The sequence below is a fragment of the Porites lutea genome, chromosome 13 (assembly GCF_958299795.1).
Source record: "Porites lutea chromosome 13, jaPorLute2.1, whole genome shotgun sequence".
Lineage (NCBI taxonomy): Eukaryota > Metazoa > Cnidaria > Anthozoa > Scleractinia > Poritidae > Porites > Porites lutea.
In genome coordinates this window covers 12,522,014-12,587,360 of record NC_133213.1, presented here as the reverse complement: position 1 = coordinate 12,587,360, position 65,347 = coordinate 12,522,014, and the positions used below count along the sequence as shown (strand labels likewise).

The 65,347-nt window shown below is 38.9% G+C and overlaps 3 protein-coding genes and 1 long non-coding RNA gene across 4 annotated transcripts; all 4 read right to left on the bottom strand.

Annotated features, from left to right (window-relative positions):
- Positions 1–9,040: 9,040 nt before the first annotated feature.
- Positions 9,041–11,401, bottom strand: LOC140922382 (uncharacterized). The gene has a single exon (XM_073372374.1). It carries the CDS (start codon positions 11,399–11,401, stop codon positions 9,041–9,043), a length of 2,361 nt encoding a protein of 786 aa, XP_073228475.1.
- A 234-nt stretch (positions 11,402–11,635) lies between these two features.
- LOC140922381 (uncharacterized) lies at positions 11,636–12,838 on the bottom strand. Its single transcript, XM_073372373.1, has 2 exons — positions 12,714–12,838; positions 11,636–12,668 (listed from the first exon to the last, which is right to left on the bottom strand). The coding sequence occupies exons 1-2, from the start codon at positions 12,836–12,838 to the stop codon at positions 11,636–11,638; spliced, it is 1,158 nt and encodes a 385-aa protein (XP_073228474.1).
- A 91-nt stretch (positions 12,839–12,929) lies between these two features.
- LOC140922380 (uncharacterized) lies at positions 12,930–13,856 on the bottom strand. Its single transcript, XM_073372372.1, has one exon. It carries the CDS (start codon positions 13,854–13,856, stop codon positions 12,930–12,932), a length of 927 nt encoding a protein of 308 aa, XP_073228473.1.
- Positions 13,857–58,086: 44,230 nt separating this feature from the next.
- On the bottom strand, positions 58,087–63,375 carry LOC140923434 (uncharacterized). The gene is made up of 3 exons (XR_012164164.1): positions 63,254–63,375; positions 59,516–59,668; positions 58,087–58,227 (listed from the first exon to the last, which is right to left on the bottom strand). It is a non-coding gene; the product is annotated as an uncharacterized lncRNA (long non-coding RNA).
- Between the last annotated feature and the right edge of the window lie 1,972 nt (positions 63,376–65,347).

Below are 65,347 nucleotides of genomic sequence, written 5' to 3'. Positions count from 1 at the left end.
TCATTCTTCCACCTGATCTGAAAATGCCTTTTGGAATCACTCACTATGTAACACAATTAAATTACTATGTTAAATATCTTCATTGGATTAATAATGGTATCATGGATGGATTCATTGATTTGTTCATACTATATTTGAAAATAGTACACCCAAGTATAATTACTCACAGAATATAAGCCAATTCTGTGATCTAGCCTGTGGCACCTTCTGCATGGTTTTGCATGGTTTTCTCGTGGACAGCCTCTTAAATATAAGTGGATAAGAACTAATAAGAAATACTGAACAAAAATGATCAATGTGAGCGGACTCAGATCAATGAGAGCGATGCAATCCCTGATAGAACGAGTAGAAACTTATGTATAAAACGAATATAACAACCAAATGAAAAAGCATCCACAGGTGAACTGGTCGACGTCAAATAGTGCGAAATTCACAAGGAGTGGCTTATAAAGGGTCTAATGATCCAACGAGGGAACTTAACTAAACATTGCAATCAACAACGAAAAGAAGTACATTTTCTGATGTTTTCCTGGACAGGAATTTGGAACTTCATCACAAAGCTATTTTTAACACTGTTTGCATGAAAATGCTTCTTGATAACTTCAGAATAAATCATAATAGGATCTTGGTCACACTCTTACTTGTGGAGGCCACGTGTCTGTTTTCCGATCCCTTTTCAAATATTTCCCACAGTTCTTCCTTTGTGGTCGCTTGCATAACAACTGACCGCTCTACAAATACAAGACCCTCCTTGTCTCTTCTAATTGTTAGTTTTTGTTGCTTTAAAATGTTGAGGATTTCTAATATTTTTATTTATAATAAAGGCACTGTCATTACTTTCTACCTCAAAGAAACCCCTCACCTATAAACGAGACTCATCTAGCTTTGCTTGACCCTTGTGGAATGTGATAAAAGTGCGGATCACTTTTTACAAAACCTCCCCTATTCGAACTCAAGAGGGACAGCTCCAGGTGTCTGTATTACGAAATGTTCAACCACCTTACACCTACAGTAAGATAAACTGCAATGCAGACATGACAGATAGACCTGCGACAAAGAAAGAAAGTAACACAAACCCAATATAGTTCAGTCTCAGATTGAAAATACTCATATGTACTAAATCTTGAACGATCACCACAAACCTGTGATTGACAACGATGATTTCTTTATTATCCCACAAAAAAAGACACGTTTTCGGAGTCAAAGGATACGTCCTCTCCATAAGGAACGAGTAGATCAATCAGCTTTTGATTGTAAAGTTCCAGCACATAACATGACACTCTGAATGAATAAATACATCTGTGAAGCAAAAAAAAATCACGGAGGACTAAAACAATGATTGTATATATTAGTCCAACATTGCTGAATGGTGTTAGATCCCTTTAAATTCAAGTAATTCGAACGGCCAGACTGTAAATAATTTTTCTTTAATTTGAACGCCAAATTCGAGGTCTCCTCGTATTGAACGGTTCCGCGTGAATGAAATGCCCAGTCAAATTTTTTAACCGGTCGAAAATTCGACCAGCGCTGTCAAACGTAGCCAGTAGTATATATTTTTAGAATGACGTCAATTGCATTGACATCATTCTAAAAATAGCAGACCCCAACTGACCAGCAGTGATACAACACAGTATTTCATCGCAAATTATTTTATTCACCTCAAAGAGTATATCATTGTAGACAAGAAATAATAACAAAGTAATGGCTAATGGTTACATCATCACTTAACGTGTAGTCTACCAAATTGTCTCTGTAACTTAGATCTTGGTTCGTAGGTAGGCCTTTTTTCAGATGATACGATTAACATATTTTGTTGTAATCTTCGCTTGAACAAATTGTTCATTTCCAATAAGGCATCAGGATAATCGTAGATATTGCGTAATAATGGCAGTTCTGCTGATCAACGTGGGTTTCATAATCCGCTTCTCCATCATTTCCTCCCACCACACTTTTTGATCCGTTGTAGCTGTAGTTTGTTGAAAAACGGACCACCATAAGAGAGTTATTTCTCAGCCATAGTTGTCTTTGGACAAACACGCCGCGGGTTGATTATGCAAAAATCTTCAACTTAAGACCAGGTATTGTGTAAAAAAAAAATGCAATTAAGAATTAGCCGTTTAGCTTTTGTCTTTTTTAAAAAATAAGCGATTGAGACATCGAGTTCCCACTTCGAAAAAAGTCAAGGAATGTTGTTTCACAATCATCTAGAACATGTTGTATTTCTTTGCGAAATTGTAATTCTCTAGTCTGTCTATCGACAAACCTATGAAATACCTGTCGAAAAACCTACAGGACGATTCAGAAAAAGAGGGCTCTTTTAACCCTGATTGGATGATGACGTGGTATATGTTACATGTACATGTATCTGTAAGTTTTGCCAAGTATGGCACACTGACTGCTTTGACCATATTTGGGCATAAGAGAGGAGCCCAAGAGTTTTGTTGAAGGCGACAGGAGTTTTTGGGGCTATGCTTAGCTTGCCCGCTTTGGGTGATTATTTTTCCCTCATTTATGGATTTATGTGGACATTGTCTTCGGACAATTACATCTGTTGATGTTAGGAAGTGAACTGGAGGCTGTGCCAGCGGATACAGTAAGCTTTGAACTCTGTATTTACTCGTATCTTAGAGCTAGTTGTGTTCACTCTGATCGTGTATGTAGATTATATTCGTTTATAATAAACGTGTTGCTGTTATTTGAATGTCGCTGGTCCCACTCGTTACAAATCTTGTTACACGTTCGTAACATATAGAAGACATGAGAATAATTACCATATTGCGAGCATTGATGAGAAAGAAAGCTATTTCAACCAAAATCATATCATAATTCTTCCACCTGATCTGAAAATACCTTTTGGAATCAATCACTATGTAACAGAATTAAATTAGTATGTTAAATATCTTCATTGGATTAATAATGGTATCATGGATGGATTCATTGATTTAAAAAATAATGTGCCGTTTTTGAATGATGAGTATGAGTTGACAAAGAAGATATATGGGAAAAGGTTTGATGTGTACACATTATCTAATGACTTCCTTTGGTCAAATCAATCTTTTACAATATAGGCAAAATCATTATTCAAGCAAATTAATGGATTTTTTTACCAGAGTCTTCTTATAATGAGAAAGCAATGAAAATGCTTGATGTTTATTATCCAAGAGCATTGCAATAGTTTACTACTGAACAAATTACCACATGAAGAAATTGAAGAAATTACTCTCGATAATTTTTTTTTTAGAACCAACAATAGGGCAATTAGCTACTCTTTGGTTAGTACTATTATTACTCATATCTTTACTCATTGGCATACTTATTTAAGGCCACATCGCTTTAAAAAGAGAGAAACCGCCCATAACCAGTTCTAACTATACACCCCCCAACCGCAAAAAACCGGTGTAAACCGCCCACCTCAAGGCCACACCCAAAATATAAAACTGCGGTGGTACTCGTATGTGCTATACTACTCTTTCTCCCTTCAATTTGGCCATTTCCTTGTTTTCTTTGCTCTTTTGGGAATCGTTGACGATGTGCTGAACGCGAGCTGCGTATCTAAACAGAAAAATCAAAGATCGGCGATAAATTGTCAAATCAAGAAGGAGGGTGGTCTAATTCCTTTGTGTCATTGTGTTAAAATGGTTGTACAGGTATTTTGTGGGTTATAATATTGATAGACATAAAGAAAGTTGTATATATGGAAAGTTAAAAGTCGCAAAATGGCTATATAATTAAAGTGGATTATGTATTTGCATCATGTTGCGAAAATGGTACTTTGGAAGCCGTGCGTTAGTTATACAGTTTGGTAATGTTGATATTCATGCTAATGATGATTTAGCATTCAGAAGCGGCTGTGGTGGTTATGTAATGGTTACACAATTCTTGTTGAAAATGATAAAATCATTGAATATGGGGCTTGAGCACACCCTTGCAGGAAAATGAACGCATTTGAAAACCAGAAAGCACCAAGAAAACTTGAGAAGATTAAACGCACCTCTTCAATTATTAATTATATATAAGGAAAAAATATGTTAACTAATAATATGGAAAACATGGAAAAATGAAAGATTGATCGTTTTTTCTAGAACCAACAATAAGGCAATTAGCTACTCTTTGGTTAGTACTATTATTACTCATATCTTTACTCATTGGCATACTTATTTAAGGCCACATCGCTTTAAAAAGAGAGAAACCGCCCATAACCGGTTCTAACCATACACCCCCAACCGCCAAAAACCGGTGTAAACCGCCCACCTCAAGGCCACACCCAAAATATAAAACTGCGGTGGTACTCGTATGTGCTATACTACTCTTTCTCCCTTCAATTTGGCCATTTCCTTGTTTTCTTTGCTCTTTTGGGAATCGTTGACGATGTGCTGAACGCGAGCTGCGTATCTAAACAGAAAAATCAAAGATCGGCGATAAATTGTCAAATCAAGAAGGAGGGTGGTCTAATTCCTTTGTGTCATTGTGTTAAAATGGTTGTACAGGTATTTTGTGGGTTATAATATTGATAGACATAAAGAAAGTTGTATATATGGAAAGTTAAAAGTCGCAAAATGGCTATATAATTAAAGTGGATTATGTATTTGCATCATGTTGCGAAAATGGTACTTTGGAAGCCGTGCGTTAGTTATACAGTTTGGTAATGTTGATATTCATGCTAATGATGATTTAGCATTCAGAAGCGGCTGTGGTGGTTATGTAATGGTTACACAATTCTTGTTGAAAATGATAAAATCATTGAATATGGGGCTTGAGCACACCCTTGCAGGAAAATGAACGCATTTGAAAACCAGAAAGCACCAAGAAAACTTGAGAAGATTAAACGCACCTCTTCAATTATTAATTATATATAAGGAAAAAATATGTTAACTAATAATATGGAAAACATGGAAAAATGAATGATTGATCGTTTTTTCTAGAACCAACAATAGGGCAATTAGCTTTTCTTTGGTTAGTACTATTATCACTCATATCTTTACTCATTGCCATACATATTTAAGGCGACATCGCTTTAATAGAGACAAACCGCCCAAAACCGGTTCAAGCCGCCCAACCCAAGGCCACACCCAAAATATAAAACTGCGTTGGTACCCCCATGTCCTATACTACTCTTTCTCCTTTCAATTTCGGGAGTTCCTTGTTTTCTTTGCTCTTTTGGGAATCGTTGAAGACGCGTTTCACACGAGACGCGTATCTAAAGAGAAAAATCAAAGATCGGCGATGAATTGTCAAATCAAGAAAAAGGGTGGTCTAATTCCTTTGTGGCATTGTGTTAAAATGGTTGTACATGTATTTTGTGAGTTATAATATCGATATACATGAAGAAAGTTGTATATATGGAAAGTTAAAAGTCGCAAAATGGTTTTATATTGAAGTGGATTATGTATTTGCATCATGTTGCGAAAATGTTACTTTGGAAGCCGTGTTTTAGTTATACAGTCTTGGTAATGTTGATATTCATGCTAATGATGATTTAGCATTTAGAAGCAGTTGTGGTGGTTCTGAATATCATGATGCAAAATGGTTATGTGAACTATGTAATGGTTACACAATTCTTGTTGAAAATGATAAAATCATTGAATATGGGGCTTGAGCACACCCTTGCAGGAAAATGAACGCATTTGAAAACCAGAAAGCACCAAGAAAACTTGAGAAGATCAAACGCACCTCTTTAATTATCAATTATATATAAGGAAAAAATATGTTAACTAATAATATGGAAAACATGGAAAAATGAAATATTGATCGTAAATCACTAATCCAACAACTTCTCTGTGGAATAACCACTGAGGATTTAACCAGTCTTGTAGTATTGAGAAATCAAATGCAAAAACCAACAATAACACCAACGACAAAACGCGTTCAGACCAACACTTGCACCACGATCCAAGAAACAAGTCATACCAATACAAATGCCCCGAATAAATCAACAAATACCAGTAGCACGAGAGTGGAGCCATCACTACCACCACTAAAACCGCATCAAAAGCAAATCAAGGATGCTGCACTAATCTTCTAGTTGACGTGGTATAGAAGACATGAGAATGATTACCAAATTGCGAGCATTGATGAAAAGGAAAGTTATTTCAAACAAAATCATATCATCATTCTTCCACCTGATCTAAAAATGCCTTTTGCAATCACTCACTATGTAACAGAATTAAATTAGTATGTTAAAATACAATACGAGAAACAATTCCTCTCTCATCAAACAGATACTGTATATGCATCCATCGAAGAAATACAAGATGGTAGACGTGTCAGTCTGGATAGTATTTAGTGTAAGCTGGCCGACACACCTTGCCTTTAACGATAGCTCCAGACGTTAAGTTCCTGCTTTCCGCGACAATTCCGGTAAAAAGATGTGAACGTGAACTTTGTGCATTCATTTCTGTGGAAAATGAAAGCTCTCTTCAGTTCATTGTGGAATATACCGGAGCTCTATTTTCTATCGCTAGGTCATAAGTATGAACAGAGAAAACAACGCAATGATACATGAAGGGAGCCCCCACCAATCGAGTTTATTATACGTATTATGCGAAAAATATAATTACAGAGGACTAAGAGAGGCTTAGATATAAGTGGGCAAGAACTAATAAGAAATACTGAACAAAAATGATCAATGTGAGCGGACTCAGATCAATGAGAGTGATGCAATCCCTGATAGAGCTAGAAGAAACTTATGTATAAAACGGATATAACAACCAAATGAAAGAAGCATTCATGGGTAAAATGGTCGGCGAAATTCACAAGGAGTGCCTTATAAAGGGTCTAATGATCCAACGAGGGAACTTAACTAAACATTGCAATCAACAATGAAAAGTAGTACATTTTCTTTACTGCACATTTCAACTGATGTTTTCCTGGACAGGAATTTGGAGCTTCATCACAAAGCTATTTTCAACCCTGTTTGCATCAAAATGCTTCTTGATAATTTCAGAATAAATTAAAATATAAAAGAAAAGAAGAGATTCAGGAAATCAAAGAGCTTTTAAAATACTACCATTTCAGATATTGGTGTTTTCAAAAGGCCTACAAATATTTTAAGAAACTAAATCTCCTACTAAATATGTCTTCCACTGGTTTGATAGTAATCGGGACTGTTGCGGGTGCCTTAACGGCCAATCCAGCGGTTATTGCAAGTATATCCGGTGCTGGTTTGGCACTAAAGACTTTCTCTGAGACTAAAGATTATAAACGTAAAATTGAAATGAGTAAATTTGCTTTTTCAAATTACGAGAAAATACGGCTCGATCTCCGGACCGTTTTGAGTAGGGGATCTTTCAGTAAAGATGATTTCCTGAGGGAACTAAATATTTTAGATGACACAATTGTAGATTTTTTTCCCATTGCTGACAAAATTTGAAAAACATTACGAGAAACAATTCCTCTCTCATCAAACAGATACTGTATATGCATCCATCGAAGAAATACAAGATGGCAGACGTGTCAGTCTGGATAGTACTTAGTGTAAGCTGGCCGACACACCTTGCCTTTAACGATAGCTCGAGACGTTAAGTTACTGCTTTCTACGACAATTACGGTAAAAAGATGTGAACGTGAACTCTTATCATTTATTTCTGTGGAAAATGAAAGCTCTCTTTATTTCACTGTGGAATATACCAGAGCTCTATTTTCTATCGCTACGTCATAAGTATGAACAGAGAAAACAACGCAATGATACATGAAGGGAGCCCCCACCAATCGAGTTTATTATACGCATTATGCGAAAAATATAATTACAGAGGACTAAGAGAGGCTTAGATATAAGTGGGCAAGAACTAATAAGAAATACTGAACAAAAATTATCAATGTGAGCGGACTCAGACCAATGAGAGCGATGCAATCCTTTATAGAACGAGATGAAACTTATGTATAAAACGGATATAACAACCAAATGAAAGAAGCATTCATGGGTAAAATGGTCGGCGAAATTCACAAGGAGTGCCTTATAAAGGGTCTAATTATCCAACGAGGGAACTAAACTAAACATTGCAATCAACAATGAAAAGTAGTACATTTTCTTTACTGCACATTTCAACTGATGTTTTCCTGGACAGGAATGTAGTAGTACTTTGTGTAAGCTGGCCGACGCTGAGTAAAATCAATTTCCTGTGTGGGGGCTCCCCCACTTCCGTCTAAATTCTGAGAATTACCTAAGACCGGTTAATGTCGTCCTTGATTAAAGCATAAACTCGATTCTACCAATCTTCATAATATTGCCAACTCCCTTCTGTGAATTTTTACATGTCATTGCGCCCAACCGTCACGCACACGTAAGAATTAGGCCAATCGTGAGGCGCATAACAAAACCCGTGAGAAACCTGCCTATCAGAAACGCTCACATATGTCGTTGCGACTCTGCAGGATATTAGAACGAGTTTGTGCACTAATTCGCAGACGGACTATACAAATGGTTTTGATGAGTGCGTGGGCCGGCTGCAACGTAGGTTACATGTTTGCCATTAAAGAAGATATTTTACTCATCCTGCGACAGACCCTGTATTAGTACAATGGACAAGACAAACAAACAAACAAGCCAGAGCAAATGTTTACGACAAGTTTTCCCTCAAACCTTGTCACAAGAATAAAGAGAAGTCTGAACTCACATGAGAGATGTAACTGCTTCATCTCTGTTGTAATTCGCTGGAGAAATGTTCACAAACATAAGCGTTTTGGCTTTACCTCCTGCAAACCAAGCAGAAAAAACAATCAGCAATTACCAAAATACCCGTGGTAGCTTTGTGTACAGGAACTGTTTGTAGGTATTGTTCCCGTAACCAAAAAATATCCACCAAAACCAAAGTAGGAGCAATTCTTGACTGTATTAGTTTCCAAATAAGCTTTACAATCGTATACAGGCGACCATCCAAATTGCACGAGCGAACAAAAACTAAAGACAAAACCATGTGCTCACATCCGGGTTCTTACACCTAATCATTTTATTTAAGCGTCACTAAAATGTCTTATTTGAAAATTGAATAAACAGTGTCAGGTCCATTTCCGCTGTAACATCCTCCCCCCGTGTTCGGCTACATCAGTTGGGCGAACACTCTTCCAAAAGGGCTAATTTCGCTACAGGGCGTCTTAACAGACCAAACTTTGTCTTCACTTTAGCTGATCTTACAACATTGTCAGATCCAGGGAAAACGATCACAATCCTGCCAAGAGGCCAGCACCCTCTTGGAGTTCCATAGTCAACTATAAGCACGAGGTCACCAACCTTCAGGTTAGTTACAGCTTGGAACCATTTCTTGCGGGCAGTTAAACCAGGTAAATACTCATGCAACCTTCTTTTCCAAATGTGGGTGGTGATGACTTGCGCTTGTCGCCACCGCTTTTGGCTTGATATCTCTTTGTCAGCGAAGATTCCAGGTGGCAATTTGGGGGTTGCTCTGCCAATAAGGAAGTGGTTTGGGGTTAACGCCTCAAGATCGTTCGCATCTGAACTCACTTTAGTCAATGGACGACTGTTGACTAGAGATTCAACTTCAGTAATTGCAGTTAACAACACCTCATCCGTCAGAACTTGATTCTGGAGAACGACATTAAGGGCTTTCTTGCAGGATCTCACCAAACGTTCCCATACTCCCCCCATGTGGGGTGCTGCAGGAGGGTTGAATACCCATTGAATTCGTTCTTTACTCAGCGCGCCTGCGATTTTGTCTTGATTCCACCCATTAAGACACTCTTGTATTTCGCGATTCGCCCCAACAAAGTTCGTACCATTGTCAGAGTATATAACAGTCGGTTTACCTCTCCTTGCGATAAACCGTCGGAGAGACATAATGAAAGAATCAGTAGACAAGGAGTGGGCGACTTTGAGATGTACTCCTCTAGTTACGAGGCAGGTAAAAAGGCAGCCATATCTTTTTTCTTGCTTCCTGAGGTGCTTCACTTTCAGAGGTCCAAAGAAATCTACTCCAACCTTTGAGAATGCGGGTGCAACCTGCAGGCGGTCGGCGGGTAGTCTCGCCATTAAAGGTGGTTCTGGCTTTACTCTTCTCCTTCTGCAGTATGAACATCGGTGTAGAATCTTCCTTACAGCTGTACGGCAACGTAGGATCCAAAACTGTCGCCTCAGTTCGTTCCGAACATGTTCAACACCTTCATGCCTCAGTTTCTCATGACAGTCCATAACGATGAGGCGACTCAGCTCATTATCAGGTGATAACACTATGGGGTGTCGACTTGAGAACGGAATATCTGCCCTTTCGATCCGTCCACCAACACGAACAATTTCGTCTCCATCGAGGAAGGGAGAAAGAGAGGCCAGTCTACTCTTGGGAGAGACCTGCTGGTTTCTCTTGAGAGTTGCAATCTCTTGAGGGAAACTTTTCACTTGGGCGGTGCCGATCCAGAACTTTTGAGCACGCTCCAACTCCTCCACTAGCAATGGACCACTTTGACGGTCAGTCCTTCGACATCTGCAGTTGTAAACAAATCGGAAATAGTAAGCAGTTACTCTAAGAAGTCGTGTTAGGGATGAATACTTGGTTAACGAAATGAACTCTTCTTTTGAAGTTTGAGCTTTCGATGCACTGTACGCTGAGGTCTCTTGTTTCTGCTGGCTGGAGGATTCAAGCTTTGAATTTCCCTTAGGCCACTTTTCTTCAGAAAGGGTTAAAAATACAGGACAATTCAACCATGTACTCTCTGATGTCATAGCTGTGACTGGAAGTCCTCTGCTACCATCGTCTGCTGGGTTAAGGGCACCAGGGCAATGATTCCATTGGCTTGGTTCAGTTGTGTCCAGAATCTCCCCAACTCGGTTCGCAATGAAGGCGGGGTGTCGCTTGGATTCACCACGAATCCACTGAAACACAGTGCTACTATCAGTCCACAGGTAGGTAGAGTCTATCCTGTAATCATGTTCCTTGATTACCACAGTAGATAACCATGCACTTAAAACTGCAGCTTGCAGCTCTAGTCTAGGGATGCTCAAAGGTTCCTTGGGAGCCACACGTGTCTTAGCTGTTACAAAGGCACACTTGACAGAACCATTGGCATAACTAAATCTGAAATAGGCTACAGAACAGAATTCTTGTTCACTTGCATCATGAAGCTGGATAACGGTGGGACTGTCTGAAACATGACGGTAAAATCGAGGAACCAAGAATTCTGATAGACTATCCAGCTCTTTCTGCCATTTGGACCACTCTAAGAGGACCTCTGATGGAGGGGTTTCATCCCAACCAATGCCAAATTGCCACACTTGTTGAAGGAGGAGCTTCGCTCTCACCAGGAATGGAGCCAGGAAACCAATTGGGTCGAACAATGACGCTATCAAACTCAGAATCTTACGTCGCGTGTCTGCTATATCTTTTTTCACCACTTTATAAACAAAACAGTCCAATCTTGTGTCCCAAATGACACCGAGAGCACGTTCCACAGGCATAACAATTTTCTCCTCTACCACCTTGATGGAGGGAGCTCTTTCTGATTCTGGTATACGTTCTATCACCTCTTTCACGTTCGAAACCTACTTGGTCAAATTAAACCCAGCACGCTTTAGCATCACAACAAGTTGCTGTTGCAGTTCAAGTGCGTCACTTGTCGTCTTTACAGACTTAAAGAAATCATCCATATAAAAGTTGCGCTTAACAGCACGAGCAGCAATAGGGTACTGCAGTCAATTGTCCTCTGCTGTCCTTAAAAGGGCATAATTAGAACACGTTGGTGCACACTTGGCCCCAAAGATATGTCGCAGGTACTGATAGACTTCAATTTCAGACTCCGGTGATTGACGCCACAGAAAACGGAGGGCAGCTTGATCCTCTAGTGGGACAGCAACCTGGTTAAACATTGCCTCTATGTCTCCAGAAAGAGCAACTTTTTCTTCTCTGAATCGCATGAAGATTCCCACAAGATTGTTCAACAAGTCAGGTCCACTTAAAAGGTGACTGTTCAATAAAAACCCTTGATACTTAGCTGCTGCATCACATACACGTCTGACCTTTCCAGGTTTATTAGGGTTAAGTACGGGATGGTGAGGGAGGTACCACGTACGCTTTGCTTGGTCAGTAGTTTCCTCTTTGGTAAGTCTCTTGATATACCCCTTTTCTAGGTCTGTGTCAATGGTTTTCTTGTAGGCTTCGCCCAACTCAGGATCACGTTGAAGTCTCTTCTCTAGAAGACCAAGTCGGTGAATAGCCACAACACGATTGTCAGGAAGTTGGATGTTTTCGTCCTTCCAAAGCAACGGAACCTCGTAACGACCTTCTACCTTCTGCGTCCGCTCACTCAGGAACTTCAACACCTTTTCATCTTCGACAGAGCGCTGCACAACACACTCATATCGACATCCAAAGTTCTCGGTCCGCCACCAAGTTTTAACTGTTTCATGAAGCACTTCATCAGGGGTTGCCATATGAACCTTGTAAACAGATTCACCATCTTCAATATAACCAGGTAGACGACCAGTAACAGTCCACCCCAATTTAGTGCGAACACCAACAGGAGAACCTTTCGGTCCACATCGAGTCTCAAGAGGCACAATAAGTTCTGGGACATCACTTCCAAGGAGTAACGCGACTCGAGTTACAGAAACTTCAGTCAACTCTAAGTCTGCAAGGTGTGGCCATTTCTCTTGTAATTCTCTGAAATTCACCCTTCTTTCCGGCACGTTCAGGCGATGAACCACTAGAACTTTGTGCACATCAAACCTTGTACCAAAAACATTCAACTGACTAACTTAAAGATCAACAAACTTTTTCAGTAGCCTTGATGATTTCTGAATTCCATTCAGCAGAACACTTTCCACTGGACCCTCAAGGCCAAGATTTTTTGCAACATCTGTTGCCAGCAGACTGCAAGTACTTCCAGTGTCTAACATTGCATATGTGTTGAAGTATCCCTTTGGCCCATACAGGATAACAGGCACAACTTGTAATAAAACAGAGTCACTACTACTCTTATGAGATGCACTAGAATGCTCGGTGGATTGGGGTAACTGCTTCTGTGGCTGCTTGGTTAGTTGATGCAGCTGTTTCATTGTTCCCATCAGGTGTCACATTTCTTGATGAGTGCAGTAATGCATTGTGACTTCGAGTACACCCATTCACTCCACACGGTTTCAAGTTCCTACAAGTAGTAAGCCAATGACCAGATCGGAGGCAGCAAAAACACAGCTTATGTTTTTGAACTTCACTAAGGCGTTCTTCTACACTTAAGGCTTCAAACTTAGGGCAAGCTGACAGGTTATGCTGCTGTCCATCTCCCATTAAACAAGGTTTTGCTTGCATGTTTTGTGATGAGAGGTTACCCAAGAAGGTATTGTGCCTTTCACCAGCGCCTCCATAGCGGCCTCTGAATGGGAACTTGAAGCAGTCATCATAAATATCCACCTGGCCCTTTAGCCAGCTACAAAAGTCCTCCAGGTTTGGTTGATGTAAATTGCTTGTTCTCACATGGTCCTTCTTCCACTTCACTTGGAGATCTGGGGATAGTTTATCCACTGCAATAGAGATATTAGCTTCGGCTGCTAGGTCATTTATGTATCCAAACTTTTTAAAGATCCAGACAGTAGTTGACACAACATCTGATAAGTTCCTCACTTCATGCGGTCTGTCATTCTGTATTCGTGATGTCTTTCTCAATCTGTCGAGTGTAACTTTTACAACAAGTGAGGGTTTTACAAATCTAGCTTCCAATTCGTTCAATGCTTCATAGTAAGAATCCCCACTGTAACCATACCCTTCAATTGCAGACTTCACTTTACCAACCACAGAGTTCTGAAGGTGTTGCATCTTTCCATTCAAAGACAAATCAGCATCATGAACAATTGATTTAAACATCGATGACCAATCAGGCCTTTGCAAGGGGTCACCATCAAATTTCTTGAGCTGTAGCATAGGAAGACTCGAACAGCTATAAGTAACATGTTTCCTCTAAGGACTTGATGCAATATCAGTTTGTGCTGTTTTTGGTAAACATTGAACCCAGGATTGGTAAACTGGTGTTGATGTTTTGGACTGTGCCGAGCTTTTGGGAACCATGAATGAAACGCTTGGTCTTGGTTTCATAGACATTGGTGATGATGTAACCTGAGTTGCATGTACATTGTGCATAGATCAAGACAGTGGTTGGGACGATGAGGATAATGACGTAACATGACTTGTTTGTACACTTTACGTAAATCTAGACAGTGGGATTAACTCTAGCGAATCATCATCAAAATCCCGCAGCCTATTAGGCAAAGACTCAGGGTCATTGTAATGATTAAAGTTTCGTACCTTCTCAAGGTTTTCGGCTTCTGCCGCAAGGCGTGCGGCCTCGTCCTTTGCTTCTTGGGTTTTTCTCCTTTCTTTTGCTTCGAATTCAATTCTTTCAGCCTCGTTACGTGCTTGTTCGATCTTGTGTTTTATCTCCAGCTGTTTCGCAAACTCTCTCTTTCTTCGTTCTTCTTCCATTTCTAGCTGTTTTGCCTTTATTTCTGCCGACGCTATTTTGGCGCGAATTTCGGCCACGTGAGAATCTGCTGAGGATTTACTCAGTTTCAGTGAGCTTAACGCGCTATAACTCTCCTCTTTCCTTTCTTCCAGATGTGCTTCAGCTTCTAATTTCGCTTCCTGAACTCTTTCCAGTTCTTCTTCATACCAGTTAAGGGCATTTTCATGTTCCTGTTCCGGGAGCATAGCCAACAGTTGATTGTTTAAAACTTGCGCTTCATTGAGCGACTCTTCCAGAATATTTACATAACCACGAATAATAGATTTCCTGCCATATTGCTCAATCGTACCTTGTAATTTCTTTAAGGTATTCGTAATTCTTCGTTTTACCACAGCTCTTTTTGTTTTCGCAGTTGCAATCGTTGCTCGTTCGGCCGATTCCAGTTCACCACTACCGTTTTCATCAGCCATGATTCGCTCGCTTCATTTGCTTGGTTCGCTTTATCCGGCTAGTCAAGGACCAGAAAATTGTTCCCGTAACCAAAAAATATCCACCAAAACCAAAGTAGGAACAATTCTTGACTGTATTAGTTTCCAAATAAGCTTTACAATCGTATACAGGCGACCATCCAAAATTGCACGAGCGAACAAAAACTAAAGACAAAACCATGTGCTCACATCCGGGTTCTTACGCTTAATCATTTATTTAAGCGTCACTAAAATGTCTCATTTGAAAATTGAATAAACAGTGTCAAGTCCATTTCCGGCTGTAACAGGTATGCTGAACGTTTTGGCTTTTCTTACCATGTGAGTCTTGCATTAACATCGTTAAGGTGCTATTACGATAGGGAATGAAGTCATTCCCTTTCAAAAGAGCGTGGATCACATCACCAAGGGCGCTCAAGCTAGCGTTGATTGACTGGGCTTCCTGTGGAACAGAGATACGAAGAAACAATCAAATGACAATGTATTCTGGGACATAAAAAGATCTGCAGCGTGAAAGAAATGTGCAGAATGTAAAGGTACAACTTGTGCATAACCATTTATATATTAGCAGTCAGCAACAACACGTGAATTAAACCTCTTAGCTAAGTGATCAGTTTTGGAAGCACAGAATACTAGTAAGGCGGCGTTTTGTTACCTTCATTTGTGCGGGAGTTGATTCCACCTTTTTCAATCGTTCTGATCCCGCTAAATCGACTAAAGTGATCTGAAATAGACGCTATTTCGCTGTAACGGGTAGCTAGACCTAGAGGTGAGTGACATTCTTAGTCGTCGTAGGTACTTAACGACCCTTTCGTTAATAAGCGTGCCAAAAAGGTACGGCGCACTTTTAAGGATGTCCTTCAAAAAGTTTTCAAACAACGAAATCAGAAAGTGAGTATTGTTCGATTCAACAGACACCGCATCTTCACGAAACTTATGGCTGGGGCTTTTAATTAATCCTTAGAAATTTTCAGTCCTTTCTCGATAATTTGTGCATATATACTAAGGATGGATCCAGGAATGGTATGAATCCTCCTTGTAACCGGTTATCATTGCAGACTTACCGCGCGTGAGCCGCGGTTATAAAGCGTGGGAACAGAGATCTCTTATTGGCTACGGCTGAATGGCACATTTTATAAAAGGGAGATGTTACTTGAAGCCATTTGTACGATATTTTCTAACGGAGCAGTAGCATATGGACAAGAAATTATTTAGATCTATATATTTTTCAACGATGCCTCGGTGAATGCAGGAAAGATATGTTTTGTTCATTTGCGCGAGCGGCAAGCTCAATTCCTTGTGGCAATCGACAAGTCAGAGAAGAAAACAGCAAACTTCTGCTGACTTCGCTGGAGACTTTAACCCCTCAACACGAAACATGGAAAATTCAGGAAAAAGATTTACTTCTAAACAGAGCAGGTAACTGTTTAAACACAACATGCCTAATGAATTGCATTATATGCGAAATAAGCATCACTATTAACACATTATAATTTTAGGCATTCAAGATGTAAATGATGAACAAAAAAATGTCATTACAATATGTCCGGCACACCGCTTCGAGCTTGCCCAACACTGGAGACCATCCACCGCTTGCTGTCATCCCAAACACACTCAAAGTACTCAGAAGCGAAAGGTTTCAATTCCTGATAGATACGTCACACCAGATATGGCAAAAGAAATCATGTTAATGTATGGTTTACACCGTATTATTGGATCTCGTAAGTGTTTCAAGTAATATCTTGTCATTAATCTGTTTATATTTGTTCGGCGCTGATACACTTGCCAATGTTTCGTGTAACGTGTCCCGCATTCTTGTTGCGCCGTTGCGACAAGTTACAGGAGGCGTTACTTAGGGTAACATCCCCGGACAACACGTAAAATATTGTTACAGCATTGCCATTTGTTGCAAAAAAAGAGGCCTTGATTCTGCTTCGTGCAAGGCTTGCTATAAAACCGAGAAATGTTCCAGTCGTCAGGTTCACTTCAGTGCGAGTCAAGTTGCAAGAAAAATTGCCTCGTGCTATAGTGCCTAAAAGTTGCACACGATAAACCAGCACCCAGGGGGAAACAGATCAAATACTTCCCTTTGCCGTCACACTGATTACTGTCAGTACACTCACAACAGGATATCTCCCCCTAACTTACTTTCTTTCTTCAGCTACATTCTTCACACACATAATGGGTGGGGGGGAGGGCACTACTTTTTATAAATTTATGCTATAAGGGTGTTTTCCACTGGATGTTGTCGTGGTCTGTAAGGGGAATAGTGTAGTGGCTGGGTATAAACACTTCTGCCTTTATCAATTTCAAGTCGCGTTGGGTTATCTTTTAAGGGACTAGGGTCAAACATGAGACCACATGGTCTAGCCGTCACAATCTGACAGTCTGCCTTTTTCAATGTTTGTTTGGCATTTTGCCTCTTATCTCCTATGGAAGCAAGGAGATGTTATGCGGTTTCTGATCTCCAGTTAGGGCAGTGAGAAGTCGTGTTATCTGCTAGGGAACTGGGTCTGAACGTGAGACCACATGTTCTAGAAATATAACAAGTCGTATCTCATCTGGTATTACATTCCTGGTTACTAGACCCCCAGCAAAGCACCCCAACCCAAACCTTTTACAATTCCTCCGTGGGTTTTACCTACGTGAGTACTGACATTATTTATAAAAATATTTACATGTTATTACAGGATGTGCAATATTTAGTATGAATAGGTATTGAAGGGAGAAGGAGAGGGATATGATGCTCTTTCTTATTTGTCAAAATTTTAGCTGTTAAAAGAGGTTTTCATTCCTTCCCCCACTTTCTTGGCAATTTTGAGCAATTGGTTTTGTTCGTGCGTTCGGTTTGTTTAGAATTTTAGGGGTTTGCCTATGTTCATCAAAATGAGTGGGAAAGGGTCATCTGAACTCATTACTAAGCTGTTTATTTGTTCGTTTGTTGGCCCGGTCATGCAAACAGTACAGATCGCACCAGGAGATAACATTACTGAAAATAAGGTTTCTCATGAAAGTGTGCTATTATTCACTGAATAAAAGGAAGCGTCAACGAAGCATGTACCGCTACCCTTATGGCTTTTTGGTCTGTTGATATGAAGTATGAATCTTTTACACGTACTTTGTATGCATATTAGGTGTGTGCCGTCAGTGTCGGGAAAAGCACGCTTGCCATCTGAAACAACTTCAGTCTTCACAGCAGCCAACTTCAGAGAATATTGCAGCTTAGAGCAACCCACCCCGTAAAAGGTTCCCTATTCCACCTGAGATGTTTAGCAGCCCTTCTGGTATGAACAATTCCTTAATTAGTGATGAAGATTACAAACAACCACTTACACCAGTGAGTGCAAAAACTGCCTACAACCAGTATGTGTACAAATTACATGAAGCGACTGGGATAAGTGAGCCATTTAGACATCTAGATTCTGTTCTGATGAAATAGTGGAAAGGCTTGCATCCTCGTACTAAACATTATTATGCGTCGTTCGCTAAACAAGGAGTTAGACCAGTGTTGGAATCAATTACCCCTGGCCAAGGTGAAGAGCTTTGGAATTACTTGAAAAACAGTTCAATAACGGGTCTTGGCAACAGCGATAACGACCGTGATGAAGATTAAGAAATTTCCCCTAACACCTTCTCGGACAACACTTTACGAAATCTTATTGATGCCTATAACAATGCACAGTCTTCAAAATCGAGAAAAGAAATTTTGTCAATATTTGCTCAAAATTTTAAGAGAAAGCAATTGAAAGACCTAATTCCTGGTCTGACAGATTTTCGTATAAAGGAGGCTAAGAAGCATTGTAAAGAACATGGACCAGGCACTGCAGTACCTACAGCTCCAGTTCACAGGTTCTTTCTCAGTGAAGACAAAGTTGACCACTTTTTAAGGGTCATAACAAGCAACATGATTTCACAAGACACAGCATACGGTACTTCCAAATGAAACTCGAAAGTGGAGTGGAACTAGTGATTCCAAAGCCAATACGAAAATTGATCCCAGCTCGAATCATCGCACAGTACTTGACGATTTGTGACGAAAGTGGTTTTAAACCGGCCAGTACAAGAACTTTGTTCCGAATTCTTGAAGTCTGCCCAGCTTCGACAAGAAAATCTCTTCAAGGTCTGGACAACTACACGGCGGACGGATCAGAGGCATTCGAAAATTTAGAAGAAATTATCAGCAAGTTCTATGACGGAGGGATGCCCAATAGTAAGGCTCACAGGCTGCGTTCAATGGCCTTGTCCTGCAAACGTTACCTAAAGCAGGACTACAGCACGCATGTCGTGAACGATTCAACGAGTGACATTTCCTCTGCGTCTCCTGACTATTGGGCGATGAAATTTTTGCCACTGCACTTCAAGGAAAAATCAGCCGAGTTTTATGGAAAGCGTGGTATAAACTGGCACGTCACAGCAGTGATAAGAAAAACGCCAGAATCCTCTTTATCAGTAGAAGTTTTTGTCCATGTCTTCGACAACTGCGATCAGGACCAGATCGCAGTGGCTTCAATTACCCAGAACACACTGTCCACACTTAAAAAACTGTACCCAGAGCTAACAGGAGTTTATTTTAGACCAGACAATACCGGATGTTATCACGGAGGATATCTTTTGACTAGCCTCCCCAGTATTGGTCATGAAACTGGGATCAGAGTCATTGGCTATGACTTCGAATTCAGCGAAGCTCAACGTAGCAAAGACATATGCGATCGAAAGACAGCAACAATGAAGCAACATGCAAGGCGCTTTGTGGCAGAGACGAAGACCGACATTCTGACAGCGTGTGATCTAAAAAAGGCCCTGGAAAGTAATGGTGGAGTGAGCGTTGTAGAAATGCCACAGAGATCCAGCCAAATAGGCCACTTGCACTAAGAGGTCACGTGACCAATGCTTCCTTTAAACAATGAGTTGGGATCTTGCTGATGCCAAAAATTGTTAGAGCACACAAAACTTATCTTACACCCGAAATTTGAGAGGAAACGCATTGAAGGTAGATATATTATGGCACTTTGATTTTTCAGCAGCGTAGTATGATTTGTATTGGCCGCCATGTTGGAGGGCATGCTTTTGCCCTCCAACATAGCGGCGAAAACTACTTCTTGCTTATATCTTGTTCAACGTTTCATAGTTACGCTCAGATGTGCTGTAAACGTTATCACATCATCTTTTCAACATTTTCCTTGAAGTTTAAGTGCAAAATTTGTGTTGAGAGAGAGATAATTCATAATTTTAAAAATCAGATTTTGGTCACGTGACTATTTACGAACTTATTCATTTTAAGAAAATGGTGCGGGTTTGAAAAACCAAATGACTATTATTTTGTTTGAGATTTGACCCCTAATCGTTTTTCGAAGGCAAAATCATATAACTTTCATTTTCATAAAAACGATGTCACATGCCTCTTAGTGCAAATGGCCTATTGACACAAACGTGAAAATAAAAGGAATTAGTCAGATTCACAACATCCGTTACGAAGAAGGTGGCATACGCTTTTGGAAAGCATTTGACATTGGAAAAGGAAAACGCGTGGTACAAGACAATATGCCGTCAGCTGAAATTCCAAAGGTTAAGGTAGTACAGGCCTTTCCGGAAGCATGCCTTTCCAGCGGAACAATGGCAAGGAGTTCCAAACACACTGAGGAGGAAAAGGCCACACCTACAGATACTGAAAACGTTGAAAGTGATGCATTATTTGAGTGCCCTACTGGCGGGTGCACTTGCTCTTTTGATTCTGAAACAGAGCTCCAGAGGCACCTGGATGTCGGAAATCACGTCCGTCGCTTACCCAGAGAGTCTCAGTTCGACTACATAAGGTGTCGCTATGCTGATGTGGTAAATGACGAACTATCAAAGCCACCTTTCGGGGCTAATTATCCAAGTCAGTCTGAGCAGAGTGGAAAGAGGGTTAGCAATATCACCATGGGATGGGCATTAACTACAGCTGTTAAAGCGTATCTAAATGACAAATTCCTTATTGGCGAGGAAACGGGAAATAAGGCATCGCCAACTCCAGTTGCTCGGGAAATGCACAGAGAACGAGATTATAAGGGTAATCGTCTGTTTGTTGGGGGTGATTGTCTCAGTTCTCAACAGATTGCAGCATACTTTTCTCATCTTGCAGGAACAAAAAAGAACACGGTTCTTTAAACGCAGCTGCCAGTTCGGAGGAGGTAGAAGAATTTTTGGCTGAAGAACAAATGCAGGAACACGATGAGGACATTTCAGTTAGAAAGAAGGTGGTATTCGGCAATCTGCAGTTGGAGCATCCCATCACCTACAAGTCCTACAACCTGTGCAAGTTAGCTGCAGACGGGAAATTAACAAAGAAATTTAGCATTGCTGATCTAAAAGACATCTGTGACTCACTTGACATTGAAACTGACGACTTTAAGCGCCGTAAAGCTCCGTATAATGTTGTTTTAACAAATGTGTTAAGCAGTTGTACTTGCAATAAGAAGTAGCCGATAGGGCACTGAAATATGTAACATGATACTGGACTATTTTGGCCACATTCTGTCTAAACAGCTTAAAGTTAAGTTCAACTTGTTAAGTATCATTTAAGACACGTACGATGGCAACAACAAAATTGCATTTCTCAACTATTTAAGACTTATTCTTAATTTTTAATCCTTTTTTGCCAGTTGTTGGAAATTTTGTCACCATCTAAAATTTCGAAAGGGCGGATTTTGAAGTTGATAACGTCATGTGACTTAATATGACGTCACGGCTAAAACGTTGTTACAATGAACTTAAGAGGGTCAGGGCACTTAACATTTCAAAAAGGTTGCTACTCAATAGCATATGTACTTTTGGAGGTAAAGAGACACTTTCTGCCTTCCCCCCACCCCACTTTCCCTCGTCTAATAAATTCCAAAAACTCAGTTTTTTTATATTATCTGCAAAAAAAAGTAATAGAAACAACAATAAAAAATGTGATTGTGACAGGAAACGTCTTCTCAAACGTTAAGGATGTTTTAAATCTCTTAAAACTTCTCAAGGACGACAAGTTGTTAAGACATTAAAATACACCTTTTTTCCTTTAGTTTACAAAATAGAGGTAGAAGGCGCAGCTCATGAGACACATAATATGCTATTGCCCATTAAGTTCTTGGTAGCTTTCGGAAGCTGGGGCTATCTACTTTAAACCCATATATAAATAAAATCTCTGAATCACTGGAACATGCAGTTGTGGCATTTTAAAAAAAGTGGAAAATGTTGGTATCTGAAAATTAACATAGATGTTCACTTTTGATCACCTCTGAATTTTTTACCTTTATATGGTAGGTGATTTTAATGATATTTCCTTGGAGCATATACGACGCCATTTCCATATATTGCCAAGGAAGGATGTCATCTTCTCTTAACTATGTAGAAAAAAAGAATGAAATGTGCCCCATTTTTGTTATTTTTGATGATAAAATTTAGTCCTCGGATTACGGAAAAAAGGCTGCCCAATTTCTTGGCTTATTAAGAGCAGCCTGCCAAACTTTTATGTTCTGTGTAATCAGTACATGTAATGCTATCATTCCACAAAAAATCATGAGAATGAAGGATTTCGAATTTCATGGCTCCCATAGATAAGTGGTCGGTTTTTTGTGACAGATGCACTTAAAATACGCTTAATTTGGATTTATTTTAAAAATATGAATAATGAAAGTTCAACCTAACCAGCCTTAAACAACATAAAATACCTACCAAACGCACGTGGGAGATAAAAACTTGTTACCAACAAGAAAATAGTGGATTTTAAGGGAAATAGTAATAAATTTCATCCAAGATCAAGTAAAGAACTGACGACAGAAGCCGATAGGCTCCTACTGGCAAATCATCATAAGTTTCTGTAAAACTGCCCACCTAAGCGAGAGTTTTGTGTAACTGTTTGCTTAGGGGAGGGGTAGGTGGGTAGTTTCCCAGAAACGTGTGATGATCCGAAATGCCCAGCATCAGTTGTGAACAAAAAGAAATCACCAGTAAAAAAAAGACCAGTCGACTAGGAAGAACGATTACAACCGCGGTGGGAATTTGATTTTCAGGCTATAGTTTGAAAATAACTTTCTTACTCCAGAACCAGAGTGAGCAAACACACCTTTCCTTTTCTAACAGCTCCAGAAGTTAAGTTCCTACTTTCAAAAATGATTCTAGCAAAAAGATACAAACATGAACTCTCAGCATTTATTTCTGAGGAAAATGAAAGCTCTCTTTAGTTCATTGTGGAATATACCAGAGCTCTATTTTCTATCGCTACGTCATAAGTATTAACAGACAAAACAACGCAATGATACATGAGGGGAGCCCCCACCAATCGAGTTTATTATACGCATTTTGCGAAAAATATAGTTACAGAGGACTAAGAGAGGCTTAGATATAAGTGGACAAGAAAAAATGAACATATTTAACTTCAACCACATTGATAAGAATAAAACAAAAGAAGAGATTCAGGAAATCAAAGAGCTTTAAAAATACTACCTTTTCAGATATTGGTGTTTTCAAAAGGCATACAGTGCAAATATTTTTTTAAAAAAATCTCCTAATTAATGTGTCTTCCACTGGTTTGATAGTAATCGGGACTGTTGCAGGTGCCTTAACGGCCAATCCAGCGGTTATATACTGCTATACTGCTCTTACTCCCTTCAATTTCGCGATTTCCTTGTTTTCTTTCTTCTTTTGTGGGTCATTTGAAATGAGCACATAATGTTTCTTCTCACCCTCTGTTATCAGCAATAGGTTCAAAACATTCTTATTAAAGTCAAATGAAATATCAATTTCTGATCGAACAGGGAAAGATGAAACACAATTCACATTAGACTTAAAAATAAATAGTTGTTCTTATGGTTAACAAAATCAGCAAATACAGCAAAAATGGCTTTGTGTTATTATAGTGTTGTTATTGTTAAAAATTTAAACTTGCATAACTTTATAGCCCAGCAATTGGAAAGAGATTTTAATGATGTGTATGTTTTACGTCTTGGGTAGACAATGAATTTTTATGACCTTGACTCGATAGAGTGTCATCGTATTATTCTTGAGGAAAAACAAAATGGAACTTATATTGTGTAGATAGTCTAACCTAATTATATAAATGAGCATATTTAACTTCAACCACATTGATAAGAATAAAACAAAACACGAGATTCAGGAAATCAAAGAGCTTCATAAATACTACCATTTCAGATATTGGTGTTTTCAAACGGCATACAAATATTTTAAGAAAGTAAATCTTCCAATTAATATGTCTTCCACTGGTTTGATAGTAATCGGGATTGTTGCGGGTGCCTTAACGGCCAATCCAGCAGTTATATACTGCTATACTGCTCTTACTCCCTTCAATTTCGCGATTTCCTTGTTTTCTTTCTTCTTTTGTGGGTCATTTGAAATGAGCACATAATGTTTCTTCTCACCCTCTGTTATCAGCAATAGGTTCAAAACATTCTTATTAAAGTCAAATGAAATATCAATTTCTGATCGAACAGGAAAAGATGAAACACAATTCACATTAGACTTAAAAATAAATAGTTGTTCTTATGGTTAACAAAATCAGCAAATACAGCAAAAATGGCTTTGTGTTATTATAGTGGTGTTATTGTTAAAAATTTAGACTTGCATAATTTTATAGCACAGCAACTGGAAATAGATTTTAATAATGTGTATGTTTTACGTGTTGGGTATACAATAAATTTTCATGACCTTGACTCGACAGAGTTTCATCGTATTATTCCTGAGGAATAACGAAATGGAACTTATATTGTGTAAATAGTCTAAACTAATTACATAAATGAGCATATTTAACTTCAACCACATTGATAAGAATAAAACAAAACACGAGATTCAGGAAATCAAAGAGCTTTGATAAAACTACCATTTCAGATATTGGTGTTTTCAAAAGGCATACAAATATTTTAAGAAACTAAATCTGCTAATTAATGTCTTCCCCCCGTTTGATAGTAATCGGGACTGTGTCGGGTGCCTTAACAATAGAGTGTCATCGTATTATTCTTGAAGAATAACGAAATGGAACTTATCTTGTGTAAATAGTCTAAACTATATATAAAGGATAAATGAAAACTAGGAGGGTGGTTTAATCCTTTGTGTCATTAGCGGAGTAGGCCTTGTGCTGACTCCACTGTCCAACATACCATGGGATTATTTTGTTTTTGTTTTTTTCAAAGCTGGATATTTGTCATTAAAGAAGATATTTTACTCATCCTGCGACAGACCCTGTATTGGTACAATGGACAAGACCGAAACAAACTAACAAGACGGAGCAAATGTTTACGACAAGTTTCTCCTCAAACCTTGTCACAAGAATAAAGGAAGTCTGCACTCACATGAGAGATGTAACTGCTTCATCTCTGTTGCAATTCGCTGGAGAAATGTTCACAAACATAAGCGTTTTGGCTTTACCTCCTGCAAACCAAGCAGAGAAAACAATCAGCAATTACCAAAATACCCGTGGTAGCTTTGTGTACAAGAACTGTTTGTAGGTATGCTGAATGTTTTGGCTTTTCTTACCAAGCGAGTCCTGCATCAACATAGTCAGCGCGCTGTTTCTGTACGGAATAAATCGCTGCTAGCTGGGCTTCCTGTGGATATCTTAACCCAGCTTTGAACAACCCGGCCCATGTATTGAGAAAACAGTTGACAAAGCTTTACATGTAATCATTGATTTAATTTACTTATTGGGAATTATACATGTAGACAATTACCGAAATTTACTAAACCGTTACTGGCAAGACTTCTTAACTTGTGATGATGATTGTGTTTGAACTCTAGTTCACTTACACTACACCTCTCAATTTCACACCTTTCTAGGGAATCATGAAGGCTAGTGGAATGTGTGTGTGGCTCACGTCAATAAATTTTCCAGTAATTTGGTCTAGGGGGTTTTAATATGATTTGTTCAATTGGAGCTGAGATGACGAGAGGAGGGATGGATCTTTAGAAGAAAACAAAAGATAAAACTTACCCCGTCCTTTCAACAGTTTAATTCAGAAAATAATACATAGATTTAGCCAGGGCTAAAAGCGAAGCTCCCGTTAATAAATTCATAATTTAAATCAAACAATAAACTTGTAATCCACAGATAGGGCACATTCATGTGACTTTTGAGGCAAACTAAGGCTAAGTGATTTTAGAGAAAAATAATTTGACAGTCCAAGAGTGAAACAAATTTTACATCGAGTTAATAGTCTTATTTGTACACCCAAAAACAGCAATCATGTTCGATCACAGTAGATTAGGCCTGGAAAACAAATAGACCTATTCGTGTATTGTTTTTGCATTAGCTGTTGCATCATATTATGTGGCATTCACAATGCTCCGTTAGAGAGACTATGCAGATGGATAATTGGACAACCCCGAAATATAATTTTAAGAAACACACGAGCCACGATAGTCCTTGGTGGCACCCAATTGACACGTTGCATTCCTCTGTCTAAGAGGGACGCCAAAATAAAAAATCAGGCCGGATTTTTTGTGTTCGACAATTTTAGTTTTATACAAGTAAATCTTGGCGACGAATCTGGTGGCGTGTAAACCAGCCTTTTAAACATACTTTTTCTCAACACGTCTCAGGTAAACAGTACTATGAGGCCCTTTTTTTATCATACAGACCTCGGACAGAATTTGTTCTTTTTTAGCCCTATTCTTTTTTTGCCCTATAATTCTGCAGTTTTTCACAATTTTGCAAGACAATTTGCACTCATTCAATAGCACGCGCTTCCTTTGCACAACAAATTATAGCATTGAATTATAAAACGTTTTCATGAAAAGAATTCCATAATGCGGGACTTTTCCGTGAGAAAAATCTGGTCCTATGTGATATGCAGGGTAATAATTATGGGCTTTAGTGAAAACGATAAAAAAATTCCCCAAATAACCTTTTCGGCCAACCGGACGGGCTCTCACTTTTGACACGCAAATTTGCAATGCGATTAATAGAGTTACCATTTACGTTTCAACTAATAGAGAAATTGTTATGTTTAAGTTTTATTTCCCTTTATTTATTAAATTGTGTATGGTTTTGTTATGTGTAATCTTTAAAAGCGAGTGATATTTACGCGCGGCGTTTTGAGTATTCTTGCATGCGATGTTTATGTTCGACTGGAAACAACCGGTGCAGCGGGAGGGACTACTGACAATCAATAAAAACATAGGCACGTTAAACGTGCATTGGCTATTTTGAATGCTTCAGTGTAACTTTAATGCTTCGGTGTAACCTTACCAAGAGTGATGAATCTACCTCTTTTATCCTAAATGTAGATTGGGTTTTCATGCGAAATTGCGTACTGCGGTACATAAATGAAAATGCGAAACGGTCAGCTGAGTCGATCCTCAAGCTATATATTCACTTTCCTCTGTCTTTCCCTGTTGCATCATGCAAGTTAAACAAATCGTTAAAGTGAAATAAATTTCTACTCACCAAACGTTGATTAGAAGGAAAACTCTAAGGTTAAAATGTGACTCATCGAATACTGAATAGTTACGAAATACCAGGATTTTTATCATTGTGGTAGATGATTGCATCATCATAATTCACGAGGTTTTCACGTGCGAGTCTACTCAAAGAAACAATCTTTAACTCCGACAACTTATTTCTTCATATTTTAAAAGCTATTGCTTCTCAAAAGACAAGAGCCTTTTTTAAGGCATTGGTTACAAAACGAAACAGGTCTTCATACGTCCAAGTTACTATTTACTTCGGCGGAGCGCGAAGTAAAGTTTTCGCGACGCTCAGGAATGTATCAAAGTTACAATTTTTTGACAAGAATGGGCATGCAAAGTTTGTAGGTTTTTGGTTTTATTCGGCTATTTGACGAAGTGAGAGCCGAATTAATTCGAGATATCTCGAGATCACTTCGATTTTTTGATTTATTCTTTAACTTTTTCGAGGGAGAAAGAATTATTATTTTGGCTTTCCCGGGGTTTGAACCGACTCACCTGTGTGAGCCGTCAGATCAGAGGAGACTCTAAGTTGAGGGATTAGCCGATTGCGCTACTGCGACCCAAGGTAGTTTGGAATATGAAAAATAGTTATGAAATGATGCACTAGTTTCGGGACAAGATTGGGCGTGCAAGTTCGTGACTTTTCGGCTTGTTTCAACTATTTCACGAAATGAGACCGGACTACTTCGTGATATCTTGAGATCACTTCGAGTTTAGTTCTCAATTACTCGAGGAATAAATAGAGGATATTTCGTGGCCGCGCAGAGACACGAAATTTCTCTTCGAGTGTTGAAAAACATTTCACGAGTGAGCCCTCCTTTCGAACTGTTTTATGATGAATTTAAAGTTACAAAATGCTGCAAAAAGACATTTTGTCTTTGTTGAGTGTTACGTAGTAAAATTGCTTTCATGCGTTGCGTGACTTTCTCGAACGTTCTCTACGTTTTTGGATTATCCATGAATAATTAGTTAGGGCATGTTTACATTTCAGCATGAGTCAGCAGACTTGCATCAGTTACTGAAATCATAAAATATGTCGAAAAGCTACTACTATTCGCCTGCTGTTTAGTATTTTCTAGAACCTTATGTCAAACGGTATACAAGTTCCAAGCGAGTTCTTTTGAAGAACTAAGTTTTTTTCCCACGAGCTGGACTGCTGTGTTTAGTCAAGTGTGACGAAGGTCGATTTTCAGGTATTGTGTTTACAAGTTCGCGGAAACCGTAAGATATCTGAAGTTTAAGTGAGAGTTTGTTATTATTGGTAGAGGCTGTTTAGTTTTACTCAGAGTTCAAGTCAAGTTTATGTTGGTGGATGCTGTGTTTTAGAGCTCTGTAAAGGCTATGTTCCTTTGGTGTTAAACTTCCTTGTGTTAATCCGACATCCCTGCGTGCTGATAGTCAGTGAATAATTATCCTCAAAACATTCGAACTCGTGACTTTGAGTTTTAGCCAATTCCATGCTCAACGTAATTGACTCCTTACCCATGCCTTACATATCTTTAATCAGTACATGAGACTGCTATGCTGTTTTTGAAGCCTGATGTGACTAAGAAAAATAGAGAATTGTTTTTTTAGAAGGATTTGTATGGATTCATCAGAGCATAACTGGGCTAATATCTCGGAGAAATTTGTCCCGAAATGCTAGTTTTTGGCAAGTAGGCCTCTTGGATGTTGCTCTTTTCAGAATATCCTGACAAATCCATAATTTCACAAATTAACACCTTACTCTTACCATATTTGATTTCTTACTATTCCTCCGCATTTACAATTAATTAGTTCCACAACCACGACGCCGAAGTGTACGCTCCGAAGCGTCTTGTTATCATTATGAAGAGACAATCTGCATGAGGTGTACAGTCACACAGCTGGCACGTGAAAGTGTTGGACTTTGCCCCCTTTCGTCGTTCGTACGTGAGGGAATTCTACTTCAGAGCAAGGTTTGGAGCAATTTATAGTGCTTCTAAAACTAAAAAGTACCTTTTAAAGAATAGCACGATAGGCAATCGGCTTTTGTTTTAAGAATTAGCAAACGTTGAATTTACTTGTCCCGAAAATTCAAACTGGTGACTCCTTCTACCCGATAGTAATTTATTTTTGAAATTCCCAAACAATTTCACAGCTGAATTTTGAGAGACTTTTAGTTACGGACTTCTGCTCCAACGATTTTTCTGAAATTCCTCTGGCATATTTATTATATCAATTAAAGCCGATACCAGAAATTTCAGTAAAAAATATCAGCAAAATTTTTTACTAGACGCGATTTTCTTTGAACAGTAGGGTCCTTTTAAGCGCTAATTTCTCAAGAAATATTTACCATCAATGAAATCGGAATATTTCGTATTATTGCCGAATGATATCTGCTGTTTTTTGCAAAGTTTCGCAGCCATCGCGTTAAAATCGAAAAAGTTATGACGGAAAATTTGTCACAGCTAAATGCTCTTGTATTAATTACGGAGCCACCTTAAACAAATTATAAGTAAAATAAGTATCTACTCACCAAACGTTGATTAGAAGGAAAACTCTAAGGTTTCCTCGGAATTTGCCCCCCTTTCGAGGTTCGTACATGAGGGAATTCGAGTTATCACACGGTGATCTAGTAAACAGAATTATAAAAATAACTCATGCACACAATTTGCACGTGAAGATGTTGGTCTTTGGCCCTTTTACAATTCGTAGGTAAAAAAAAACGCATATTGTATCAAACTGCCGAAATATATTTCTGCTCATATCATGTTATTCCACTCAATAAAACAGTATCTAATTATTGTGTCAACTAGCTTCTTCCAATTTTATTCCCTAACGCTACTGTTTCTACTTAAGTTACTCATCTTTACTAAATAAAATACGTTTCAATAACTATAATGCTTAGTATGCTGGAAGGATGTATCATATTGTTCAATTTTTTTATTTTTTTGTTTTGTTTTGCCGGAACGAAAAGGTCTGTTGAACTTTGTAAGCGAGAGAATAATATTTTTAAAGCTTGTTTACAGGATTAACAATACTCGGTACAGCTTTAGAAAAAATAAGCTGCCTTAAAAACCACATTTTATAGGCCGCATACTTTCAAATTAAAGTCCATATCTAAATATCAATTATTGCTTCACTGGAAGAGCTTTGAAAATATATGATCATTTATACTCTACCTTGAAGCAGGTGAAACACAACTCATAAATACGTGCGTCAGTGCCGTTTGCGATAGCCGAATTCGGTCAGAAATGTCTTGAAATAGCATCCACACTAAAATATGAACCCTTAAACAGCTGCAACGTTATACACAGCGTTTGAATCATGAAGTTATTTAATATAATGTTTCCAAACACCTGTAGCCGTAAGAAAAGACGAAAAAATTGTGAAGAATCAAGATGGCGGTCTCAAAGTGCCCTTGTTCGACCTTTAGCAATGTCATGTTTAAGTAGATGCCAAGATCTCATTGGTTCCTAACCATCAACTCATAGTACCTTCAACCTTCAACATCCGAACATACAAAGTTACAATGTTACAAAGCCACAAAGATACATACGCTCACACCACTGACATATGAGCTATTTTTTCAAAATAGCTCAATAAATATAATTCAGTGAAACATGTACCGAGACAATAATGTTCATTCACGAAGAGAAGTATTGAGAGTAAAGTGTCTCTTAAAATCATGAGTCAGGTAAGCATAAACTTGTTTTTGTTTTAAGCCGCGGCTTCCCGGTGTTTGCTCTTTTTCAAGATGAACTCCTGGCAAGAAAATCGCTCAGAGCTTTCTGTTTATAGCCAAAATCAAAACTAAATAATCTTCGGAACCTTTTCTTTGAAATTGCGGTCAAAAAATGTCTAAAGGCTTTTTAAACCTGATACTATTGTAGGTTAGATCATTGCCCGTGTATAAACTTAAGCCGCATAAACCATACGCTCGACTTCAGGAAACCGCAAAAAAAAAAAAAAAGTGACAATAATTGCTCAGGCTTACCAGTAGAGATGCTGCTTCTGAGGGTCATCAAGTGTTCCAGAATCGCTGGAGACTTTTCAACCCTCTTACGCCTCAAGCAAGGGCAAGTGAGTAAGCTCATTCTTGAAAACGATGCCATCCGAAATCGGATTTCCAATGACTTTGACAACCGGTGCATTTGTCAACATAAAGAGCAGTAAACAAACCAGCCATGAATTACAGAACAATCTTGATAGCAGCTGTATTTCATTTTGTACACCAAGTAGAAAAAGACGGTTTAAAACATCACAAGATGACACAAAACTCTGTCAGCTCCAGCTATCAATAAGCAAGTTTCCAGACGCTGCATAAATTTTCCGCTTGAACTCACCTGTCAAATTTTGACCTATCAGAACATAAAAGTTGGAAGCAGAGCGTGATCAACGCGTGACAGTGAGAAAAGTCAAAAGCGATTGCCTAACCTGCATGTAAAAGCGGGTTGAATTTTCGCGTCCGAAGTCAGTTCGAAATCAAAATTTTAAAAAAAGATTGAACTTGAGCCTGCGATCATTTGGAAAGTAGCAACTTGTCAGCGGATACCTTCAAAAAACACTCGAACTCAGTGGGTCAATACCTGAGCCCGCGATACGGTCAGGCGATACTGGTCAGTAGAAACACTATTTTGACAGCTGTCAATTAATCAAAACATGGATGTACAATATCAAGTTGCAGGCTCCCAAATTAGCTAGAAAGTGTGATATTAAACATTGGTATGCCTGTGGTGCGGACGGACGGAAGGTCGGGTGGTCAGTGTACGGTCACGTGATTGCCGAATTTCCTAGGATGGATAGATTTTCTAAGCTATGGGGCTTCGAACTTAGCCCGTGATCAAATAAAATATCAGCGCAAAACTTTAAGAGCGAATGCACAGAAAAATTGAGCAAACCGTGGCCACAGCTCAAAACCTAACCTACCCTCATTTTCAGTCTGTAATAAGGTTTTAATGAGTTTATAACACTGCTGAGGTTTAAATTTCAAAGTGCGGCCGAGTTTGGGAATTATTTGAGATTTTCGATTTCAACGGTCTGCGGGCCTAAAATCAGCCGCCGAACACGGGAATATAGACCAGCGACAGAAATGAGCTGACTTTCATAAACGAGCGAATATATTGGCAATCTTCCACTTAAATCTCAAAAAACAGATATCTAACAATTTCTAAACGGCACATTTTTTAGATTTCGAGAATAAAATATCGACGAACGAGCACAATTTTGAAACGTAATCTGCATAATGCTTATAAATACAACAATTTACCGCTAAAACCAAAATCGAATTTTCTTTATGGGGGAATTCTCCAAATCACCCCAAATCCCGGTTACCACCCAATGAGATATAGTTCTTCAGCATCATCTGAAAGTTAGTCTGGTGTTCTTGCGAACGCTTGTAAAATAGATTGATTATTTTGAGGTTATTTTGCCCCAAACAACCGCTAATTGACCCCAAGGTCAATTGACACGTGCACGTCACCTTAGTTTTACGCGTCGATTTGAGCTCGCTAAATGGGAGAAACTAACAAGATTCTTTTTATATGTACCTGGTTTAATGAAATGCATGCAAGCTTCGAAAGGAGAGGCCGTTCAATGGGTAATTTCTGTTCTTGAGACCTTGTAGATTGTAGCATGGCGTCTGCGAGCGGACCTGAGTCTAGGTCTATTGTCCCGTGACTGCGAAATCAGAATAACATCATAAAATAATTCTCGCTCGAACCTTCGTAAATGAATCAGCTTTGCAGTGCCTTACCTGAGATAAAAAGTGGGCCGAACAGGAAAACATTCTAGCGCAATTTGGATCCTTTGCAGCACGTAGTGTATTTGCTAAGCGGCGACGGTATCAATGACTTTTAGGCCCCGTCCACACGAAGACGATTGTAAACGCAAACTTTTTTATGCGTTTAGGCCTTCCGTCCACACGAAGACGATGAAAACGCTCACCGTAAACGCATAAATTCGAAAACACTCTCCAAAGTGGATAAATTTGAAAACGCCGTTTATGCGTCTTCGTGTGGACGGCCGTAAACGTATATGTTCGTAAACGCTGTGAAAACGCTGACGTCAGATGTCAGCGCCAGTCTCTTTTATCGAGTGCGTTTCCAAGATGGCGTACACACGAGTGTTGAGCTGTGTCATGCTTGCGCTTATTTCAAGCATAATTGCGAGCATTCAATTGAATCATGCAATAATCGATATACAGGAAAACTACAAAAGAAGAAGACTAAACCTCTCAAGATTGTTATCCACTACTACAAGCACTTTTACTCGAGTAAAACGACTTAGATGCAGTATGTATGTGTGTATGACATCGTTTTATGCGTTTACGGACGTGTGGACGGAGATAAAAATATGCGTTTACTAGCGTTTGCGTTTACAATCGTCTTCGTGTGGACGGGGCCTTAATTAGTTACTCACCTCCGATTGCGTGACCAGGCAATTATCGATTGTCTCCTGCGAAAAATAAGTGCACGGGAAACCAAAGCTTTCGGGATACAGTAAATATATTTTCCTGTATGACCAGCCGTCCTTTTGTCCTATTTTAAAAGCGGTTAACTAAGATGGTTAGCAAACATACTGTCCCACTTTTAAAAATGGTGTAGTAACTGAATGTTCTGTTCTTCTGATTTTACCCCCAGTCCCGGAGTGTTCTACGCATGAAAAGCAAAGGCGGTTTTAGAGCATGGGCTACCAATGGATTAGTCAGACTTGTCATAAGGTGCACTGAACAGAAAATTGCAGGCATGATATCTCTGCTATTGTATGTCCACAAGAGAGAATGAGCTAAGAGAGCGAATCCCTGTGCCCCATGATAATTTTTTTAAATCTATTTAAAGTTCGCGCGCGTGCTGCGTAGGTTATTTTTGTCTGTTGTTTCCGTGACCCACGTGGTCTACTTTCACGTGAGCGTGACATGTTTCGACGACAAACATTTGAAGTTTGACAGTCGTCATAGTAATTAGCGCCAGAAGCCGACACTAATCGGCTCCTGTTGTTGACGTGTTTTTGATCAGCGCGTTCCGCTCATAATTTAGGAATGAATTTTATCTACAAAGGGATTACAGTATTGGAGTAAAAATTTCACTTTGAGATTAAAGATTGAGATTTTCTAACGGCTGGTAGCCATTTAAAGTAACGAATGTTGAATTCTGACACACCGTGAAAGCCAAAGGCAATGGTTATCACGCGAGAAAAACGAAACCTTTAGTAGGTGGCTGGCTTCAATTGTTTATGCAAATGTGCAAGATATTTTTTCTCTTCTTCCAGGAATGTTTTTCTTTCAGAAACAGTGCATTTACTTTTAAGAATTATTCTTGAGAGTTTCAAACTGCATTACTTCTTCTTAACGCCTAATACTTGCGATGAATATTTCGCCCTGCGAACACAAATCAGGTCAGATGCTTCAAGCTGTTAGACAATCGCTAACCTGGATGCCAGAGACTTTTTATGCGCGGTTTCCGGTTTCGGTCAATTCTTTATAGTGAGCGGTGTGCCCACATTTGTCTAGCACCCTCTCAAAATTCAAATGTTTGGCGGCCAAACATTCATGTTTGAACCCACTTTGAACCTATTTTCTCGTTACGTGTCCACAGTTGGATCTAAACGACGGTATCACAGCTCGCGGGTGTGCGTAGATGTCACTGGAAGAGACAGATGTCTTTTTTGTATAATGTTTTTATACTGATGTAGCGAAGACCTCAGTTAGCAATTTCCGGCGAGTCGGAACCGCTTTCTCCGGCGAAATTTAACAAGCCAGGACTATTTTGCTCTTCGGCAGCTACTCTGGCCAGATTTTTCCACGTAGAAATCTTTTGACCCGTCGGCGAGCGGTGAGGGTAAAAGGCGGAATGAGTTTGCGGAATGGCATGTGGCATGGCCTGCGGAATGACATAATTATGCGGAATTTAATATACGCAGATCATTTCCAAAGAAATAAATTAAACTGAAAAGAACACCCTTTTTTGGCGCCAATCAATTTGCAAACGCAGCCGCTGATTTAATGTTGCGGGCTTAACATACGATGACAATCAAAAAACCACGAAGGCTCATTGTCGACCAGCCTTGACCGCACAGGCAAAAAGATTCTTCGTCTATTGAAGAAAAGATGTTTTCGAAGGTCACGCTCCCTTCTACTTTAATTAATTTTTTCTGCATGAGATGTTTGTACGATTAACTTAACAGTTTCTTGTTACCTATATTTGTATTCCAAACCGTGTGAGAAGTGTTTCTTTATGAGACTGTGGGTTACGTGATCGTGACATAATTGATAATATTCAGACTATGAATCGAATCTTGCATTTTCTTTCCTCAGTTGCGAGCTTGAGACGTGCGAAACCAAATGTTAATTTCGTGGCAAGAGTTGAAAAATCAAGTTCTTTCATCTTTGCTCGTAGATAGCTTTTAGGTTTATAAGAAACCTAACGTAGATTGTTCCCGCCGAAAGCCTTTCATTCGTGAGAAAAAACAGAAGATCGGTTTTCGATGTCGGAGTCCGTCTCAGACTGCATTAATTTTTAACCTGAAATTCCATAACATCAACTTTCCTCGCGTTCGCAAACGAAGCTGGATGGACAAATTTGGACACTTTCCACGAACAGAAAAATTCTTTTCCTTCCACTAGAAGATTTTTTTCTGGACAGTAGGGAAGCTGGTCGTAATGAAATAATTTTAATCAAAGAAAGACTATCGTCAACTCGTGGGAACGTTGTTTAGCAAATAATCAAATGGTTATCAACTCTGGTTTTCCCACAGTAAATTATAGGAAATGATAGAAATTCAGATTGTTTATCCATGTACAATATATTTAATGTACTATCTTTGCTCTGGAAACACAATACTTTTCTTTTTGTTTATTGCACTTTATTTAATAACATTTATTTAGGTATATATTTATAGAAAAACAACAAAACAAATAAGCAAACAAAACAAACCAAGAACGGAAAAAAAGAGAGAAAAAAGGTATAAAGAAAAGGATTCGAAGCCGGACTTGAACCCGGCGCCTTCGGCTGTAAGCGACTTTACTGTACCACTACACCACTAAGGAGGAAGAAGGAGGAAAAGGAAACCGCGCACATCTGTTAAGTCTTTTATAAATGTCTCGTCCTGACGGTTTCAAAGAAGGGCGTTGTGGCTGCTATTTAATTTACAGAGTCTGTTGCAGGTGTCGAATTAATCTTACAGCAACTGGAAACGTGGCCACGCCTGCTGAAACTGAGATTGCTTGTAGAATGAACGGCTATAGTATGGTATATTCACGAGGGCGTATTGTCCAGTGAACTGAGTTCGTAGTTTTTCTTAAGGAAGGGATGGGGTAGGTGAAGTGAATAGTTCGGGGAAAGTTTCCTCTCTTTAGGGGGGTGGGTTATATTTGTTGATATCAGGAGTTTTGGCCTGGATAGAGTCGTTGTAAAGCTATTTTTTCTTCGGGGTATCGGTTTACTGGAAGCTAAATAAGGAAAAGTGAATGGTCTAACAGTGCGACGATTAGACTTCTGGGAAGGTGGCAACGATCTAGGCCCGCATAATTGAAGTTCATGATGTAGAAAAAGGGAGTCAAATGGTGGATGCCATATGCAATCCTCGCGGGTGGGGGCGGCGTACCTGGCCTTAACGGTTGCCCCTGCGACAGAAGGCAAGCATGCCCAGATTGTCCACGGGTTGCTATGAGACCGTCCCTTTCTTAGTACCCGTTCCCTGTCTTAGGCCCCGGCAAATTTTTCGACATTGCACCATCATTTTGGGCTTAAAGCTTGCAAAGTCCAACAATAATAGCGCATGCTCGCGACGGTTTTTTAAGTCAGTCAAGTTCTTAAACCAGGCCTTAAACCACCAGTTTTATGTGTCGATAACAGTTTGAAAGGATACAAGCCTCATGCAAAAGACAGTGGGAAGAAAGTGCCCATCGGTGATGGAGAAATAGAAGTAGCCCATAGTTATTTAGGGGTGGATCTTTCGAAACATTCTTATACTCTTGGACAGATATGCATTGCTTAAAGTTTTAGACAAACCAGGTGTAAATTTATAGTAACAAACTGTTAAATATACATCAGCAAGATTTTTGCGAATCCTATCTTTCGCTGGAGACTATCGTTTACTGGCTAGTCACGCAATCAAAGGTAACGTACTTCCCCAGGTTTGTTTACTTACCTTTCGCTCAGTAATACCCTGCGTTCCACAAAGGATCCAAATTGCGCTAGAATGTTTTCCTATTCGGCCCCCTTTTTATCTCTGGTAAGGCACTGCAAAGCCGATTCACTTTATAATACGAAGATTCGAGGGAGAATTATTCCTTGATGTTATTCTGATTTCGCAGTCACGGCAAAACAGACCTAGACTCAGGTCCGCTCGCAGACGCCATGCTGCAATCTACAGGATCTCAAGAACAGAAATTACCCATTGAACGGCCTCTCCTTTCGAAGCTTGCATGCATTTCATTAAACCAGGTACATATAAAAAGGATCTTGTTAGTTTCTCCCATTTAGCGAGCTCAAATCGAAGAGTAAAACTAAGGTGACGTGCACGTGTCAATTGACCCTGGGGTCAATTAGCGGTTGTTTGGGGCAAAATAACCTCAAAATAATCAATCTATTTTACAAGCGTTCGCAAGAACACCAGACTAACTTTCAGATGATGCTGAAGTACTATATCTCATTGGGTAGTAACCGGGATTTGGGGTGATTTGGAGAATTCCCCCATATAGAAAATTCGATTTTGGTTTTAGCGGTAAACTGTCGTATTATTAGCATTATGCAAATTACGTTTCAAAATTGTGCTCGTTCGTCGATATTTTATTCTCTAAATCTAAAAGATGTGCCGTTCAAAAATTGTTAGATATCTGTTTTTTGATATTTAAGTGGAAGATTGCCAATATATTCGCTCGTTTGTGAAAGTTAGCTCAATTCTGTCACTGGGCTATTTTTCCTTGTTCGGCGGCTAATTTTAGGCCCGCAGACCGTTGAAATCGAGAATCTCAAATAATTCCCAAACACGGCCGCATTTTGAAATTTAAACCTCAGCAGTGTTATAATCTCATTAAAACCTTATTACAAACTGAAAATGAGGGTAGGTTAGGTTTTGAGCTGTGGCCACGATTTGCCGATTTTGCTCGATTTTTCTGTGCATTCGCTCTTAAACACTACGTGAACTCAATGGATAGAAAAATGGGCCCGCGATACACTCAGGTGATGATGGTCAGTGTATACTCTAGTTTGACAGCTGTCAATCAACCTTCATTAGGATGGCGAATATTCGAATTAACAGACTACGAGTGTGAGTAAGGCGTATCCGTCCGGCTTGCAATGGAAAATGCCAGATCGTGTACCTGAGCCCACGTTATTAGTTTTCTGATAGTGGTCTGCACATGTCCCATTTTGACAGCTGTCAATTGACCTTAATTTGGCGTACCAATATAACTTTAAACGACTGTCAGCCAACTGACAGCCTTGCCCGGCGTAGTTTCGTTTTTATGTTGAATTGGTAAGTGTGACATATTATATCAGCTTATATGTAGGGGCAAAACGACTGGTTTTTCATCTGAGCCCGCGAGATGGTCATGTGATAATTGTAAGCGGATGTCTGATTTTGATAGCTGTCAATCTAATCGTACTCATACGGATGGCTTACATAGCTGAAAGGCTAGTCAAGTTGTGCAAGATCTATTGTGACATTTGACATCGGCTTAAGGTGGCTCCCTAGAGTATTTACTAATAATCCGAGCTATCAAGCATACGTTACAGAAGGAAATCTAGTTACTTTGTCCTTGCGATTTTGTTCACGAGATTCACCGCTAAGTTACCCATATAAGAAGGCTCCTTTATCAAGTTTCATTTTCTGGATTAAGGCCGTTGCCATGGAAACATCGCATCCTTAAACAGGTAGTAATTTTGTCATTTTTGCCCATTTTTCCTTAATATCTCTAATTTCTCGCGGGGAAATGTCTTTAAACTTTGCCACTTTATATTAACGATTTTGCTTAACATTTTACAGTAGAAAAAACGTGGGGTCGTTAAGATGGTTTTGCCAATATTTTGAAATTTGTAATTTTTCTTAATAGAGGAGTTTAGCTCTGACAGATTTTGACAAAAAAATGACAATACAAAGGTACTGCGACTGTTGAGGAATGAGGCGATTTTTAAAAAAAATTCCCGAAGGAAACGCGAGAAATTCACGGTTAATTAACTGCGTTGACGTCACAAAAATCCGAAAAACAAGCGTGATTCGGGGTCGTGTGAGCAAAATTCGCACGCGAGCCATCACGCCCGCATGCGCATAATGCACATAGCTACTGAAAGCATGTGGTTTCTTTGAAGAGTACGAAAGCCATTGTTTTGAAGCCGTTTATTAGTATTATTACGGTTATATCTCGCCAGTTGAAAAAGGAGAGATAGCGGATTCAATTTTGTACGCTACGTCATAACCAAATTTTCTCGGATGGAAAGTTTACCAAATTTTGTTACCCATGGTGCTCCGCAGGGCGCACGCTTCGCGCGCGCGAGAGCTCCGCCATTAACTATGTATTCAGTGAACTTCGTCGACGTTAATAGACAGAGGCTATGTCAGTTTGTAGCATTACGTAAACAATCTTTTTAGTTCTTGCATAAAGTTAAGAAACATTCTTCTCAGATCGAGCAAACATAGTTGTGACGTATAGAAAATGAAATGGGGCGGCTCTCTCTTGACCTTCTCACTTTCGTCAATAATATATCTTCTTTCACACGGCCCAGTCTGCTTACCATTATTATTCGCCAGATTCGGTAGGCTCCTAACGGATCCTGTACCTAATACATTAATACCTTTATTAATCGACTGCAGTTCCTCTTCGACTTCCACCTCAATTAAACCTACTGGAATGGCCTTTCTTATCTCTTCCCAAGAAACGGTGTTTCCTCTTGCCCTTCGTTGTCCTCGAAAAATAGAGACTGCGGAATGTTTGAGCAAACTTGTATTCCAAACATTCACCCGCCCTATCCTGCCACGTGCTGCTCTTCTGTCGGAGACCTTTCCAAGAACCAGTCGACTTCCTTTACAAAAAAAAGAACCAGTTATAAATCTGCGTTAGCCTACGAGACAGACCCTTTAGCTGAAGGTGCGAGAAGAGGACAAATGCACGAATTCTATCCTCATAAAGTCATCTTTTTCCTTCACTCGACAAGCTCCTCTAAATTCCTTTTTTCTATCTAGATGGTGGCCTTACCTTCGAATTTAAAGTTAAGTAATTACTAATATGTTAAACCCAGATTACTGCTAACCTTTCGGAATTCCACTATTCTTTGTAAGGTTTGCAGTCCTTATCAACCGTCCGTTCACCATGAAATCCAGTTCACCATTTTCACGGTCGCAAAGGACGCAGACAAATTGGAATTTTTTACCCTCAGACTCAGGAATATGAACGCTGAGGCAAAAATGTACCCAAAATTAGAAAATTTAGGTAACAAGATGTACTCATCATCTTCTCTTTGCTCCCCTCTTGCATTATTTTTTCTGTTCAATAAGCTTTTTTTAGGAGCAGGAGTAATACCACAGACGCCCATTTGTGGAAAATTGATCAGTGGTGTAAAGAATAATTATTTGGGAGTTTGGATCGAACGTGGAAGACGTCTCTTTCTCTTCTCCGAGAGGAAACTAAGTAATTAGGAGCGCTTTCCATTCAACAAAAATTGCGGTTTGAAATTTCGGAAATTTCACGTGCCCAATATTGGAACGGTACATTCCGGTTGCACAGACCCGACCCAGGTAACGGGCTTTTTTATTGTTACAAACGAGCGGTACTGGGAACAACAATTTTGTCAAATGCAAAGGGACATTTCGGTCCGACCGACCAAAATGACAAGACCGGTGACAAGACCACCTTCAAAGCTGGTCCCGGATATTCCGGTCGGACCGAACCGAAATGGTCCGTTCCATTTGATGTACCAACCGAAATTACCGGAATTTTGGGTTGAATGGAAAGCGTCGTAGTTTAATTAAAACAGAGGTTCGCTGGAGGCTGTTTGTGGCAAGAAAACCAAGCTCACTGAAGGCTTGACCAAATGAATGACTTCTTTTCCTTCCTGGATAAGGGGCTTCAAGTAGAAGGAAATGATAATATGGGTTATTGACCAAGCGTGAGGTCAATATGGCTGTGAAATGGCCAAGCTTTTTCTTGCGCTCTTTTCTTGCAAGATGTGCCAATCTTGTCCGCTCGGGATTTCTCGCTTTGGCCCCCGCAAGAGTTATCTTTTTGGAAATATAGTTAATCCTTTATTGGCCAAGCTTGTTTGTTCAAGATGGCTGAATATTGTCTTCAGCCTTTTTTTTACACTTTTATTGACCTCTACTTCGTGTAAGTCGATGAAAAAAAAAACCCACACACAAAAATGGAATTCGAACTTGGCCAATATTGAGCGATCTTGATCAAACATATGTATCTTTATATACTTTAGTAGAAATAGGCGCCAGAAAGGTAAATTCTGGCACCAAGAAGAATATAACCGACATAAAAACCTTCGAATAAGGAAATGACCCGGTAATGAGGTTTATCATCTGATTTTATTAGACGAGAAATCAATTTGGCTCTCTCTGGTCAAAGTAGAGATCCGGACTTAAAAGCGATCAAAGAAATTAGGAAATCAAATGACCAAAAGGGGAGGAAACAATCAGTGTTAGGCTTAAACAAGCAGGAGAAGAAGAAAAACAGGTAGGAGGAACGACAAGAACCGGGCAAAAATTCCGGCAATAGATGTAATCCTGCTTTCCAGGCAAAAAACAGAGGAGCCGTGCCGCTTACCCACAAGTTTGATAGGTTAAATTTTGTACTTAATTTTGCACTTTCTCCGCTTTAATCACCAGTTTAGCTTTTAAAATTTTTACTTTGTTTTAATGGATTTATTTAGACTAAATGCTTCTCTTTACCTAACCCATGAGTCATCAAAATCACGAATCTTTGGTACCCCTAGCCTGGACCAACGAAGGTGGAAGAGATAATCTGTGTCGTTTTGGAGAAAGTACAGCACGTGACCAGATGTAAAACGCCAAGGATCCATCCACAGACATACTGTAAACTTCCGTAGTGCATGTGCCAGAGTATATGAAATATTATATTCGTGTGATATTGCAGTTGTGAATGAGATAAATACGCTTGATGATTCATCTGAGGGACCTGCGCACGAGGAGACGGTGGCTTAGCCTTTGTGTTTGACAACCAACAATACAATAATATCTGAAACATCACCAGAGGAACATTTCGATCCTTAAGTAGCTTTCATTACCGATGATTTTTTTTAATATAATAAACATTCACTCAAAAAAGTGCAAAATCTAATTTAAGATTCGGGATGATCTTGCCCGGATGTGTAGATAAATACGTTGAACAGACTCATCTGATCGACCCGCGGTAAATACGTTCGTTTCAAGATAACATGTGTACAATAGGTTAGGATTGTACGGAACTTCCTGAACAGGAAGGTTCTAGTTAATACATTTCCAAATTATCAGAAAGAATGATTTCTATTTGTAGGTAAGCTCACTTTTGTACTGAGATACATTCGTTTCGAGTGATTCCCTCACTCTTTCCTAATAGTCTGTTCCAGGCTCCGAGATGGTCTGATGGTCAGCGGAATTGAGAAAGCACGAACAGGAAAATAAAACGGAAGGAAATTTTCCTGATCACGCGCTCATATTTTCGTGTACCTTGCAATTACCTGTCATCCCTACCTTCTTAGAGGCTGGAACAGGCTACCCTCGATCCTGGCTCAGTTTTTATTTCAAACTTGGCCTTTTGGACCCAGTATCGTTTGTTTGAATTTGCTGAGTGTACTAAAATTTGTCAGCATGAAGTTTTTAAGCCTTTTTCTTGAGCGCCAAGTGTTGCACCCTTAAAAACGTCTTAGAGGCCTTTTTATCATGTCGTTTTCAGGGCCCGGCGTTTAAAAACGCCAGGTGCTACTCTGGCGTCGATAGCCCTATAACATCATCTTATAGTCAGTGGAACCTAATATAATTTCTGAAAACTTTTAAATAAACATGTTTTAAAAGTTTCCAAACTTTAACATATTCATGTAACAACTGTGAGAACGGCATTTAGTAAGTTCAATAACCATATCAGACTCTGGCATAAACTTGGTTTGAAGAGAGCTTGTAAGAGGTTTTGTAAAGATTAAAAACGAAGTGAGTAAAACTTGGAAAGACTCTCGACTCTAGTCTGAATACAAAGAAACCATGAATGGAATGACAGCATCAAGTGTTTAACCCTTAATACAAAATTATAGTTATCTGGTCTGATTGTTGCTACTTCACCGCGAGCTCCAGTCTTGGGTAGACGCCAATCAATCATGTCTCCAAACTCTGTAGAGCCGCAACTGCTTTTCAAATCATTGATGTTTCTCTGTTGAAATTTGAAATGGTTCCTGTAAAAAAAAACAGCAAAGAAAATGTTGGGAGACTTTAAGGTCTTTAAGTTGCTTACAGCGAATCTTTTAAACACGGGGGGAGGTAACTCTATTGTTTTCCACCTAAGGTTCTTGACCCACTCCGCCTGCCAGTATGCATGACGTCACATAGTAACGGGCAAGAACCTCGGGTCGCTTGTGCAAATTAGCAAGGTAAACGACAGTTATTAGGAGGAACAAGGTCAAGGAAAAGCTAAGAAGCTAGCAAATATCGCTATATGTCGCCTATTTGATCGAATGTGTGTGAGCTTTGGTGTTGCTATAATCTGCTTCTGTAAACCGTATTGATATTTTGTGTCTGTGATTGTATAATTTTGTTAATTTGTTTTGCGGGCCGTGTTGTGGGATCGCCATCTATTTCACGGGACCGGCAAGGTCATCAAAACTTACGAGCGGATGTCAGTAAATATCGCCCAGAGGTCTGCAAAAGCGAAAAATCGAAAATTCTCCAAAAAATTCACAAAGTAGCACTAGGTAAGCTGTTAACATAAATATAATTTTTACTTCGATCCGATATTTATTTTAGACGTACGAGGGGGATACTGGTTTCGCTGCTCTCAGACCGGGTTTTACAGGACCGAGACGTTGTGTCACGAAAAAAATCGTTTTAAAAATCAAATCAATTGTAATGCGAACAGCAAATAACTTATTCAGAAAAGTACATAATTAAACACATTTTAATATAAGAGGTGATTTACCCAGTTTCAACGAAAATGTAATATGTCGGAGATTTTTCATTATTTTCAATATTTTGAACGTTTCCGTTAGATGAAAAAATGGCAAATTTCAAAGCCCAAAATCGTCGACTGATACCTCGATTTCAGTAAAGAGTCTTATATCACGTTAAAGAACGTTATCTCTTCTTTCAAAATCTGTTTTTAAAACTATGGGCAACTTAAAAGAAAATTTGAAGCTTTCCTCGCTCAGCGGGCCGATGCTAAAAACTCAGAAAAATACCATAAGAAATGAGTTTAAGCAACAGTGGTTTGACGCTATCAGTTTTCATAAATCAAGACATGTTTATACAGCGATCTGATACAATTTAAAACAGTTTGCTAACATGGGAAACGCAGATTAAGCTGTCAACTCCTGCCAAGTGCTCGTTGTCAAAGGGCAAAGCACTGATTAAAAAGTCTTAAAATTCAAAACTTTTTACGTCCAGGAAGTCAGATTTTAGCGTACAAAACAATGTGGCGAGTGTTTGTTGTTCGTACCTTAACATGATATTCCCAGATACTGGAAATGTGAAGTATCCACACGGGAGAACAGATCAACAACAGCAAAAATCCAAACGGCAAAGATTGCATTACATTTCACAGAACGACCGCTTACCACTGTTGTCACCCTTTACATGCTTTCACTGGAAGCTGCGAGATGTTTTCATTCCTTAGGTATGATTCTTGATCAGCGCTTCCTTGAAAGTACGAACCCGGACATAATAGGATAAGGATGTTTCTCAAGACTCCTGTTGTTTTTTCCGGCTTTAGTCTCCTTAGCCTTGAGCGCTCCTCTCTTGCGGTTTTCGCGGCAGTTCAGGATGTGGTCCACCTGTTATTTCACGTCTCTATTAAATGAGAGGCAGCACTTCTTGTTCACCATTTCGTTGTCAGGCAGCGCCTTATAGAGTCAGCCTTTCGTTGATTTTTTGTCAGTGTCATTTAATTACTCAGTATACGCTCGATCCTGGCCTTGTAAACTTTTCCTTTTATACTCTGAGGGAGCCAAGTAACTATTTAAGAGTGTGTCCACGAGAAAACCAGGCAGAACCAGGCAGGCGGTGATAATGCTCAAATCACCGATTTCGCTCAAACTCGGCAAAAATGTTAGGTATCAGGAGTTAACTTATGTGACAGAATGTCAGGTCAAAATATTAAATTCCCTGGGAGATCCGGGCTCCCCCTGTAAAATCGCCATTTTGCCCGTTTTATGCATAATTAATTAGCTAACTTTACAATGCCAGTGCAACAAACAGAAAAGCCACCTGGAACTTAAATGCAATGACAGATAATCTGAGATTATAAGACTTTAAGCACAATAAACTGTTTAAAGTCGCCGATTCGATTTCCCCCCTCTTAGCCCCCTTAAGTTGGGTCATCATTTCCAAGTTTTGAGTAAGTCGTAAAATTAGGGTATTTTACTCCCAAATATCTCTGATGAGCAACAGCTTATCTTTATAACTTTGCATGAGTAGTTAAAACCATCCCTTAAGTTGAGAAAAAGATCATAAAAAGTTTGGGCAATTCACTTTCTTCCATGTGTTGACATAAACTGTTCGTGTAACTGAACGACTTTTGCATATTTCATCAAAATTCAGACCCTCACAATATTCGTGTGTTTGACTTTGAATGAGGAGAAATCGAACAAAAAAACTCATCAGACAATGATTTAACATTAATAAGGGTAAAATCGTTGAAATTGTTGAGCAAGAAACTCTAACGATGATTTTTTATAGCTATATACGCGATCTTTTCAAGTAAAAACAACATAAAAAGATTTAATTCACAGTTTTACTTACTTTAATAATTTCGCCCTAAAAACAATTTAAACGGTCAATAAAACCCATATACGTATCTCTTAGATGTCTCAACTGCTAGTTTGTGCCCGCTTTGATTTGTTCCTCATTCCACCTTCGATGTCCAGTTCAGCAGTTCAGCGTTGTTCAGCGTCGTGACTCGCTGTACGACTAAAATTCCTTATGCCATCAGTTTACGCATCAAAATCCAAATCAAGTTGTTTTAGGAGAAAACAATACGAAAAGTAGAAATCCCATTTTTAACCCATGGAAAGAATTATTTCTGCCACTGTTGTAGCTCAATTCACATTGTTACAAACGTCCGTAGACTACAAGTAGTCCCCCATTTTTCCTCAGGGATAGTAGAGCGAGCAAAACGCGAGCGCGCGTGAAAATCACCCCACGCGAGAAAAGGCGACACGTGGCGGGGAGAGAGAAAAATGAGGGACTACAGACAAAGCCCAAGTTTTTGAACTAATGCGTTGCTATCACAACGCAAAACTCTGATTGGCTCTTCCATGGAATTCTGTCAACATCTGTCAAAAACGCGCCACCCGCTATCATTGAACACTCGACATAATCACAATTTACAGAACAAATAACCAGAGCAGAACAAATAACAGCACAGAACAAATAACTAGAGTTGCTCTTGTAGAAGCAACTAAGAAGAAAGCCAACCCGGCAACTGATCACAAAGTGGGAATAACAGAACAGTCGCATGGCTGTTAAGCTAATTCAAAAGTTATCACCGAGGGAGGAACTACGTACTCCAGTCCAAAGACTCACATTATCTCCAGAAAAACAAGCGGCAGTTAAAATTCATGAGCAGTCATGACTGAGTCACATCGTAGTTCTCCATAGTTGACGTAGTTTTAGTTTCAGCTGTAATCCATTCTTCGAGATTTGGATATCACTATCCGTGCTGCTGAAAACGCTAACGAGCTGGGCCCAGCGTGACAAAACATTGCAGTCACATTCACAGCCAAAAAAAAAATCGCTTAAAATTATTCAGATCCAGGAGGCAATCGCCGGAGAAATTAAACAACCCAAAATCCTAATTTAGCCGCATTGAAGAGCTTTACTTTTCAAAAGAGGTCAAAGAAAATGCTCTTGCTTCAGAGGGCAAGTCATGCCGACCATAAACAATAACCGCAGAAAATAAAGAAGCGTGTCACGACCTTTCAGTATGAAATAAGCGGCAAAAAATCACATTTGCTCAGTCAAAACGTTTTCCTCCAGAGTACAATCTACCCGTCAGAAAAAAAAAATTCATTGGAAGAAGCAGCATTTTGGCATGAGAAAAAGTCGTGTGTTGCCTACACTATCAAGTTCTTCACGCGAAACAGCCGTGCTAGAAAATTAGTACCTGGGTTTTCTTTTGCTTGCAATAAATATCCCCCGCAGTTTACCGATGACAGGAGCAATGACGGCTAAATGATGGAAGGAATCCCATTGGATGCGCTTAATTGATTTGGAAGGGGATACGAACCCAGTCGGCCGTGAAGGGTCAAAAGCTTGGGCTTTGTCTGTAGTTTGTTATTGTATGGTAATAAATAATTATATTTAGAATTCCAAATCTATTCGCAACTTTATTCAGACCATGATTGTAAATGATCCCATGTCTTCTCAAACTCGGAGATAGAAGTCGCTTTGCTTTCGTGTTTTGGAAAGAACTATTTTTTCTATTTTAGTTGCACGTGAAATAGCAGCGAAGTGAAGCCGGATGTTGGTGCAGACCAGTTCAAAGAGATAAATAAAGCGTGAGGCACGTCCAGATTGGCTTGCGACAAGAATTCTTTTTTTTTTTTCATACTGTGGCCAAATTGCGCACAAATGCCCTAACCTGCCCTACCCCATGTTCCGATGACAATGAGTTTAAAGGTGAAAAGATGTTGAGAGTTTTGATTGCAATCCCGAAGAAAGACAACAAATAGAAGGAATTAAAGTACTAGTTGCTAATTAATCAAATAGATGCATAAGTGAAATAATAAATTGATGGAAGAAAAACATTTTATCTAACTGCATCCTCGGAGACCCAGGGGCAGTCAGTCGGGTCGGGAAAAAAGGCCGGACGAAAGTTTTCAAGTGAGGGCGGAAGAGCCCCTGGGTACCGACTCTCACCAAACTATTTCCAAAAATTCAAGCGGATACCGGCACCTGATTGGGCACAAAAAAAGCTTTGTATTATTGTGCCCAATCGACGAACAAATCTCAATGAGTTCATTTCGTTTGTTCCTACATGACGGCTATTGTCTCGATCGCGGCTTGTCTAGTTTATGCACCAAAGAAATGCACGCAGTCAGGAAACTTTCAGTTTGATATAAAATCCCCATCTGATCCAATTCGATTACTTTGTCAAATGCAAGCGAACTCTTCTGAACCATAGCAAAGTTCATGAAGAGAATGAATTTTGTTATTGCTTGTTTATGTCCTTCACAAAACGTGAAATTAGGCATTTTCACGGGTAGTCGTGTAGTTGACGGCAAAGAAATGTACAAAAAAGCGTGATGCACGTGCAAAGTTGTTGTTTTGCCTTGTCAGGCTATTACTTAGGGCCTGTTTACATGTAGTGGGGGACCCCGGTCTAGTGGGGTTGGTTTCTTTTGTTTTCACGCTCTGGCGGACACAAAACAGAAACCTACCCCACTAGACCGGGGTCCCCCACTCTATGTAAACAGGGTCTTATTTGAATTTCTCATCGTCGCCGCATCTTAATTGTGATCCGTCAAAAACAGAATATTCTCGGGGCAAATTCAATTGCTCTTGCTGATAGTAACCCAAACGTTTTTTCAACTCCACGGTTGTACCCAGGGGCTCTTTCGCCCGTAATGAAAACTTTCGTTCCGCCTTTTCTCCCGACCCGACTGACTACCCTTGGGTCTCCGAGGATGATCTAACTGAGGTTTTACAGAAAAGATTGTGAAACAAAAACTTGCACAATATTGTTTTAATAGAATGTTTCCAGCAGGGTTTCTATGTATTTTATAGACGCAGTTCATCCATGTAAGAGCCTTTTGGACCACCCTGTTGAAATAACGTTTAATTAACTTTATTTCCTTACCTTTGTTTTTCCTTGTTTCCCATAACACACTCTCCGTTGTTACCGCACTGTAAGTACAATGCTGTCTCATATGAAAATAAAGTCTGCACACTTTCAGCTGTAGTTTTAACCCATAAGCATGCGGTGAATGTTTCCAATGTTTTTATGTTGGCATTTAATACAACATAATTTGAAATATTCTTAGTTGGAAGATGAAGACTGTAGTTATGAGCGTTATCTACAAAAATGAACGGAGCAAAGAATAAGCAAGAATTCTCTTACTTTATAAAACGGTGTCTTGGTAACTACAAAATAAGTAACATCAAAACAGAAACTGAACGTTAATTAAACGATGTGTACATAAAGGTGCATCAACGCTTACTTAACATGTTCACACAATTTCCATAACAGAATAAAAATATTCCATGATGTCAAACGCACAAATTGGAAACATCGAAATAGTTTAAAGAGTACGTTAATTTTCACATTTGTTTCACTTGCAGCGCTCCAGTAAAATGACAAACAATAACATTATGACTTTATAAAATTATTAGTTCTCTAGAGAAAAAATATTGAGAGAAGAATTCCTTTTAAATGGAATTAAATCAACCTATTTTCACCGGCCTGTTGCATCAGACTATTCATTTCAATTACTCCATCATACTCGATCAATGCTTGTAAGTTCGTTACGACACGCTGCTCATGTTTGGGTTTTCTTTCCATTCCTCGCAATGTTCTTCTCTAACTCTAGTCAAGATTCATGGGTAACCAACATTTATTATGGCGCTACGAAGCCCATATCTAAAGGAAGTGACAGGCGTTTTTTTTTTTTTTTAACTATAACATGAGGGCCAGACTTCTCGTCCTTCCAAGTTGGTCATTTCCAAAATTGACACATTTGCATATAACAAAATTGCTAATGGCGCAAAAAATGTAAAATGCTGCTTTTACGCAAATGCTGGGGAAGGAACAGATTCATAGCACAGTAAGTACAAAAAAGAAAAATATGTGAAATTGTCTTTTTGCATAAGAGGAATTATGATAAACTAGTTTGCATTGCATAATTTAAGAAACTATGAATACTTAACCTGTCCAGAGTTCACAGTGCAATCCCAAAGGTAAATTGAATCCGCTGAACAGCTTTCCCTACAGCAGGCGAGGTTCTTACAAGGAGAAAGCCGACAGCCCTGTAGAAAGAGCCATCAAGCTTGGTCAGAATCGCATAAGGGTTTTCCAGTAGTTTGTTCTTAAAACCTTCAAATTTCAGTACTAAAACATTCAGTTTAGAGTACAGTACACTAAATGTAAGTTTATTTTTCAATCGTTGAATCGCAATGAATCAAGATTTAAGGCACAGATTTAACAGTCTTGAATAAAATCGCTTGCGCCCGGGTTTCGATCTGTGCAGACGAGCTAAATTTTATACGAATATTAAGTTATGAACCTAGTATTAAAATTACCAAGGCTTTAAATGTTATTTTTTCTTTGTCCAGAAAAAAAAAGAAAAAAACGTTTAAGATACCTTATTATACAGGTAAAATTGTAAAAAAGATTGTCTATGTAAGAACATGTGAGGCTTAGATTCTTTAACTTGTGAGTTTTTACTGTGGCTGCCCCATACCCCTTTGCAGTAAGTGTATTATTTACCACTAAATTGGCTTGATAATAGACGAGTCCTTCGGCTTCTCCATATTCTGATGGAAGCGAAGAATCTTTAGTGGCGTTATTAAGCTGACAGCTGTTTTCAATATTTTTGAAATTATTAAAGTTGTACGATAAACAATCTTCCACAGCAGCACATTCCATAGCACAGTCCATGGGAGAGGCCGCTGTACGGATGGCAATTACATGATTTGATATTGCAAACCCTGCAGGCATAAAATTTTCCACAGTGATTAAACTATAAAGTGGACTGGGAAAACTGGGAAAAGGATATACAATGAATATTTTTTACTTTCTCTGAGAAAATGATTAAATTTGTACGATACACAATCTACCCGCACAGCAGCACGTGATTCCATTCGCCACTTTGGAAAGGAAATGAAACTGGTGCCGAAATGTGTCCCACACTTGTTTCTGAGATCGCTACCGAAGACGCGCCGGTCAGCCGAGCTATTGGCCAATTTTCTCCTGTCGCTGGTGACAGTCAAAAGTCTTTGGGAAAGTTAACTCTGCCCAGTTTTCCTCGTTTCCAAAGTGGCGAATAACAAAGACAATGAAAGTGGCAATCACACGATTTAACTATGCGAAACCTGCCTTTGTTATGGTCATTTACTCGTTTATGTGTGGCAAAGAGTCAATAAATATTCTAAGGATTGTCTTGACGATACAGTTTCAGCACGGCCTGAAAATTAATAAATTCAGCTGTTTCAGCGTAACACGGGTCGGAATCTTCAGCCTTGATCCGGGCTTGCGCACCAACTGTTGTTTGATTGTAAAACAGTCAGGCAGCTGCGAAAAATGGTTAATGCATGATATCAGGACGATAAATCCATAAAAAAACGACAATATACAATGTTTTTCAGCAACCTGTAAGCTAAATACATATATCGATCGTCTAAGAAAGAGAGTACAAAATGAAGTGGGCGGAAATTTCAGCTGTCTGTTCAGGTCGAGATTCCAGTTTGGGCTGACTCAAACTCACCATATAAAACGGTCCTCGAGGTGTTGATGAAAAAAAATTAAGGACGCAACGCTCGAGTTACGATTGTAGAAGAATGAAAAGAATCGCCGGCGCTTATGATTCCTTGTTGGTGAAAAGCGATTCCATTTCTATTTTATGAAGACCTCCCTTAATAGGGGTTAGGTGATAATTGAAACTTGGTTTTGTCTGCGGTTAGAAATAATCAGAATATATTACCGCTGTATAAAAGGATTTTTTTGATCTATACAGTTATCTTTGCTGATACTTTGTCAATGAACAGGCCGGACTTTAAATTTTGAATCCAAAAGGTTAAGTAAACATTCAAATGCTTATAGAAGTGACTTCTTTTTTAGAGATACATCTTAAAATCAATATTTTTTTTACAAACGTCGACTTTGACCTGTTATTCCATTAGCACTCGAATTCATTAACGGTTACCAAAAAGCTCAGGTTTTTTGTGACAAAAAGATAACTTACAAGCGTTGCAGCTATTATTTGACTGATTGTAATAAACAATATCCGGGAGGAAACACACTGCTAAAGAACTTCAGTGGACACAATCACAGCCACAAATCACATTTCAAAGTTTAAACGCCTTCAATTTTACAACCGATAATAAACCGCACAACAAGAGAATAATTTTCAAGTGTTCATCAATTCAATTGGTTACAATTCAGATTTCTAATCGCACGGTTTCAAAAAGAAGAGCTCCACATTAAACCTCAATAAAACTAATAAGAAGGAAATGAAAAAGGCAGCTGAATTTTTGACCTTGAATTTTTTTGGAAAAGTAATTGAAGCCCATACTCGATTATGGTAAAAGAACAGATAATATACAACAGGAAGTACAGCCATTCACTAACCTCGCAGTTTTTATTTTTAATTATCACGTTTGGGAGTGACTAGGGACCCCACTGGGCTGTGTGTTTATTTTTCATTGCCATTCACATTCAAGGAAAACGTAAGTGTAACTGAACGTTTGACTTTGAGCAAGAAGTGTCCCTAATCAGTTTTATAGTATTCATCAATAAACACTCAGCCAAAGGAAAACGGAGAGTACCTTTCAATTTATGCAGAGGCAGTAGTGCCACTTTCAAACTTTCGTTATTTTTCGCCATTACAGGAGTGAGAGTACAGTGCGCTCAACCGAGAAATCAGTCACACCTTCATGTTCGGGCATTACCATTTCCTTACCTTCCTTGACGATCTTAAATCGTTTTGTATTCACACAAACACTGCGTTGAGCTTCAATGCCAAAGGAGAAGCAGTACCAAGTGACACCTCTTATGCAATGAATAGGAGTTCCCTGGTTTTAAGGAAAGACAGCACAAAGAGGTAAGTGGTATGAAGACGTAATTTGTCGTTTGTGTTTCTGATCCGAAATGACTCTTGTGCTTAAGGAATTTTCAGCAGCTAATAAAGATGAGAAAACCTCCGCCATAAATGTAATAATTCTTTGTTCTTCAAACTTAAGTAATGTTAATGAAAAACAGAAATATTGAAATTTGAAAAACTGAATTAATGTTTCTTTTGCCCAAGATTACTTAAGAGTTATTGCTTTTCCTGGTAAAAACGATAAAGTGCTTTGGTATTACTTCAAGGGTATACGAAGGACTGTTATCATAGTTCTACTATATTTCCAGAAATTTTTTAACTGAATTTTTGTTGTTTCAAATGGCAAGCTTAAATGTTATTTATTCTTCTCAAATACGTCGTCCACTCTAGTGATTCGCATACCTCTTGTTGAGTCATAGCTGTTCGTCGTTTGGTATTTGTCTGTAGGTTTCGTTATTTCATAATCCCAAGGGATAAAGATACTACTGATACTACACAATAAAGTTTTTGCATCGAATAAAATATAAGCAGATGGTTGGAAACAAAGTTCGATTTTATTGAGCTGCGTGAGATGTCTAACTGTAATTAGTAAAATCCAACTAATGGTCTATTAGACTGCGTTCTGATTCGTTGAGTTACTACTAGGCTATATGCAGTTATAGCCCATTAGTAGCGAAAAGCTCCGGCTTTTTGGCGACAAAAAAGGCTCAAAGTCTAGCTTCAACTAGCTAAAGTTGTTTTGTCTCGATATTTCTGATCTACTAGTTGGATTTTACTAAAACAATTATTCCTCTCGCCCTCATGGCCTCAGAGTCAATAGCCTCATGGGCTATTGACTCAGAGCCCATTCGGGCTCGAGGAATAATTGTTAAATAGTGACTTTCCTGATGTTGGTTTTCAATGGAAGGTCTCCTGCAATTATGCATTAGTCCGTCTTTAACTAATTCCAAAGACTTTTGTTCCTTGTTTTCAATCCTAACTCAGTCAGTTGGTAAAAATTTTACCAGTGATTTGACAAGGAAAAAAAGCTCTTTCGAGGCCATTGGGGGATGAAAAAATGGCGGAATTTCTCTTTAAAAAAAGGACTGTTTCGAAACAGGTTAGATAACGACTTGTTTGTTTCAGGACTACACAAGGTAATATTTGATGAGTTTGAATCAGGTATTACTAATACATATGATCAAAACAACAACAAAATGAACACAAAATTAGCAAAAGTTTCATCCATTAATACGTTAAACAGACTGGTTTCACCAACAGAGCCAATTAACATGAAAGCTCGGAGATCACTGGAGAAGATGATAAATCTTTCGTCAGGCTAGCAGTGCTTAGTGAACCCATCCACGATCCTAAGTCCCTCTCATTTTCCAATATGGTGGCCATTTTGGAAAACCTGGGGACAGGGACAACACCCTTTCCACCCTTACAAGAGTAACACTCGTCACAGGGACAACACCCAAAACGCAATCAAATTATTTATTTCCACAATAGATTTAATGTTCAGCAAATGACTGGAAGCTAATCCATACACTTCAAATGAAATGAAAAATGAATTGAGAAGGGGAAATATTGTCCACAACGAACAGCTTTTTAATCTTGACATATCTTCAGGTTATGGTCAGCAGTTCTTTGTGGGCGTTTGTCAAGCAGTTGTCCATGTCAGACTCAGGATTAAAAATGTCGCCACCATGTTCAACCATGTTCAGATGATTTCATGATAGAGCATGCGTGATAACATCGCCACATTTTACCGGAAGTTGAGTTTACTCTGTCGAATAAAGCGTTCATCAATCTGCTACAGGAGGGTAAATTGATGAAGTATTTTTCCGTACATCTCTGATCAGGTCGGGACAGAACGAAAACATCTGCATTAAGAAGAGAAATAAAGTTACCATCGGCAGTCTAACTTGCCCTGCAGGTAATGAAGGAAGATGACACTATGTCCCTCTTACATAAATAAAGTGAAAAGGCATGTTGTTGTTGTTTTCTCAGTAACCAAAACCACCGAAGCGAAAAGTAGATGTAATTTACAAACGAAAGTCAGTCTGGTTCCGTGGTGTTTTGGACTATAATGCCCTTGGCCTTTTAACCACTTTATGAAGTTTTACAGTTGTTAACGAAATTTACTTCTCCTCAGTCCTTTTTTTATTTCTGGGATTATCAAATATAGCTCGAGGTGATGACAATGATGTCCCGAGTTAAAGTCCTATTCTTGTCAACTAAAATAATTTAACATAGCATTTGATTCAGACGTAGAATTTATCGAACTAATAGACCAGTTCATGGTTCAAAATGATAGAAATGCCATCACGCGCGCGTTATTCAAGATAGAGTCCAATAAATCTATAAACAAAAACACGTCAAAAACAAACAGTACTGACGGCGAGAATCGAAATCGAATGTTTTATTGTTTTTCTGGCTTTCCATGATATGTTTCGTCCCGTAATAGACTTTTACTTACTTTGTTTTATTCTAGTTTATTCTATTTACTGTATTTGTAGTGTCTATATTGTTGTTTAGTCCATCTAACAGATGAACCTTTCCTCCGTCTCGATTTGAGGGTGGGAAAATAATGTATACTAACTAGTTATATGTTGAATTTCAATAAAATTTGTTGTTTTTGTTGTTGTTGTTGACCTCGGCTTTGCTTTCGCGCGGCTGTATCCCTTAAAAGGAAAAAAAATAACTAAAAAATTACCGTCTGCAACGCAGGCTAAATCTTGAACTGTTTCAGTAAACAAAATACAGCGAAAGTCGACGTAAATAATTGAAATGTAGGGTTTCACGAGCATTTATTTTTCGATTATATTCAGCACAAAGTCATGTAAAAAAAAATGTTTGAGCCGGGCATAACTCGGCTTACCAGGCATATGGCATTCAGAGGTGTTCAAAAGCTGAATGTCTCCATGGCTACCATTAATGAATCCACTCCACTCTATAACATCCCCTGGAATCCCCCAGAAAGCACGTGATAAGGAGGCAATTGAATCATTATTTAAATCCTTTGGACCACATGTTGTCCTGAGTAATCATTCCCACAAAAGATCGAGTTTCGTTAAAGCTACCGTCAGTTTGGTTCAGATCGTTTCCAACAATGAAGGGTCCACCGGAGCGTATAAAACTTGTCTCGGAAAACAAAGTGTAAACCACTTTGCCATTGATAAAGACTCTGGTCCTATTAGTTACACCAAGCCGAACAAGACAAATGTGATTCCACTGACCGTCTGTTAAGTTTAAATTCATAACAGGCCTTAAATAAATAAATAGTTTGGTTACATTGATGCCTAACAGGAAAAGACAATCGCTTCAATTACACTATTGCTGTTTATTGCGGGCGAACAGTGGAGCCCGCAATCCTAATCTCCAAGTTGCGGTTACACGGTGCGTGAATAGGTTAACCGCGGTCAAACGCACGAGCATGCGCAATGCACTCGTACCCGGTCGCCGGCCGCGAAAATTTCCCGCGCGAAAATTTAATTGAAACCATTGCAGAAACCGGCGTCACGCGAAAAAAAGTTGAACGACGGTGAGAAATTTGCTAAAGTTAAGCAAAATACTGAAAAGTGAAGGTTTTTGTTTTTACAGTTGATAGTTCGATAATTTTTCTTTCTTCACCAAGTTCACTAAATTTTTTCGACATTCACTAAAAAAGTTCTTCGTGGTAAAAGAGCCGACATGCGAAAGCTTGTCGTCGCCGAGATTTGTTTACTGTCGCTGATGCTGAGCGTGACCACCGGAAGCAGATGTGTAAAGGAAGAGAGAACACGGACAGGAAAAAAGTGTAGTCAACAGCAGCTCAGAAGAGTGGATAAAGCGTTATCGAGAGCTGGAGATATACCGGAGGGATCGTGGATTTGTTTAAGCCACAGAAATTTGATACTTGCCGAGGACAAACGCTGCTCCTGCCCATCTTCGTGGGGACACGGTAAAAGCTTATCAAAACATCCGATCCCTGACAGGCTGTATAGAGTATTTGACGAGGTGGGCAGAAACAGCGTTACCGAATACAAACCTGGGTCAAACTGGTGTAATAAATGCAGAGTCCTCGCAGATAAAGAATTCGCGTCCCACCCCATGTTCACTCAGAGGAAGCAAAAAAAAGTGACATCAGAAAATAAGGTAAAGCACACTAAATAACATTATAATTTCATCAATTTTAATTCACTGTCTTCTTTTAAAAATAAACAAAGATATAATATATATTTTATTCTGGACAAATAATATAAACAAAAATATTTTTCTATAGGAAAATGTAATGAACCAGCCAACACCACAGAAAAACAAGGACATTCAGCAAACGTCAAGTTCCCAAAAAGGTTAAGTACAGAAGAAACTTTCCTGAGTAAAATCAGAAAATTTACATCCCTCTCTCTTTCAACTCATTAAGCCCAATGCCCAATGTTTTTATCTCTCAAAAGATTTTCCAACAACACATAACATGATTTAAATCAAGTGCTAATAAAATTAACATTGAAGAAATTTATATTTTTTAGAGCCTTCGTTTGAGAAGATGATGGAGACATTTCAGAAGGCCCTCAGCAGCCACTATGAAAATAGTGGCCAACCATTATACAATGCAGAAGATATGAGGAAGTTTTCCGAGATTTATGCGCCAGGCTTGTTTGATGTCCTCCTCAGTTCAATTCTTCGAGACGACTCCAGGCTGTCAGAAGACAGGAAAACATTGCAGGAGCAAAGAACAGTTGCTCTTCTCCATATTATGACATATTTTAGGTATCTGGCAAGGAATGAAATAGAAAACAATGCTGACCTCTAATGAGATCATGGGGTAAAAAAAAAATTCTTATTTTGTTGTTCATCTTGTCTAGATCCCAGAAGTCATGTCCCTTGCAAAAAGACCTGGGTCTGTACATGCACCAACATGGCCTTTCAAGAGCTGGCTTGAACAATGGCCCTATCTTTGGCTTTTCAGTAGCACCAAGATCAATTGATAGGCACAACATCAACTTACGGCAGCAGTATCCAAGCTTGTTAAAGCAAAAAATAGAACAGTCAGTTAAGGTGCAACTGAATATGTAAATACCTGATAACTTTTATTAAGTACAAATCCATTTCTAAAATAAAATAAATTGAAAGCATACAAAAATGTAGGCTACACAGTAATGTTTTAAAAACAGCCAAACCACTGGAATCAGGGTGCCTTATTATTCATATTAAATGAAAGAAAATTTACAAATACTACAACAATTTTTAGAATGACAAATTTAATATTGTTTGATAACCTGAACACTTTAGTGGCATTTAATGTATGATTATCTATTGACAACTCAGTAAGAGGTTAAAGAAATTGGACTATCACATATAAGAAGGTAGCCTGTGAACAGGCTCTTTGTTTGGGGAAAGGCAAGATTTTTTCACCCTTTCCCTAAACAGAGAGCCTGTTCACAGACTAATAAGAATGTAACATGATAACAACTTGATTACTATGTTCAAAACATATCTCCTAACTATTATGACTATTCATTCATGATCGTATTTTATTAGGAAGGTACTTCTATGATTCTCCTCTTGGATGATTTTCATAATATTCACACAATCAGAATGCCAGACAACCTGAAATTGTCTAAAGCAACACACATGGCTTCTGTTCTACTGGACATTCACCTGGAAATACCAGCTGTAAAAAAACCCAACGCACAGTGTGTCCACAGTGTTTTGAAAATTACTTTCAGAGGGCAGGAGACTGTTTGCAGAGGTGGTATTGTAAAAAGATACATACAAGAACTGTTCACAGAAAGTCTTAAAAGTCACCACCACTCATTTCTAACCTCTCTTCCCCAACAATGTCAGCAGCTGAAGGCTAAAGATATACAAAAACAGATCAAACAGTTCAGGTGTATATTAAGAGTTTCACGTTTTCTCTTTTCCCACAACTGTCCAGTTTAACAGGGTTTCATAGCTGTGGTGGGTAAAATCGCAGTGAATGCCTAAACTGTAATAGCATTTGAACCATGAAGAAAACAAATTATGTCTTCTTTTGCCAAGTTGATTTGGTTTGCATGAATTGTTTGGTACAAAAAAACAATAAAAAAAAACAGTAACACACCCAACTGGAAATACACTACATGTACATGTGCTCTTGTACTATGTATGTTCCAGAAACCCAGTAGGTAATGACTTATTTTTCTCTACAATAGACCTGCATTATGTATGCATTATATAAAGTCTTAAATTGCAATCATGGTGCACAAGTAACAATATTTTTACTTTCATTTCTAGAGTATACAATGGCATGGCACAAGATGAACTTCTTACCCTGAGCACTTGCGTTTTAATAGACGAATTCGAGGCAGGCTTGAAAAGCATGGAGGATTACAAGGCCGCACTTAACCATACATTCCATTCTGCTCTTCCCCTTCATGATTTCTGTAAATTATTTGTTATTCCACTGCCTGGAGATTGGCCAACCTGGTATTACACCAAAAAAATAATTGCTCAGCTACCAGAAACTAGTTCCCAAGAACACCCTTATTTGTCCCTTATTCCAGAACAAGGACCTTTTCATGTCTGCTTAAATATAAATGAGGATGTCATTAAAAGCCACCACATAGTTTTTGCAAGACTTTATAAGGAGGTTTTTGCCAGTGACTTCCCACTTAAACCAAAACCCTTTCGAACAAGCCTCATTATTACAGGAACCTTGTGTGGATGGTTGTTAATCAGACATAAAGTCCTGGCCAAATTCAAGTTCTGCAAAGATATTGAATTTCTGTACCTGGTTAATTTACTTGAAGAAATTTTGCCACTGGTCTTTTTTCAATATGACAGCATTTTTTGCTCTGGTAATCTGGAACTGTACATAAATGTCATGATTCGTCTAGCCATTATTTTCATTATCTGGGAGCGACATCATTATGACAGATCTACTCTATCCATGTTAAGTGACTTGTATCACCAAAAGATCAACTTTCCTGCCTACTATAACTTTAAAGAGCAATGGCTATCAATAATAACAGAAAAGAAGGTAGAAATCTGGCATTCATTGTTACGAAATCACATTTCAACACATTACAGTGGTGATGAGATACATGACACGGCAATTTCTCTGGCTGCTTCTGACACTGCTAGGAAATTTCATTCTTCCTTTGTGAGGCCATACACCAGAGGTCAATCGGAAAAAAACATGAAACTTGTGGCAGGTAATGTGTTTCACAACTGCAAGGGACAACTGTATCTAGCTTTATTATTCCCTTTTCAAAAGAAAAGCGATACATTTTTTAAAAACTTAATCAACTACAACTTTCTCTTTAGTCTTAATTCCAATTTATTCCAGAAAAGACATCGTTTAAAACTAAGTTGAAGAAAAACCAATCACCCATTAACCTTAAGAATGACATTGACAGTGGAAGTCTTAGATCTTAATGCAGGCAGTGACAATGAAAATTTCTTCCTCATTGTTTTTACCATAACATTATTTAAGATATTTAATGCTGTTTGTATATTCTAGTGTTGCCTCTTGAAAACCAATTTTGCAGATATTAATGGAGCTTCATTTAAAAATTCCCATAGTCTTACTCTCTCCTAGAAACTCTTGACCAATGATTTTGGTAGATACACCGTAACATGCAGATATTTTACAGTGTATGAGTTGCATAGTTCTTTTTTAAACCCCACAAAAACAAAAACACAAAGATACAGGTTGCTGTCATTCTAGACCATGGCCACAAATTTATACTGAAAAAAAACTTGCATGGCTATAGACATGTATTGTCTTGATTTGCCTCACTTAATGTGAACTTCTAAAACTTATACAGGCAAAGTTGCTGAGGTGCTTTTGAAATTATTCCAGGATGTTGCTCAAAATATTGGAAAGTCTAAGAAGGTAAGTATCTGCATCATTTTGTAACTCTACACATAAATCTTCTTCTTGTTTGAATTGAATAGATGAAAGCGAAGTTATTTAGATTTCAACGGATAAGCCGCATAAATGTCACCTCATCAATACCTAAGCCAACACTGTCAAGCACACAGGTGAAGAAAATGGATGATGAAAGCTCAGCTTAAAGAAGCAGCAAACTAACAAGGCTAACTCTCGATATTACAAAATATAAGAAGTGAAAAAATTATTTTTAACAGTTCATATTTTATCCTTCAGCTAAAAAAACATGGCAAACCTAATGAAAATGTGATAAAGTTAAATAAAATTAATACTGTTCTACTATGAAGATTAATGGAGGAATCATTAAAGCTTGACTATCACTGTCTTATTCTTAATATTTCTTAAAACTATCTTCTGTGTTTGACAGAAACATTATTTTTGTTACACAGGTTACAGACAACCCTTCCAGTCAAAGTCAAAACAAAAGACAAAAATTCCATCTTCAAACATTCAATGAAATTGTTGATACAAAGTCTCTTCCTCTTTCGTACAAACATCTGGATAGCAACCCACAGTATCCAAATCCAGCCATTTTATGCGACTACAGCAACTGTGCTGTAACTCAAGACACTGACCAATTTGTAAGACTAGCTTGCTGCCACACTTTCCACCAAGAATGTTACCTTCGAAATAACTCTAACTGTCCAATCTGTACTAAGCCTCTGTTAAAGAAAGTAGCCATGCTGGCTGATACTTTTAATCTCAGTTTACTAACACCTACTAAATCGTCGTCATCAACTACCAATGCAGAAACATCCAACTTATCCTCTGAAGAGCCTGACACAGAATTAACTCCTAACAACTCAAGACAACCTATTTTCTATGAATCCGATGAATGGGAACAGTTTGTAGATCATGCTTTAGCTAATGTCACTGTCCCACAACCTCCAAGTTTAAGAGTACAAGGACAACAACAAGAATGTCAAGAGCAACATCCACAGCAGCCACACTGCCAAGACCAAGGAGTCAATCACCAAGCGCAACAAGCAAATCAAAACATCAACATCACATCAGTGAACAGTGCAGGCAGCAAATTCCTTTTTTTTCCACAGTCTGTTTCGCAGGCTACTATGAATGGCAGGAGGGGGTCAAACGCTTGCACTTTCATTGCATTGTACTTGGCAAAAAGTTATCATGCCAACATAGGACACCTACCACCCCCAACACAAATTTCACCTGTGTGGGCTGCTGTTGTGATGTCCTGCATCATTCAGGGAAATTCCACACATGACACTTTAACTGGGGGAAGAGCAATTAATTTTGCTGTTGATGACGCTGTCCAACATCTTAGACAAAACTTTGGACAAATTCAAATGGAAGATTCGTTTGACATCACATTAACCAGTGAAGATATAAATGTACCCCAGTCATCAGCAGCATTTTACCTCCAACGTTTAACTCAAGAAGCTAATCTATCTGCAATTCTTATTATCACCGATATGACAATTTGTTTTGTTGCACATGGAGCAAATATTGTGATGTTCGACAGCCACTTGCATGGTAATTTTGGAGCTCTTATTGCCAGTACAACTGTTGAAAACACCGAGAATTTCTTGAAGGCAGTGAAAGCGATGATAAGCCCAAACTACAACATGTGCTCCTTAACATTTGTTAAGTTTGCTTAATTTTCAATAAGCTTACATGTAAGTTTAAGTTTTAAGTTTTCCGGGATTTAAAACATAGGTTTATTTGATGAAATCAGAAATGACATTAATAACTATTATCGTCAGATTTTGCTTGTTCTTATTACAGACCTTAACTCTTTGCGAGAAAATGTGAGCTAATTTGATGTAAAAAGTTAGAACAAGCTTTCATCTGTCATGAAAGAGAACCATGAAATGTACGAGTTCATCAACGAGAGCAACCAAACAATGTTGTATTTTGCAGAACAAGCCAGAACCTAAAGTGTATGGTTAGTATTCAATGAAATAACCAAGTGTTCATTCAAGCATGTGTTAGTATAAAAGTAATATATAATACAATCTTAAGGTTAGATTTTTCAGCCAACACGATTTGCATCCACTGCGCACCGCGTCATGATCATTGATCAACAAAATTAATACAACCAACAAGTCCGGGAATATTAAGACAAATGCATATTTACTCATACTTACAATTCATGTTATAAGTTCCTCTTCTTCGTCCCTTTTATCACCAATGAACTTCATTGAAGTAAAAAGAAAATTTCGCTTCTAACTCACAAGAAGACGCTGCCGTCGACACAGCCACATGCAGGTTTTTTAAATCGAACGAAGTGATCCCCGCGCAATTTCTCGCGCATGCTCAGACGTTTGACCGCGGTGGTGAATAGGCCATTTGCATGATGACATCATTTTACTACTACGACCAGAATCCTTCAGGACTTTGCTTTCTTGTGCAAATTAGGGCTTTTGTTATCGAAACCTCACTGGGATTACCAAATTAAAATATGAAAGGAAAAACGAAAAGGATTCTGGTCGTAGTAGTAAAATGACGTCATCGTGCAAATGGCCTATTGTACACAATTGTTAAAAGTATAACGTGGTCAAATGTGGGGCGACAAAAATAGGTCACAAGCCACTCTCTGTGGCTGCAGCCCCACAGAAGGAGATATGAGCAAAGCGCACGACATAAAATGAAGCAAAAAATAAAATAATTAAACATAACTATAACAAAATTCTCTAATCTGGTTGGCTATCAGCTGTCCTGATTTCAGCACGTGAATAGGACAGTGTAATAGGAGAGTACGCGTGATGCCTGTAATTGGGCAGTACGCGCCATCGCACGCGCGCACGCAAAAGGGTGCTAGCAAAAAAACTCTTGGAATTTCTTGTGTTTTAAGTTCTAAAACATCACAAATTTTGTTATAGTTATGATTAATTGGTAACAGAACTTTGTTTCGTCCAATTTATTCTGTAATCATACTCGTGATTAAACAAATCGGACGACCGCTACGCGGAAGTCCGATTTTGATAATCGCTTGTATGTTTACAGACCGAATTAGACTCCACTTAGTGTTAATCTGTCTTTCAACACTGCGATTGTACCTACAGCCTTCAAAGAAGCTTTCTGGACCCCATACTGAAAAAGGACTCTCTAGATCATGAAGTGTTCAAGAACTTCAGACCTATTTCCAACCTAAGCTTCATTTCCAAAGCCACCGAGAAGGTTGTAGCTGTGCGTCTCAATAATCACCTTGATGATTCAAGTCTACATGATACTTTTCAATCAGCATATAAGAAAGGCCATAGCACTGAAACAGCGCCTGCGCGAATACACAATGACATTCTACGTGCCATTGACGATGTAGAGTGTGTTATATTGGTGTTACTACACCTCTCAGCGGCGTTCGACACGGTAGACCACGACATTCTCATCACTGGGCTAAAACATCGTTTCGGAATAACTGGGAAAGCCTTAGGATGGATACAGTCTTATCTATCCGGGAGGACCCAGTTCGTAAAGATCGGAGCTGAACGTTCATCGAGCCGGAATCTCTTTTGTGGTGTTTTCCAGGGCTCAGTGCTGGGTCCCATCCTGTATTGCATGTACACCTCACCTCTCACAGACATCGTCAGTAAACACAAAATGGACCATCATTTTTATGCTGATGATAGCCAAATTTATTTGTCTTTCAAGCCAAGTGCTGCTGGCGAACCGACTACATCCAAACTGCGCATTGAGTCATGCATTCACGATGTTAACAATTGGATGTCAGCCAATAAGTTGATGCTCAATCACGACAAAACTGAGCTCCTGGTTTTGCACGCCCGTCATCGACCACAACCCCCGCTAGAATCTATTCTTGTTTGCTCAGATGTGATATACTCATCGAACTCAGCAAAGAACATCGGTGCGTGGTTCGACACTGTCATGTTTATGGACAAACAAATAAACAGCATTTGTCAGTCTGCTCTCTACCACCTGCGCAACATTGCTCAAATCAGTAAACATATCTCTTTCCGTCATTGTGAAACTTTGATCCACACATTCGTAACATCAAAGATTGACCACTATAATATACTAGGATCAAGTGCGAAAACTCCAGCATGTCCAGAATTCAGCGGCCCGACTTCTAACAGGCTCACGTAAAGACGAACATATTACACCTGTGCTAAGAGATCTACATTGGTTACCCGTTCATGAGCGTATTCGTTTTAAAATTTTACTAATGACTTTTAAATGCCTTAATCAACTAGCGCCATCCTATCTAAGTGACCTCTTAATTC

Coding starts and splice junctions, on each gene's coding strand:
- LOC140922382 (XM_073372374.1), bottom strand. CDS start 11,401: ATGCCTGTGGAACGTGCTCTCGGTGTCATTTGGGACACAAGATTGGAC.
- LOC140922381 (XM_073372373.1), bottom strand. CDS start 12,838: ATGTTAGACACTGGAAGTACTTGCAGTCTGCTGGCAACAGATGTTGCA. Junction 12,669..12,713: donor TCATCAAGGCTACTGAAAAA/GTTTGTTGATCT, acceptor TTTTGGTACAAG/GTTTGATGTGCACAAAGTTC.
- LOC140922380 (XM_073372372.1), bottom strand. CDS start 13,856: ATGCTACAGCTCAAGAAATTTGATGGTGACCCCTTGCAAAGGCCTGAT.